At 44.7% G+C, this 72,089-nt stretch overlaps 2 protein-coding genes across 2 annotated transcripts; both read right to left on the bottom strand.

The window, feature by feature from the left end:
• Nucleotides 1-31,915: 31,915 nt before the first annotated feature.
• On the bottom strand, nt 31,916-32,917 carry LOC142740368 (olfactory receptor 4E2-like). Its single transcript, XM_075849917.1, has one exon. It carries the CDS (start codon nt 32,915-32,917, stop codon nt 31,916-31,918), a length of 1,002 nt encoding a protein of 333 aa, XP_075706032.1.
• A 23,579-nt stretch (nt 32,918-56,496) lies between these two features.
• LOC142740367 (olfactory receptor 4E2-like) lies at nt 56,497-57,498 on the bottom strand. The gene has a single exon (XM_075849916.1). The coding sequence runs from the start codon at nt 57,496-57,498 to the stop codon at nt 56,497-56,499; it is 1,002 nt and encodes a 333-aa protein (XP_075706031.1).
• Between the last annotated feature and the right edge of the window lie 14,591 nt (nt 57,499-72,089).

The following is a 72,089-nucleotide window of genomic DNA, read 5'->3' as shown; positions in this document are numbered from 1 at the left end:
TAAATATCCTACCCTTAGGAAGCTTAGCACCTGGTACCAAATCGATGGCGCAATCGTAATCTCTATGAGGGGGCAACACCTCGGAGGCCTCCTTAGAAAAAACATCAGCGAAGTCCTGAACAAACTCAGGTAGCGTGTTTACCTCCTCACGGGGAGAAATAGAGTTAACCGAAAGACATGACGTCAGGCATTCACTACCCCATTTGGTGAGATCCCCAGTATTCCAATCAAACGTGGGATTATGCAGCTGCAACCAGGGAAGGCCTAAAACCAAATCGGACGATTATCCCTGCATCAACCGTACAGAGCACTACTCCAAATGCATGGAGCCAACAAGGAGTTCAAAAACAGGAGTATGCTGAGTAAAATAACCATTAGCAAGAGGAGTGGAGTCGATACCCACTACCGGGATAGGATAAGGCAAATCAATAAAAGGCATTTTTAGAGACATAGCAAATTCCACGGACATGATATTAGCAGATGAGCCAGAATCCACGAAGGCACTGCCAGTGGCAGACCGGCCAGCAAACGAGACCTGAAAGGGAAGCAAAATGTTATTGCGTTTCATATTAACGGGAAATACCTGTGCGCCCAAGTGACCTCCCCGATGATCACTTAGGCGCGGAAGTTTTCCGGCTGCTTATTCTTGCGCCTGGGACAGGTGTTCAGTTGATGCTTGTCATCCCCACAATAGAAGCAGAGACCATTCTTCCTGCGGAACTCTCTACGTTGTCGAGGGGACATGGAGGCCCCGAGTTGCATAGGTACCTCCGAGTCTTCCGTGGAAGAGCGAGGAGACGGGACCTCGGGGGGAATCGCAGGGAAGTTAGAGGGGAAAACACTGAAACGTTCAAGCTGACGTTCCCTGAGACGACGGTCAAGTCGTACTGCTATGGCCATAACCTGGTCTAGGGAGTCACAAGCAGATCCTTCAGGGCGTCAGATAATCCTAACCTAAACTGGCACTTTAGGGCAGGGTCATTCCACTGAGAAGCTACGCACCACTTTCTAAAATCAGAACAGTATTCCTCAACAGGTCTCCTACCCTGACGTAAGGTCACCAGCTGACTCTCGGCTAAGGCAGTTCTGTCAGTCTCGTCGTAAATGAGTCCGAGGGCAGAGAAAAACGATCAACGGAGGAAAGTTCAGGGGCGTCAGGAGCCAAGGAGAAGGCCCACTCTTGGGGCCCTTCCTGGAGTCGGGATATAATGATTGCCACCCGCTGGTTCTCGGAACCTGAGGAGTGAGGTTTTAGACGAAAGTAAAGTCTGCAACTCTCCCGGAAGGAGAGAAAAGTCTTACGGTCCCCTGAGAACCGGTCAGGTAACTTGAGGTCAGGTTCTAGAGGTGAGGTGAGGGGTACTACTATGGCAGCGTCAGACTGGTTGACCCTCTGAGCCAGGGCCTGGACCTGTAGGGAGAGGCCCTGCATCTGCTGGGTCAGGGTCTCAAGGGGGTCCATGATAGCGTCAGCGTAGGAGAAATGGTAGACTAGGTATGGGCTTGTGATTATGTTATGGCAGGAAGGAGGTGAAGGGAACAAGTGAGCCCTAATCTACCCACCGCCCTGTCCCTGCCTACTTGCAACGACCCGCCCTAGGCAACGGGGTACAACTTGGCGGCGGTCCCTACGCTGACTAAGTGCAAGGGAATACAAACAGGGAACAAGCAAGGGAAGGGGCAGTAGCCCACGGAACACCGTGAGGAAACGGAGTGGTGAACGAGCCAGTCAGGATCAGGATGTAATGAAGTATACAAACGCAGAGCACGGAGCAGGAAGCAAGCCGGGGGGCAGAGCGAAGCAGGATAAGCGGGAACTGAAGCAAGGCTGAAGCACGGCAGAAGCAGGCTGGAGCAAGGCAGCAGTGGGGCCAGGAAACCAAGAAGAATCACAAGCAATGAGGAAGAGAAAACGGCAGGTATAAATGGACAAGGGGCGGAGCTAACTCCGACTGACCAGGCCGCGATAGGCTCTCCCACTCCTGAGCCTGCCACCCTGATTGGTGGGAGCCGGTGTCAGTCTAAGAGGTCTGGCCTCAGGTGTCGATTGATTAATCCTGGGAGTATCCACAGACGTAGTGCCTGGCAGATCCTTTACAGTTTTCCTCTGCTGAGCGCAACTATTCTATTGGCGATCGGGAGCTACTGGCTATCAAATTGGCCCTGGAGGAGTGGAGACATCTTCTGGAGGGCGCTGCTCACCCCATCCTGATCTTCACCGACCACAAGAATCTTACTTACCTTCAGTCTGCTCAACGACTGAATCCCCGTCAAGCCAGGTGGTCACTGTTCTTCACCCGTTTCAAATTTCTGCTCCACTACCGTCCCGCTGACAAGAATGTGAGGGCCGATGCCCTGTCCAGATCTTTTGAGACGGAAGACACGGTGGAGTCCCTTCAGACGATCATAGACCCATCCTGCGTTGTCACCGCCAATCCTCTGCAGCTTAGAGATATCCCTCCGGGGAGAACTTTTGTTCGGTTGGCAGACCGAAAAAGAATTCTCCGCTGGGGACACTGTTCTAAACTGGCTGGGCACACTGGTGTCCGTAAAACCCAAGACCTGGTCGCTCGTCACTTCTGGTGGCCCACGCTACCTAAGGATGTTCTGGACTTTGTCTCTGCTTGCACGGTGTGTGCCTCCAACAAAGTGACACACAGCAAGCCTGCCGGCCTGCTTCAACCCCTGCCTGTACCCAGTGCCCCCTGGCAGCACATTGCTATGGACTTCGTCACGGACCTTCCTCTCTCAGCAGGATGCAACACCATCTGGGTGGTGGTGAACCGGTTCTCTAAGATGGCACATTTTATCCCGCTGACCGGCCTACCCTCTGCTCCTTGACTGGCAAGTCTCTTCATTCTGCACATCTTCCGCTTGCATGGCTTGCCTCTTCACATTGTGTCCGACCGGGGGGTTCAGTTTACCTCCATGTTCTGGAGAGCCCTCTGTAAACTCCTGGATGTGAGTTTGGACTTTTCCTCTGCCTATCACCCCCAGTCCAATGGGCAAGTTGAGAGGATCAACCAGGTCATGGAAAATTACCTCTGCCACTTCATCTCTTCACAGCACGATAACTGGGTACAGCTTCTTCCATGGGCGGAGTTTTCATACAACAACCACACAAGTGAGTCCACCACCTCCACTCCGTTTCACATCGTGCACAGTCAACATCCCAGAGTCCCTCTTCATGTGTCGACTTCATCTCAGGTACCCGCTGCTGACTCTGCATATGGGGACTTCCTGCAAATCTGGCAACAGACCCGGTCCTCTATTTTGCTGGCGGTCGAACGCATGAAGCGAAAGGCAGATACTAGGAGAAGAGAGCCGCCTCAATGTCTTCCGGGGACTAAAGTCTGGCTGTCCTCTCGGAACATTCGCTTGAGGGTGCCCTCATACAAGTTCGCTCCCAGGTTCCTTGGTCCTTTCGAGGTCCTGCAACAAATTAACCCTGTCTCCTATAAGCTGCGGCTGCCTCCTACCCTCAGAATCCCTAACTCCTTCCATGTGTCCCTCCTGAAACCAGTGGTCCTGAACCGCTACAGCAAGACCTCTAGTCCCACAGTTGCTCCCAGCGGTCCTTCTGATGTATTTGAGGTAAAGGAGATCCTGGACCGCAAGAGAGTAGGAGGAAGGACTTTCTATTTGGGTTTGGTCCTGAGGATAGGTCCTGGGAGCCAGAAGAGTACCTCAGTGCTCCTGCTCTTATTAAAAAGTTCCTCTCTCACTCTGGCCCCAAGAAGAGGGGACGTAAGAGGGGGGATACTGTAGCGCCCATGGCCGCGGGCCGTCGGGTTTACTCACCTCCCGACGCCCGCAGCCATGGATCTGTGAGCGCTGGCCTCCGTCTCCCTCCTAGGAGATGCCAGCGCTCACTTCCGCTCCGTTCGGCTGGATCCCGTAGGGTGCGCGCGCACGCTCGCGCCCGGCCTTAAAGTGCCAGCGCGCGCAATTAGGAAATCGTCATCACCATCAACTGCCACGATTTCCTGGTCTATAAGAAGGCCCCTGGCCTTCTAATCCTTGCCTGAGCGTTGTTGGTCTTTCCCAGTCTGTCTCGCAAATGGTTCCTTAGTGTCTCCCGTTCCAGCTGTTACCCGTGCCCTGTTACCGTTCCTGTATTCCGTGTTGTTCCTGTGCCTACCCGCGTTCAAGTGCCATCTGCCACATCAAGTGCCATCTGCCACGTCAAGTGTCTTCTGCCACGTCAAGTGCCATCTGCCACGTCAAGTGCCATCTACCACGTCAAGTGCCATCTGCCACGTCAAGTGCCATCTGCCACGTCAAGTGTCATCGGATACTGCCCGCCACGTCTTTCACCACTTGCCGCACCTGCCTCCATCCGTGCTGAAGCCACATCCACCGCCCGGACTATTTCAGGTACCCAAGCATACTGTCTACCATTTATTTCTGCTTAGACTGTGAACTGGTCAGCTGCCTCCCCGCTACGGCGGAGCGGCCTAGTGGGTCCACATACCCTGTGCCTGTGACAGCCCGAGAGCAGAAAAAAAAAGGTCAACAGAGGAAAGTTCAGGGTCGTCAGAAGCCAAGGATAAGGCCCATTCTTGGGGGCCGTCCTGGTGCCGGGACACAATTATACCCACTCGCTGGCTCTCAGAACCTGAGGAGTAGGGCCTTAGACGGAAATAGAGCCTTCAACTCTCCCGAAAGGAGAAAAAAGTCTTCTGGTCCCCTGAGAACCGGTCAGGCAACTTGAGGTGGGGTTCAAGAGGTGAGGTGGATGGCACTACCTGGTTAGCATCACGCTGGTTGCACCTCTGAGCCAGGTCTTGGATCTGTAGGGAGAGACCCTGCAATTGCTGAGGGTCTCAAGGGGGTCCATAGATGTGTAGGAACCAGGGTAGAAGAGGTATATGGGCCTGTGATTATGTAATGTCGGGGTAGGGAGACAGACAGGTGAGCCCTAATCTACCCGCCACTCAGTCCCTGCCTACTTGCACGGCCCATCCTAGGCGACGGCGTACAACTGGGCGACGGTCCCTACGCTCAATATGTGCACGACAGACAAACAGACAAGGGTACACAGAGGCTAAGGGAAATGGGGCAGTTGCCCACGGCAACACCGTGAGCAACAAGAGTAGTGAACGAGCCGAGTCAAACCAGGAGTGTACGAGGTACCAAACGCAGAGCAAGAGAGTAGTCAGTGAAGCCAGGGTCAATATAAAGCAGAGGTCAATAGTAATAGCAGGAACAGCAGAGCCAGGAAACAAGAGAGAATCACAGGCAGAGGACAAGCAGCAAATGAAGGTATAAATAGACCGAGAGCGGGAACTAGAACCGTCTGGCCTGGCTGTGATAGGTTCTCCCGCTCCTCAGCCTACCAGCCTGAGTGGTAGCAGATCGAGTCACTCTATCAGACCTAGGAGCAGATGCAGACTGATTAACCACGGGCGTAGACACAGAAGCTGTGTCTGGCAGATCCTTTACAAATTGGTTCCTGGATTTGTTTGGGAAAGAGTATTTTTCTCGAGTGATATTTGTATATAGAGCTTATAGGGTATAGGGGAAGCCCAGACCTCCCGGGGTCTCAAGACATGAAGAGCTGTTATTGCCGAAGGCCAGAGGGAAAAAATAGATAATGTTTAACAACTGTAAAGTAACTTTCTTCTCTGATTTTGCTACTGAGATCCAGAAGAAAAGGTCTGCGTTATAGAGATAAAGAAAGAGTCGAGAGCTGCAGGGGTGCAATATGCACTAATATGACCTGCCTGGTGCATATTGCACCCCTGCAGCTCTCGACTCTTTCTTTATCTCTATAACGCAGACCTTTTCTTTTGGATCTCAGTAGCAAAATCAGAGAAGAACATTACTTTACAGTTGTTAAACATTATCTCTTTTCATCATTTACCTTATTATGTTAAATGATATAAAATATAAAATTTTTGGGACTTAGGGACAAGCTTAAGCTTTGGTCCGGCAATCGGCTAAGGAACTATCTTCCAAGAATAATATGTCTACGAGAAACTCACCTGACACAGGATACAGTTGGGGTCCTTAAGCGGGGCTTGGTTAGCCAGGCTTTTCGTGTTTTTCACACCAGCTATTCACTGGGAGTAAGGGAGTAAGGGAGTGTTTTCAGCCATTTTTTGTGAGAACGCCTCCAATTATCTGCCCATTGATTTCAATGGAAAAACGGCGTTCTGTTCCAACGGGGCGTTTTTTACACGGCCGTTTTTTTATGCAGCCATTTCTAAAAACAGCCGTGTAAAAAAACGCCCCGTTGGAACAGAACGCCGTTTTTCCATTGAAATCAATGGGCAGATCACTTCTTCAGCCGTTTTTGGAGCCATTTTTCATTGACTCCATAGAAAAACAGCTCCAAAAATGGCTGTTAAAAACGCAGTGAAAAATGCGACTTTGATTAAAAAACATCTGAAATCAGGAGCAGTTTTCCCTTGAAAACAGCTCTGTATTTTCAGACGTTTTTTATTTTGTGTGTGCACATACCCTTAGTATTTTGATACAAAAAGATATTAACCCCTTCCAGGACATTTGACGTATGGCTACGTCATAGCCAGGTAGGGGAATTATGGGGCGGGCTCACAGGCTGAGTCCGCTCCATACAAAGCGGGTGTCGGTTGTATGTTACAGCTGGCAGTTCATAGTAACGAGCCCACACGTTTAACCCATTAAATGCCGCAGTCAATAGAGACCGCGGCATAGAAAGTGGGAGGCGACCCGCTCTAACAGCTCACCCCTTGATTCAATCTTGGGGTGGCGATGGTTGCTATGGCAGCCTGGGGGCCTAATAAAGGCCCCAGGGGAACGCCATCTTTGTGCTCCTATTTAGCGCTGCCTCCAGCCTGTCAGACTCACGATATACTGCAATACATTAGTATTGCAGTATATAGTGCAAGCGATCCAATGATTGCTGGTTGAAGTCCCCTAGGGAAACTAATAAAAATAGTAAAAATCAGTTAAATACATTTTTATTTTATATACAAAAAAAAAAATCTAAATAAAAAAAGTTAAAAAAAAAACCTTTTTCCCATTTTCCCCCTAGAGCATTGTAAAAAAAAGAAATAAATAAACATAATTGGTATTGCGGCGTCCGGAAATGTCTGAACTATTACAATATATCATTATTTAAGCCGCACGGTGTGCGCCGTAAAAAAATAAAAATGCCAGAATTGCTGTTTTTTGGTCACTTCATCTCCCTCAAAAAATGGAATAAAAAGTGATCAAAACCTCTCATGTCCCCGAAAGAGGTTGCATTAAAAACGACAGCTTATCCCGCAAAAAATAAGCCCCCATACCACTTAATCCACGGAAAAATAAAAAAGTTCTGGCTCCTGCCATTTGGCGACACAAAATACATTTTATTTTTCACAGTTCGTTTTTTCCTTGTAAAAGTAGTAAAATATAGAAAAAACGATATATATTTGGTATCGCTGTAATCGTATTGACCCGCAGAATCAAGTTAACATGTTGTTTTAATTGCACAGTGAATTCCGTAAAACAGCAAAATCAATGGAGGAATCTCAGTTTTTTTCATTTTCTACCCCACAAATAAATTTTTTCCCATTTCCTAGTATATTATATGGCACAATAAATGGTGCTACGAAAAACTACAACTCGTCCCGCAAAAATCAAGCCCTCATGTGTATTAGGGCAGATTCAGACGAACGTTGCGTTTTTGCGCGCGCAAACAACGCGGCGTTTTGCGCGCACAAAAAACATTTGACAGCTGCGTGTGTCATCCGTGTATGATGTGCGGCTGCGTGATTTTCGCGCAGCCGCCATCATAGAGATGAGGCTAGTCGACGCCCGTCACTGTCCAAGGTGCTGAAAGAGCTAACTGATCGGCAGTAACTCTTTCAGCACCCTCGACAGTGAATGACGAACACAATATACAGCAACCTGTTAAAAAAAAAGAAAAAGTTCGTACTTACCGAGAACTTCCCGGCCGTTGCCTTGGTGACGCGTCCTTGGTGACGCGCCTCTCTTGACATCGGGCCCCAACTCCCTGGATGACGCGGCAGTCCATGTGACCGCTGCAGCCTGTGCTTGGCCTGTGATTGGCTGGAGCTGTCACTTGGACTGAATTGTCATCCCGGGAGGTCAGACTGGAGGAAGAAGCCGGGAGTTATCGGTAAGTCAGAACTTAGTTTTTTTTTTACAGGTTCATGTTTATTGGGATCGGTAGTCACTGTCCATGGTGCTGAAACAGTTTAACTCTTTCAGCACCCTGGACAGTGACTATCTCCTGACGTCGCGTACCGGAAATTTTTTTGCCGGGTTCGGCCAAAACGAGTTCGGCCGAACCCGGTGAAGTTCGGTTCGATTGTCCGCGTTCGCTCATCTCAAAGACACTCCATTTGGATGTTTGGAAACAGAAAAGCACGTGGTGCTTTTCGGGTTACATTCATCCTTTTGACAGCTGGTGCGCTGTTTCAGTCGGTTCGCACGGAAGTGCTTCCGTGTGACCTGCGTGGTTTTCACGCACCCATTGACTTCAATGGGTGCGTGATGTGCGAAATACGCGGAGATATTGAACATGTCACGCTTTTTGCGCAGCTGACAAACGCTGCGCAAAAAGCACGGACTGTCTGTACTGCCCCATAGACTTGTATTGGTCTGTGCGTGGCGCGTGAAAACCACGCGGCCCGCATGGACCGAACACACGTTCGTGTGAATCCCCCCTTAGAAGCATAACCCCCACCGGGCTAGAGTCAATGTACGTACATTCTGGCTATCCTTACTAGAGTGCCATGATGAGGTAAAAGAGGAAATAATATACGACCGCGCATACCTGTATTATTTGGGACACATTTATAGCCTATCTTAGGGGGATTATATCTAAGGACATGAAGATCTATAAAAAAAAAAAAAAAACTGGTAATATGGTTAGGAAAGAAATGGAGGATAAAATTAAAACTTTGGAGAAAAAATATGTTGAAGAGCCTCTTAAAACGAGAGAATTGGCAAAATGCAGTCAAAAGTTATGAAAATTGCCAACTAAAACGGGCATTGAAATCACAGTGCTTTATAAACTATAGACCCACAGTTAAGGGTAATATCCCGAGTAAGGTGTTAGCTAGTATTATTAACCTCTTCCCGCGCCACAACCTATTATTAGGGGAGGTGATATTCGGAGCCGGCTCAACCGCTGAGCCCGCTCCGTACGCGGCGGGTGTCATTTGTGTTTTACATCTGATGCGTGGGGGCGCCAATGGTTGTCATGGCATCCCAGAGACCTAATGAAGGCCCCCAGAACTGCTTTCTTCATCTCCTGTTAAGCCGTGTCCCTGGCCTCTGGCTTAACAGGAGCCTGTAAAAATGACGATATACTGCAATATATTAGGATTGCAGGGTATTGTACCAGCGATTTAACGATTGCTGGTTCAAGTTCCCTAGGGGGACTAATAAACTGTGTAAAAAAATGTTAAATAAAGTTTTTAGTATTATAAAAAAACAAAGTAAAAAATTAAAAGTTAAAAAAAAAAACCTTTTCCCATTTTTCCTCTGAAGCAATGTTAAAAGTAAAAACAAATGTACAAATTGGTATCGCGGTGTCCGTAAAAGTCTGAACTATTACACTATTGCTTTATTTAATGAGCACAGTGAATGCCGTAAAAAAAACAAAAAACAAACAAACAAAACATATCTCACAAAAAATTTCATAAAAAGTGATCAAAAATTCTCACGTAGCCCAAAATGAAACCAATAGAAACTACATCTCGCCCTGCAAAAAATAAGCCCCCACACCGCAAAATTAAGCCCCCACACCGCTCAATCGCTGGAAAAATAAAAAAGTTCTGCCTCTCAGAATGTGGCGACAAAACACAATTTTTTTTTTAACAATACGTTTCTTCCTTGTAAAAGTAGTAAAACATGAAAAAACTATATAAATTTGGTATTACCGAAATCGTATTGACCGGTAGAATAAAGTTAATGCACAGTGTTACTGCATGGTGAACGCCATAAAAACGAAACCCCTCAAAAGATTGATTAATCACAGTTTTATTCATATTCCAGCCCACAAAGAATTGTTTTCCCGTTTCCCAATACATTATATGGTACAACAAATGGTATCGTTAAAAACTACAACTTGTCCCACAAAAAAAAAAGCCTTCGCATGGCTATAATGACAGAAGAATACAAAAGTTATAGCTTTTTAAATGTGGGGAAAAAAAATGAAAAACAAAATAAAAAAAATGTCTGGGTCCTGAAGGGGTTAAAAACGAAACACCTAAAAAATACCATTGTTGTCATTAGGTCCAGTAATACTAGATTGGTGACAGAGTTGAATGAGATAATCTCTACCTTTGTATCTTTCTATAAGGATCTTTATCAGACTAAATTGATACGACCAACACGGGAGACGATGGACTTTTTGGGAAAACTTCAATTGCCGAGACTCTCGGAGGCACAGAGAGCAAGTTTGGATGCTCCGTTAACTTTGGAGGAAGTGGGGGGGGGGGCCTTGGCTGCATCAATAGCCAGTCCTGGATGGGTTGCCAATTGAGATTTATCAGCGGTATAGTGACCAATGTCTTGGGAGGCTTAGAGAAGTATTGGAAACGGCACTTAAAGGGGAAAGACTTCCTCCCTCTATGACAGAGGCGCTAATTATTTTAATATTAAAAAAAGAGAAAGACCCCTTAAGTGTTGACTCGTAACGGCCTATATCGCTGATAAATACTGATATTAAATTACTCGAAAAAAACTTAGCTGTAATGCCCGATCTGGTGCATGGAGACCAGACCAGATAATACTGGTCAAACCGGATCATACTGGCCAACAACCGATTTTATCTTTGGATGCAGCCAAGGCCTTCGATACACTTGCATGGTCATATCGGTGGAAGGTATGGGTTTGGAAGCGGCTTTATCAAATGGGTCAAACTATTATATTCTGAACCAAGGGCTAGGTTGGAGGTCAATGGGAAAGTGTCGGAGGCCTTCCCGATTGGCAGAGGAACCAGGTCCCCTTTCTTCCGTTTTGTTCGCACTGGGAGTAGAGCCGCTGGTGGTTCGAATGAGAGGGGATACGGAGGAAGAGGGATTTAAATTCCTAGACAGAGAGGAGAAGGTCGCATTATAGATGGACGATATGTTACTTTTCCTGGGGTCCCGTCTGTCGATCGGAAAGGACTTTGACACATTTAGGGAGTTTGGTGAAATCTATGGGTTGCAAATTAATTGGGGGGGAAATCAATTATGTTGCCCCTGGAGCCGGAGGCTGAAACCCCTGATAATGGGATTCAGATAATCCAGGAGAATGACTGTTTTAACCCCTTAAAGACCGGGCCAACATAGAAGTGGCAGGAAAACTGGAATGGCTAACGAAAAAAGCTTAAATCCTGGGGGAAAAAAACATCAAAGGACTTAATAAAGACCAATTTACAGATAATTTACAATATTGTTTTACCCTTTAACATTGGGAATGAGCCACTTGGTTCCACATCATCAATAGCCCAATGGATTGAGAAATAGCCTTATTGATGGGACAACCTGCCATTGTTCTGGTTTATCCATTTCAAGGAAAAAATTTAGAGGTCCAGCACACGATATGATGTGAAAAAATACAAAACTGTTTATTTACGTCAAAATGAGAACAAGAAATGCAAAAATCCAGGGAGAGAATGCCTACGCCTAGCTATGATTAAGAACTGAAAAGTTTGAAATGCGTAGGCGTTCTCTCCCGGGATTTTTCAATTTCTTGTTTTCATTGTGACTTAAATAAACTGTTTTGTATTTTTTCACATCATATCGTGTGCTGGACCTCAAATTTTTTCCTTGGATTTCTACCTACTCCCGACGTAGCTCTCTTGCCCGTGCACTGAATAATCATGGAATGTGGCGTCTTTACTTCGAATGAGTGGTGAGCTGACCAATTTTTCTTGTATATTTTTTACTTATCCATTCAAGACCAACAGGTGATGGCAAGATCAGTTTTGGAATGAGATACTTGGAGCCAACCAGAAGGAATGATCCTGAGGACCCACTCTCTCGTGTACAGAACTGGTACATAGTAAACGCTGCTGTTATCACACACACAGGTCGAATCACTGTAACCTCACAAAAAGTGGTAAATCCCAGCAGAAAATTGTGTTGTCCTCTGCTGGACCACCGTATGTCAGATCCTGGGCTCATTCGGGAATACAACCACTCATCTAATAGTCCTGGTTGAATTATAGGAGGGCTAAAGAAATCTACAAAAAAATGCTAACCCCACATGCAACATTGTAACATTTATTGCCACAAATCGGTGAAAAAAACTTCTGACAAAATTATGGATTGTCACAAAATTGGACGCAGAAATCTCAAGATTCTTATTCCCAACTCAGACATGTATGGCATATCTACAGGATATGCCTTTAATACGTGCTAGATATGGGTCTTACCTCTAGGACCTGCTTGTCTGTTTCTGTAAATTACATTCATTCTGCACCTATATGTGGCGGCCACTGGGACGGAGGTCAGGGGACCCTTGTTCTGCAAATATGTACTGGTCCCATAGATGAGACCCACATCTATTAGACATTTATGGCATATCTTGTGGATATAACATACATGTCTGAGTTGAAAATATCCCTTTAAATTCTACTTTGTGGTGTAAGTAAATAAAAAAATCAAACTGCTCGAAGAAGCTGATGACACAATATAAACTAGTACTAATAATTAGAAAATTCTAATTTTCTAAGAAAATAGATTTTGAAGGTCATTTCCTTGCAGTACCTCTAATCCAGGGATCTCCGCAGATCGGAATCATACTGGTGTCTGAACATTTATATACAGTTTATATAGTGGAAATTCTCATGACTGAAATCTCTGGGGAGGCAAATCAACGACGAGAAAAGCCAGAGGAGAAGAAGAATAAATTAGACTGGGAATATGTAGACGCTATGGAAAACATGGAGATATTTAATAGGGATTTATGATTTGTAATAAAGCGTCATATACTCTCAGCACAAGGAGGACGGTCAATGACGTAGAAGAGCTGAATGAATACACATTAATAGTTGTAAAAGGAAACGTAGCTTCAGGAAATATTATTTATCATGGCCTCTCCCTGCCCCTCTCGCTCGGGGTGCACTTACCATTCTCCAGTGTCCTGGTCATCTCCTATGTCCTGGCTGATGATCTCCTCCTCTTCCACGGCCTCCCGCACTGTTGGCGCTCTCATTCTGACTCTACTCTACACTCCCCCTATACTCTGGGTCAGGGGCGTAGCTAAAGGTTCTTGGACCCTGGTGCAACAGTTGAGCTTGGGCCTCCATCCCTCTTCCCGACAACTGCTCTTTATGGGCGACGGCTTTTGCTCCACTCATAATTTTCAGTGGCATTGCTGGGTCTTTAAAGTGACCTATTAATGAAGCACAAGTGCCCAGGGGCGTTGTTATGGTCTAAAAATAATGGGCACAAACCCCAAGACATATGTCTTGTACTATCACCTTTAATGCAGCCCCCAATAATGGTACAAATTCTAAACAGTGAAAAGTGAACATCGTACAGTTACATCCAATGACTTACAGGTGATGTCTTTTCTTTCCCTTCTTGACTTCTTCCAAGTTCCAGCCACACAAACGTCCTATGCTGCCGCTAACCCTAGTGCTCCTACAGTGTACTAGTATGCCCCTTTGTGCAACATCACAGTACTAGTACCCCCAAAGTAATAATCGCCGTTATTCTTTAAGTGGATTGTCTCATGACAAGAATTCATGGACAGAGTGTCTATATTGCTAATATATCCAAACGTAAAGTATTATATTTATTTTAAATAGCTTACAGTGACCCTTTATGGCTTTATCCCTCCAGTTCCTTGTATGTCCCCAGTTGGTTGGCGGGCAATAACTGTTTTCCCCCTACAGCAGGACCTGTAGGTCAGAACAGCAAACACAGCTTGTTCTTCTACACCAACTTGACAGGCACAATTTTACAATGTAAACCTTTGAAAGCGATTTTCGATCTGTGTGTTTTGTGCAGCTTTATAATTTAGTTTTTATAAATATATATTTTTACTTTTTAAAATACAGCTGCAATGTATCCTCTATACAGAGCACCTGTATCTTACGCTGTATCCTGTACCCGTCAGGTCCGCGGGACTGACGGGTTCAGTGTCAGCGGGTCCTGCATGTCTCTGACAGTTCATAACTTAGATGTGATCGTTTACAGGTGGATCCTGCGTGTCTCCTGCTGTCACTGAACCCATTAGTCCTGTGAAAACACTTAGGAGACTATTTGCATAGACATACTAGGATAACGACAACAAGGCTCAGGCAAGGCAAGAAGGGGCAGAGCCCTTCTTATAGTCCAGGCAGAGCCCTTCTTGTAGTCCAGGGTGTTCTGGGAGCAATCAGCTCAATCTCCCACCTGTGTGTGCTCTGGCTCCAAGGCTGGACTGAGCTCGCGAGCGCACCCTGGTGGTCACTGTGGAACAGGACGGCCGCATGTGCAGACATCTCTGGAGTGAAGGGCGTCGACCAGATGGAAGGAGTTCGTGGTCAGCGACCACAGATGTTACACTGAGCTTGGTTCTGGTGCTTTATATATGTACTGAGCTTGGTTCTGGTGCTGTATTTATGTACTGAGCTTGGTTCTGGAGCTGTATTTATGTACTGATCTTTCTTCTGATATTGTATATTTGTACTGAGGTTGGTTCTGGTATTGTATAAAGATCCAAATCCACAAGAAGAGGCAGCACTCCAGTAGTATAGAAAAATACAACATTTATTCACCCAACATACAGGCAACGTTTCACCTTCCCCATGAAGGCATTTTCAAGCAATGAATATGTGTGCTCAAAGCACATATATATATAGTGTGCAAAACATGCAAATCGGCAATGTAAGATAATCATACATGATTAACAATAATGTGAAAAATACAATACAATGGTACAGAATAAAGTGTTAGCAATTGATGCAAAACATGTAGAAAATATGTGAATCATTAGTTGAATATCAAATATAAACATATCTAGGTACCAGTGAGAGATAGATTATATATAAAAAAACAAACAGAAAATCACATAGTCAAAATTATCTATACTTATTTGCATTGTGCACAGAGAAATAAGTATGTGATCCCCCACCAACCATTAAGAGTTCAGCCTCCTCCAGACCAGTTACTGCTCCAAATCAACTTGGTGCCTGCATTATAGACAGCTCTTACATGGTCACCTGTATAAAAGACTCCTGTCCACAGACTCAATGATCAGTCTGACTCTAACCTCTACAACATGGGCAAGACCAAAGAGCTTTCTAAGGATGTCAGGGAAAAGATCATAGACCTGCACAAGGCTGGAATGGGCTACAAAACCATAAGTAAGACGCTGGGTGAGAAGGAGACAACTGTTGGTGCAATAGTAAGAAAATAGAAGACATACAAAATGACTGTCAATCGACATCGATCTGGGGCTCCATGCAAAATCTCACCTCGTGGGGTATCCTTGATCCTGAGGAAGGTGAGAGCTCAGCCGGAAACTACACGGGGGAACTTGTTAATGATCTCAAGGCAGCTGGGGCCACAGTCACCAAGAAAACCATTGATAACACATTACGCCGTAATGGATTAAAATCCTGCAGTGCCCGCAAGGTCCCCCTGCTCAAGAAGGCACATGTACAGGCCCGTCTGAAGTTTGCAAATGAACATCTGGATGATTCTGAGAGTGATTGGGAGAAGGTGCTGTGGTCAGATGAGACTAAAATTGAGCTCTTTGGCATTAACTCTACTCGCCGTGTTTGGAGGAAGAGAAATGCTGCCTATGACCCAAAGAACACCATCCCCACTGTCAAGCATGGAGGTGGAAACATTATGTTATGGGGGTGTTTCTCTGCTAAGGGCACAGGACTACTTCACCGCATCAATGGGAGAATGGATGGAGCCATGTACCGTCAAATCCTGAGTGACAACCTCCTTCCCTCCACCAGGACATTAAAAATGGCTCGTGGCTGGGTCTTCCAGAACGACAATGACCCGAAACATACAGCCAAGGCAACAAAGGAGTGGCTCAAAAAGAAGCACATTAAGGTCATGGAGTGGCCTAGCCAGTCTGCAGACCTTAATCCCATCGAAAACTTATGGAGGGAGCTGAAGATCCGAGTTGCCAAGTGACAGCCTCGAAATCTTAATGATTTACAGATGATCTGCAAAGAGGAGTGGGCCAAAATTCCATTTAACATGTGTGCAAACCTCATCATCAACTACTAAATACGTCTGACTGCTGTGCTTGCCAACAAGGGTTTTGCCACCAAGTATTAAGTCTTGTTTGCCAAAGGGATCAAATACTTATTTCTCTGTACACAATGCAAATAAATATATATAATTTTGACTATGTGATTTTCTGTTTGTTTTTTTTATATAATCTATCTCTCACTGGTAAAATTAACCTAGCCTAAAAATTCTAGACTGTTCATGTCTTTGACAGTGGGCAAACTTACAAAATCAGCAAGGGATCAAATACTTATTTCCTTCACTGTATATAGTGTAAGTCTATATAGTGTGTGGTGTGTATATAATGAACATTGTGTAAATCTATATAGTGTATGGTGTGTGTATAATGTATATAGTGTACATCTATATAGTTTGGTGTCTGTATAGTGTAAGTCTATATAGTTTGTGGTGTGTATATTGTATATAGTGTACATCTATATAGTGTGTGGTATAAAGTATAGTGTTTATAAAGTAAGTATGTATAGTGTGTGCTTTGTGTAGAGTTTATAGTGTGTATAATGTAAGTCTATATAGTGTGTGCTGTTAGTATAGAGTTTATAGTATGTTACATGTAAGTCTATATAGTGTATATAGTGTAAGTGTGTATGTATAATGCATATAGTATGTGTGTATATTGTATATAATGTATAGTGTATATATATTGTGTATAATGCAAGTCTATATAGTGTGTGGTGTGTGTGTGTAGTGTTTATAGTGTAAGTCTATATAGTGTGTGGGGTGTATAGTGTATATAGTGTAAGTCTATATAGTGTGTGGTGTGTATAGTTTATAAAGTATAAGTCCATATAGTGTGTGGTGTGTGTGTATAGTGTGTATAGTATAAGTCTATATAGTGGGTGGTGTGTGCATAGTGTTAATAGTTTAAGTCTATATAGCGTGTGGTGTGTGTAGTGTTTATAGTGTAAGTCTATATAGTGTGTGGGGTGTATATAGTGTAAGTCTATATAGTGTATGGTGTGTGTAGTGTTTATAGTGTAAGTCTATATAGTGTGTGGGGTGTATAGTGTATATAGTGTAAGTCTATATAGTGTGTGGTGTGTATAGTTTACAAAGTATAAGTCCATATAGTGTGTGGTGTGTGTATAGTGTGTATAGTATAAGTCTTTATAGTGGGTGGTGTGTGTGTATAGTGTATATAGTGTAAGTCTATATAGTGTGTGGTGTGTGCATAGTGTTTATAGTGTAAGTCTATATAGTGTGTGGGGTGTATATAGTGTAAGTATATATAGTGTGTGGTGTGTATATAATAAACATTGTATAAAGCTATATAGTGTGTGGTGTGCGTATAGTGTTTAAAGTGTAAGTCTATATAGTGTGTGCTGTGTATAGTGTTTATAGTATAAGTCTGTATAGTGTGTGCTTTGTTTAGAGTTTATAGTGTGTATAATGTAAGTCTATATAGTGTGATCTGTGTGTATACAGTTTATAGTGTGTATAATGTAAGTCTATATAGTATGTGCTGTGTGTATAGAGTTTATAGTTGTTAAATATAAGTCTATATAGTGTATATAGTGTAAGTGTGTATGTATAATGCATAAAGTATGTGTGTGTGTAGGGTATATAATGTATAGTGTGTGTATATATATATTGTGTATAATGTAAGTCTATATAGTGTGTGCTGTGTGTGTATAGTGTATATTATGTAAGTCTGTATAGTTTGTGGTGTGTGTATATAGTGTATACAGTGTAAGTCTATACAGTGTGTATAGTGTATATAGTGTAAGTCTATATAGTGTGTGGTGTGTATAGTGTTTAGAGTGTAAGTCTATATAGTGTGTGGTGTGTATAGTGTGTGGTGTGTATATAATGAACATTGTGTAAATCTATATAGTGGGTGGTGTGTATAGTGTATACAGTGTAAGTCCATACAGTTTGGTGTGTATAGTGTAAGTCTATATAGTTTGCGGGGTGTATATTTTATATAGTGTATGTCTTTATAGTGTGTGGTATAATGTGTAAGTCTATATAGTGTGTGGTGTGTGTATAGTGTTTATAGTGTAAGTCTCTATAGTGTGTGCTTTGTGTAGATTTTATAGTGTGTATAATGTAAGTCTATATAGTGTGTGCTGTGTGTATAGAGTTTATAGTGTGTTAAATATAAGTCTATAGTGTATGTAGTATGTGTGTATAGTGTATATTTTGTAGTGTGTATATATTGTGTATAATGTAAGTCTATATAGTGTGTGCTGTGTTTATAGTGAATATAGTGTAAGCCTATATAGTGTGTGGCATGTGTATAGTGTATATAATGTAAGTCTGTATAGTTTGTGGTGTGTATATAGTGTATACTGTGTAAGTTTATACAGTATGTGCTGTGTGTATAGTGTATATAGTGTAAGTCTATACAGTGTGTGCTGTGTGTATAGTGTAGATAGTGTAAGTCTATATAGTGTGTGGTGTGTATATAATAAACATTGTGTAAATCTATCTAGTGTGTGGTGTGTGTATAGTGTTTAAAGTGTAAGTCTAGATAGTGTGTGCTGTGTATAGTGTTTATAGTGTAAGTCTGTATAGTGTGTGCTTTGTGTAGTTTATAGTGTGTATAATGTAAGTCTATATAGTGTGTGCTGTGTGTATACAGTTTATAGTGTGTATAATGTAAGTCTATATAGTATGTGCTGTGTGTATAGAGTTTATAGTGTGTTAAATATAAGTCTATATAGTGTATATGTAATGACGGGGGGTAGGGAAACGGACAAGTGAGCCCTAGTCTACCCGCCACTCTGTCCCTGCCTACTTGCAACGACCCGCCCTAGGCGACGGGGTACAACTGGGCGGCGGTCCCTGCGCTCAGTAAGTGCACGACAAACACGACAAACATACAAGGGAATACAAGCAAGGGAAAGGGGCAGTTGCCCACGGCAACACCGCGAGCAACCAGAGTGGTGAACGAGCCGAGTCAAGCCAGGAGTGTGCGAGGTACCAAACGAAGAGCAGAAGAGTAGTCAGTAAGCCAGGGTCTGTATGGAGCAGGATCAAAATAGAAGGAGCTGTAGCTGGGCCAGGAAACCACACGAAAAGAATCACAAGCACCGAGGGACAGGAAGGGCAGGCTTAAATAGACCGAGGGCGGGAGCTAGCTGAGTCTGGCCAGGTTGCGATAGGCTCTCCCACTCCTAAGCCTGCCAGACTGAGTGGTGGAAGCTGGAGTCAGTCTCAGGGATGTAGATTCAGGTGCTGACTGATTAATTATGGGAGTTAACCCCGAAGCTGTGCCTGGCACATCCTTTACAGTACCCCCCCTTTTATGAGGGGCCACCAGACCCTTTCTAAGTGGACCTGGCTTACTGGGGAAACGCAGGTGGAACCTCCTGACCAATACCCCAGCGTGAACATCCTGGGCGGGTACCCAAGTCCTCTCCTCGGGCCCGTATCCTCTCCAATGGACCAGGTACTGGAGGGAGCCTTGGACCATCTTGCTGTCCACAATCTTGGCCACCTCGAATTCCACCCCCTCAGGGGTGAGGACGGGAACAGGAGGTCTACTCGAGGGAGCCAAGGATGGGGAGCAGCGTTTAAGGAGGGAGGCATGAAACACGTCGTGTATACGAAAAGACGGGGGTAACTCCAGCCGGAAGGAGACAGGATTAAGGACCTCAATGACCTTATACGGCCCAATATACCGGGGAGCAAACTTCTTGGACGGAACCTTGAGACGCAAGTTCCTAGACGACAACCACACCAGATCCCCGACGATAAACAGGGGGTTAGCAGAACGTTTTCTATCAGCCTGAGTTTTTTGTACGCTCTGGGATGCCTCTAGGTTATTCTGAACCTGGGCCCAGACTGTGCACAGTTCCCGATGAACGACCTCTACCTCGGGATTGTTGGAACTACCGGGTGAAACGGAGGAGAACCGTGGATTAAACCCAAAATTACAGAAAAAGGGGAAGACCCCTGTCGAGTTACTGACCCGGTTATTAAGGGAAAATTCGGCGAGGGGAATGAATGAGACCCAATCATATTGACAGTCAGAGACAAAACACCTTAAATATTGTTCTAGAGATTGATTAGTCCTCTCAGTTTTGCCATTGGTTTCAGGATGGAAGGCAGAGGAGAAGGACAGATCAATCTCCAACTTCATACAGAAGGCTCTCCAAAACAATGAAACAAATTGTACCCCTCTGTCCGAAACAATATTGACAGGGACCCCATGGAGACGCAGGATGTGTTTGACAAACAAGGTAGCCAACGTCTTGGCGTTGGGTAGTTTCTTGAGGGGCACAAAGTGGCACATCTTACTGAAGCGGTCTACTACCACCCACACCACCGACTTGCCTTGGGATGGAGGCAAATCGGTGATAAAATCCATGGAGATATGTGTCCAAGGTCTCTGGGGAATGGGCAACAAACGCAGTAAGCCCGCTGGTCGGGACCTGGGAGTCTTGGACCTAGCACAAACCTCACAAGCAGCGACGTAGGCCTTAACGTCTTTAGGCAACCCAGGCCACCAATAGTTTCTAGTAATGAGGTGTTTGGTACCCAGGATGCCTGGATGACCAGATAGTGCGGAGTCATGATTTTCCCTAAGTACCCTTAGCCGGAATTGCAGGGGAACAAACAGCTTGTTCTCAGGAAGGTTCCCGGGAGCTGAACCTTGATCAGCAGCAATTTCAGAGACTAAATCAGAATCGATCGAGGAAATGATTATACCTGGAGGCAAAATACAAGCAGGATCTTCCTCCGAAGGAGGGCTGGCCATGAAGCTACGCGACAGTGCATCAGCCTTAATATTTTTAGACCCAGCCCTATAGGTAACCAAAAAATTGAATCTGGTAAAAAATAATGCCCATCGAGCTTGTCTCGGGTTTAGCCTCCGGGCAGATTCTAGGAAAACCAGATTCTTGTGGTCGGTAAGGACCGTTACCTGGTGCCTAGCCCCCTCCAGGAAGTGGCGCCACTCTTCAAATGCCCATTTAATGGCTAAGAGTTTGCGGTTGCCAATATCATAGTTACTCTCAATTGGCGAAAACTTCCTGGAGAAGTAGGCACAGGGGCGGAGATGGGTGAGGGACCTGGTACCCAGGGACAAGACAGCCCCCACTCCCACCTCAGATGCGTCAACTTCCACGATAAATGGCTCCATTTGGTTGGGCTGAACCAGCACCGGGGCCGAGATAAAGCACCTCTTAAGGACCTCAAAAGCCTGGACAGCCTCAGGAGGCCAGTGGAGGAGATCAGCTCCTTTGCGAGTGAGGTCCGTAAGAGGCTTAGCGATGACCGAGAAGTTAGCAATAAATCTCCCGTAATAATTAGCGAACCCCAAAAAACACTGTAACGCCTTCAGGGAGGTAGGTTGGACCCATTCCGCCACAGCCTGAACCTTGGCGGGGTCCATGCGGAATTCATGAGGAGTGAGGATTTGACCCAAAAATTGTATTTCCTGTACCCCAAACACACATTTTTCGCTTTTGGCAAACAGTTTGTTTTCCCAAAGGACCTGGAGCACCTTCCTGACATGCTCAATGTGGGAGGACCAGTCCTTGGAAAACACCAGTATGTCATCAAGGTACACTACAAGAAATATCCCCAGGTAATTTCTCAAAATCTCATTTATGAAATTCTGGAAGACCGCAGGGGCATTACACAACCCAAAGGGCATGACGAGGTATTCAAAATGGCCTTCGGGCGTGTTAAACGCAGTCTTCCACTCATCCCCCTCTTTGATGCGGATAAGGTTATACGCCCCCCGTAGATCCAACTTAGAGAACCATTGGGCCCCCTGAACCTGATTGAAGAGATCAGGAATCAAAGGAAGGGGATACTGGATCCTTACCGTGACCTTATTCAGGCTACGGTAGTCAATGCATGGCCTAAGACCACCATCCTTCTTCCCTACGAAGAAGAAGCCAGCACCTACCGGAGAAGTAGAGGGACGAATGTAACCCTTGGCCAGGCATTCCTGGATGTACTCTCTCATGGCTTCACGTTCGGGACAAGAAAGATTAAATATCCTACCCTTAGGGAGCTTAGCTCCTGGTACCAATTCGATAGCGCAATCGTATTCTCTATGAGGAGGTAACACTTCGGAGGCCTCCTTAGAGAAAACATCAGCGAAGTCCTGAACAAACTCGGGTAGCGTGTTCGCCTCCTCAGGGGGAGAAATAGAATAAACAGAAAAACATGATGAAAAACATTCATTACCCCATTTGGTAAGCTCCCCAGTATTCCAGTCAAACGTGGGATTATGCAACTGCAACCAGGGAAGGCCTAGAACCAAATCGTACGATAATCCCTGCATCAACAGTACAGAGCACTGCTCCAAATGCATGGAGCCAACAAGGAGTTCAAAAACAGGGGTATGCTGTGTAAAATAACCATTAGCAAGAGGAGTGGAGTCGATACCCACTACCGGGACAGGTTTAGGCAAATCAATCAGAGGCATAGCAAGAGACATAGCAAATTCCACAGACATGATATTAGTAGAGGACCCTGAATCCACGAAGGCCCTGCCGGTAGCAGACCTACCACCAAAAGAGACCTGAAAGGGAAGCAAGATCTTAGTACGTTTCCTATTTACGGGAAATACCTGTGCGCCCAAGTGACCTCCCCGATGATCACTTAGGCGCGGAAGTTCTCTGGCTGCATTCTTACGCTTAGGACAGTTGTTCACTTGATGCTTGTCTTCCCCACAGTAGAAGCAGAGACCATTCTTCCTGCGGAATTCTCTACGTTGTTGGGGGGACACGGAGGCCCCGAGTTGCATAGGTATCTCTGAGTCTTTTGGGGAGGAACGAAGCAACGGAACTTTGGGAGGCATCATGGGGGAGTCGGAGGAGAAAACACATAAACGTTCACGTTGTCGTTCCCTGAGACGTCGGTCAAGTCGTACCGCTAAAGCCATAACCTGGTCTAGGGAGTCAGAAGAGGGATAGCTAACTAGCAGGTCTTTCAGGGCATTCGACAGACCCAACCTAAACTGGCACCTTAAGGCAGGGTCATTCCACCGAGAAGCTACGCACCACTTCCTAAAGTCAGAACAATACTCCTCAACAGGTCTCTTACCCTGACGTAAGGTCACCAGCTGACTCTCGGCAAAGGCAGTCCTGTCAGTCTCGTCATAAATAAGTCCGAGAGCAGAAAAGAAACAATCAAAGGAGGAAAGTTCAGGGGCGTCAGGAGCCAAGGAGAAGGCCCACTCTTGGGGCCCTTCCTGGAGCCGGGACATAATTATACCCACCCGCTGGCTCTCAGGACCTGAGGAATGGGGCTTTAAACGAAAGTAAAGCCTACAACTCTCCCGAAAGGAGAGAAAAGCCCTCCGATCCCCTGAGAACCGGTCGGGCAACTTGAGGTGGGGTTCAAGAGGTGAGGTGAGGGGAACTACCAAGGTAGCATCAGGCTGGTTGACCCTCTGAGCCAGGGCCTGGACCTGTAGGGAGAGACCCTGCATTTGCTGAGCCAGGGTCGCACGGGGGTCCATAGTGGTGTCAGGGACCAGGGTGGACTAGGTATGGGCTTGTGATTATGTAATGACGGGGGGTAGGGAAACGGACAAGTGAGCCCTAGTCTACCCGCCACTCTGTCCCTGCCTACTTGCAACGACCCGCCCTAGGCGACGGGGTACAACTGGGCGGCGGTCCCTGCGCTCAGTAAGTGCACGACAAACACGACAAACATACAAGGGAATACAAGCAAGGGAAAGGGGCAGTTGCCCACGGCAACACCGTGAGCAACCAGAGTGGTGAACGAGCCGAGTCAAGCCAGGAGTGTGCGAGGTACCAAACGAAGAGCAGAAGAGTAGTCAGTAAGCCAGGGTCTGTATGGAGCAGGATCAAAATAGAAGGAGCTGTAGCTGGGCCAGGAAACCACACGAAAAGAATCACAAGCACCGAGGGACAGGAAGGGCAGGCTTAAATAGACCGAGGGCGGGAGCTAGCTGAGTCTGGCCAGGTTGCGATAGGCTCTCCCACTCCTAAGCCTGCCAGCCTGAGTGGTGGAAGCTGGAGTCAGTCTCAGGGATGTAGATTCAGGTGCTGACTGATTAATTATGGGAGTTAACCCCGAAGTTGTGCCTGGCAGATCCTTTACAGTATATAGTGTAAGTGTGTATGTATAATGCATAATGTATGTGTGTATAGTGTATGTATATATTGTGCATAATGTAAGTTTATATGTGTGCTGAGTGTATAGTGTATATAGTGTAAGTCTATATAGTGTGTAGTGTGTGTATATAGTGTATATTATGTAAGTCTGTATAGTTTGTGGTGTGTGTGTATATAGTGTATACAGTTTAAGCCTATACAGTGTGTGCTGTCTGTACAGTGTATATAATGTAAGTCTATACAGTGTGTGCTGTGTGTATGGTGTATATAGTATAAGTCTATATAGTGTGTGGTGTGTATAGTTTATAAAGTTAATTCCATATAGCGTGTGGTGTGTATAGTGTTTATAGTGTAAGTCTATATAGTGGGTGGTGTGTGTATAGTGTTTATAGTGTAAGTGTATATAGTGTGAGGTGTGTGTATAGTGTATATAGTGTAAGTCTATATAGTGTGTGGTGTGTGTATAGTGTTTATTATGTAAGTCTGTATCGTTTGTGGTGTGTGTATATAGTGTATACAGTGTAAGTCTATACATTGTGTGCTATGTGTATAATGTATATAGTGTAAGTCTATATAGTGTGTGGTGTCTGTATAGTTTATATAGTGTAAGTCTATACAGTGTGTGCTGTGTGTATAGTGTATAAAGTGTCAGTCTATATAGTGTGTGTATAGTTTATAAAGTGTAAGTCAAATATAGAGTTTGGTGTGTGTGTGTATAGTGCGTATAGTTTAAGGTATTATTCACACAACAGTGAAAAACGGCCGTGTGATGGCCGTTCTTTAAACGGACGTCACACGGCCGGTTTCAGAACAATTATGTTCTATGGGTGTATTCACACGCCCGTTTTTTTAATGGCCCGTGAATAATGGCCGTCAAAAAATAGGACGGCCTACATAGAAGTCAATGGATCAGTTTTTAATGGCTGTCGATACATGTAACAACCGTTAAAAATGGATCTGTGACATGGGCATTTGCAAGGGAACTACTAATTTCCTTGCAGGCTATCGGCAGCCCGACCTGAATACTCTACATACTCGATGCAACGCTGTCTAATTCAGGTAAGGCCTCATCTTCACGGGATCTGCGGCGAAGCAATGACACTCAACGATGCAGCGCCGACTTCTTCTGGTGTGGTCGCTAGCCTCACAGGATCTGCAAAGGCGGCGCGATGACGTCATCGCGCCGCCTTCGCAGATGCCGTGAGACTAGCGACCACACCAGAAAAAGACAGCGCTGCATCGGTGAGTGTCATTGCGTCGCCGCAGATCCTGTGAAGATGAGGCCTTACTTGAAGAAGACAGCGCTGCATCGAGTATGTAGGATATTCAGGTCGGGCTGTGTGGCATCTACATCGGGGCTGTAAGGCATCATATACTTGGGGGCTGTGTGGCATCATATACAGGTGGGCTGTGTTGCACATATGCATCGGGCTGTGTGGCATCATATACAAGGGGGCTTTGTGGCATCATATACAGGAGGGCTGTGTGGCATCATATACAAGGGGGCTGTGTGGCATAATATACATCGGGGCTGTGTGGTATCATATATAGGGGGCTGTGTGGCATATACAGGGAACTGTGTGGTATCTACAGTGAGGCTGTGGGGCATCATATTATCAGGGCTGTGTGGCATATAAAGGGGGGCTGTGTGGCATATACAGTGAGGCTGTGTGGCATCATATACAGGGGGTCTGTGTGGCATCATATACAGGGGGCTGTGTGGCATATACAGGGAGCTGTGTGGCATCTACAGTGAGGCTGTGGGGCATCATATTATCAGGGCTGTGTGGCATATAAAGGGGGGCTGTGTGGCATATACAGTGAGGCTGTGTGGCATCATATACAGGGGGTCTGTGTGGCATCATACACAGGGAGGCTGTGTGGCATATAAAGGGATGCTGTGTGGCATCATATACAGGGAGGTGTGTGGCATCAGATACAGGGAGGTGTGTGGCATCATATACAGGGAGGCTGTGTGGCATCATATACAGGGAGGTGTGTGGCATCAGATACAGGGAGGTGTGTGGCATCATATACAGGGAGGCTGTGTGGCATCATAAATAGGGGGTATGTGAGGCATCATATACAGGGGGTCTGTGTGGCATCATATACAAGGAGGCTGTGTGGCATCATTTACAGGGAGGCTGTGTGGCATCATATACAGGGAGGTGTGTGGCATCAAATGCAGGGAGGTGTGTGGCATCATATACAGGGAGACTGTGTGGCATCATATACAGGGAGGGGTGTGGCATCATATTCAGGGGGTGTGTGGCATCATATACAGGGGGTGTGTGGCATCATATACAGGAAGGTGTGTGGAATCATATACAGGAGGTGTGTGGCATCATATACAGGAGGTGTGTGGTATCATATACAGGGAGGTGTGTGGCATCATATACAGGAGGTGTGTGGTATCATATACAGGGAGGTATGTGGCATCATATACAGGGAGGTGTTTGGCATCATATACAGGGAGGTGTGTGGCATCATATACAGGAAGGTGTGTGGCATCATATACAGGGAGATGTGTGGCATCATACACAGGTAGGTGTGTGGCATCATATACAGGAGGTGTGTGGCATCATATACAGGATGTGTGTGGCATTATATACAGGGAGGTGTGTGGCATCACATACAGGAGGTGTGTGGCATCATATACAGGGAGGTGTGTGGCATCACATACAGGAGGTGTGTGGCATCATCTACAGGGAGGTGTGTGACATCATATACAGGGAGGTGTGTGGCATCATATGCAGGGAGGTGTGTGGCATCACATACAGGAGGTGTGTGGCATCATCTACAGGGAGGTGTGTGACATCATATACAGGGAGGTGTGGGCATCATATACAGGAGGTGTGTGGCATCATATACAATATATATATAGCGTGTATATGATATGATCTTGGTTCTGGCACTGTATATATGTACTGAGCTTGGTTTTAGTGCTGTATATATGTACTGAGCTTGGTTCTGGTGTTGTATTTATGTACTGAGCTTGGTTCTGATGCTGTATATATGTACTGAGCTTTGTTATGATGCTGTATATTTGTACTGAGCTTAGTTCTGGTGCTGTATATATGTACTGAGGTTTGTTCTGGTGCTGTATTTATGTACTGAGCTGTATTTGTGCTTGTACTGCATTTATGTACTGAGCTTGGTTCTGATGCTGTATTTATGTACTGAGCTTGGTTCTGATGCTGTATATATGTACTGAGCTTTGTTCTGGTGCTGTATATAATGTACTGAGCTTGGTTCTGGTTCTGTATGTATGTACTAAGCTTTGTTCTGGTGCTGTATATATGTGTTGAGTTTGGTTCTGGCGCTGTATATATGTGCTGAGCTTGGTTCTGGCATTGTATTTATGTACTGACCTTGGTTCTGTTGTTGTATTTATATACTGAGTTTTGTTCTGGTGTTGTATGTATGTACTGAGCTTTGTTCTAGTGCCGTATATATGTATTTAGCTTGATCTTGTTGCTGTATATATGTACTGAGCTTTGTTCTGGTGCCGTATATATGTATTGAGCTTGATTCTGGTGCTATATATATGTACTGAGCTTGGTTCTGGCGCTGTATATATGTACTGACTGCCATGATCTAGGGGTATGTGGACCCACTAGGCCGCACCGCCGTAGCAGAGTAGCAGCTGGCCAAACAACACTCTATAGAGTCTATGTAAAGTCCTAGCACAAGGGTACTTGTAATAGTCCAGACAGTAGCAGAAGCTTATGATATGGCACATGATATCAGGCATGGCAGATGACACCAGACGTGGTGTACAACTACAGGCGTGGCAGATGACACCAGACTTGGTGTATGACAGCAGGCGTGGCAAATGACACCAGACATGGTGTATAACAGCAGGTTTGACAGATGGCACAACATGACTCCAACAATAGAAGAGGCTCAGGAACAAACACAACACAGGATACAGGTGGCAGGGCATGGGAACACTGGGAACAGGATATGACTAAGGGACCATTTGCTAAGACTAACATGGGAAAACACAACAATGCTCAGGCAAGGAGTGAAAGGGCAGAGCCCTTTTTATTGTTCAGGGTGATCTGGGGATGATGTTGTAATTATATTCATGTGCAGAGCCGGGTGGATGCGAGCGCTGGCGTCTCCTGGGAGGGAAACACTGGCCCGGAGACACGGAGGTCTATGGTCGCTTTTGTCGGGGGGTAAGTGAGAGCGACCACAAGTAGAGGTCAGGGTGGCAGTATTGCGCCTTTTAGTAACTGGAAATTTCCAGCTGTGATTCCTTGGGGCCTTCCTCTTAGCTCTCTCCCTAATACAGTTCTTCTCTGTGTCACGATCACCAATACAGAGGGGAGCTGTACTCCATCCTTATAACAGGCCGTTGGCAGGGCCGTATTTACCACAAGGCACTGGGGGTGCAGTGCCTATGGCATCCAGCAGGTGGGGGCAGCTGGAGGATCGTATTTGTTTTTTTAATGCCGCTGAGTTCAAATGAGGGGTACGGGACCCCGTTCTCGTAAACAGTGTATGTCCCAGCTGTCAGACACCCACCAATCAGCAAGTTATCCCCTACCCTACAGATAGGGTGTAACTCAATGTAACTGGAATACCCCTTTAAAGTTTAAAAATAAAAAATAAAAATAAACCGTAAAATTAAAAAGGCTCAATACATAAAATATACAAATATTTAGTATCGTCGCGACCATAATAACCTGCACAACAAACATCATTTATGATGTGTACAGTATAAAAAAATAAAAATAAAACCTCCTTTCTTTCCCTTATTAATGTGAGGCGCGAGGTTTGATGATGAATTTTGAACCCCTGTGTGCCTCTCATTAATAGTAATTAACCCCATCATGTACCTCACACATTACCCAATGTTGTCCATTATGACTGAGGAACATGATGGGGTTAATGTGAGGCACACGGAGGTTCACAATTCATCACACCTCGTGCCTCACACCAGAAAATAGAAGAACTTTTTTTTTATTATTGTTGGCAAAGTATCGTTTTGGTATCGAGGATCGCGATATTACACAATGTATCGGTACTGAAGTCCAAATTCTGGTATCGTGACATCCCTAGTGTAATGCACTGTCTTCAATTGTAACCGCGTCCTTAGGAAGCGGATACAATTGAAAGCGCAGGTGAAGCAAGGGAACTATTAGTTCCCGTTCTCATCATTCAACGCCTTCTTGTAGCGGAGGCGGTGCGATGATGTCATCACGCCACCTGCCGTCGTTCCGCTGGAGCAGGACTGATCAAAAATAACCAGGCCTGCATCAACGGAAACTTTATTGCTGAGCCCCGCCGACGCTAGTAACTCCTAGTACTGGGATTCATTTGTATCTGAATGAGTCCCCGTACTAGGTTTATATTGGCACACGCACCCGAGATGCGCAAAAATTCTGGCGCTTCCCGGGTGATCCTGTGTCACTTACAGGGCTTAGTAAACTAAGCAGTGACAGCTCTAAGCTGTTATTGGTTAGTTTACATCATGTGGTGGCCGGTTACCTAAGTTCATTGGCCTACTTTTAAAAGTAACCTGGGACCACGTGATGTAAATGAACCAATGACAAGTTAGAGCTGTCACTTCTTGGTTAACTGTCACAGACCCAGGAAGGCAAGTATGATAATGGTTTTGCTTTTTTACTTATTAATGTTACTGTTTTTTGTTTTTTTTTTCTGTTTTTTTACAGGTTCGGTCCCTTAACTACGTCGGATTCGAGGACTACTTCAATGACAGTGTTTTTATTTTCAATGAATTGGTTAATGAGGGTTGTGTAGGGGGTTTTATTTCAGTAAAATATTTTTTCTGTCTGTTTTTTAAACTATATTACTACTGCCTTAGTAATGGTGGCTGTCTGATAGACAGTGTCCAATATTAAGGCGGGGCTTAGTGTTAGCTGGCACAGAGGCCAACACTAACCACATCATTATTACCCCGGTACCCACTCGGGATGCCGGGAAGAGCCAGGTACGATCCAGTACCTGACCATCTGAAGTGATGGTCGGGTAACGGGGCGGCCGCAGGCTGGTATTATTAGGCTGGGAAAGCCCAAAAACAATGGCCCTTCACACCCTGGTAATGCCAACCTGCTGCTGCTGTGTTGTATCCCGCTGAAAAAATGGGGTATCCCACGTAGTTTTTTAAATAAATAATAGAAAAACAACTTGGGGTCCCCGTACTTTTTTTTTATAACCAATTAGATACAATAAAGCAGCTGCAGGCACCATTACCAGGGTGGGAAGGGCCATTGATTTTGGGCTTTCCCAGGCTAATAATACCAGCCTGCGGCCGCCCCAGTCCCCAACCATCACTTTAGATGTTCGGGTACTGGATTGTACCCGGCTCTTCCTAGCACCTCTGGTGGCGATGGGTACCAGGGTAATAATGGGGCGGTTAGTGTTAGCCTCTCTACTGGCTAACACTAAACCCCGCCATAGAATGGACGCTGTCTATCAGAGAGCCATCATTACTAAGACATTAGTAATGAAGTTAAAAACCACACCTACACAGAAAAAATATTTGATAGAAATAAAAGCCACCACATAACCCTCGTTAACCATTGTATTGAAAAAAAACACGCTTCCTTTATAGTAGTCCTCGAATCCGACGTAGTCCAACAGCCGAACCTGTAAAAAACCAGAACACAAAGAAAAACCCACATTAGTACCATTAATAACTAAAAAATCAAAACGATTATTATACTTACCTTCCTGGGTCTGTGACAGTAAACTAAGCAGTGACAGCTCTAATCTGTCATTGGTTAGTTTACATCACATGGTCCCAGGTTACCTCCATTTATTAGCCTACTTTTAAAAGTAGGACGATGTACTGAGGTAACCGGCAGGGTGTTTTCTGCTCCATTCGGGAAGGGGGGGGGGGGGACGCTGCAGGTGTGTTTTTTTTTTGCAAAAAATTATAAACTGTGACTTGATCAATAATAGGGGAAATGGGCCCCAGTGTTCATGTGGGGGGCAGGGGAGGGATTGTGAATTTCCACACGTAGCATAAACACTGAAGATTTTACGCAACCCATGCGAGACTACACAGAGCACTAGGGGTCGAGGATTTCCACTTCTACAGCCTGATGATGACCTAGGTTGAAACGCGTAGCAATTCTTTTTAATAGTGTTTGTCATATTATATGTTCGTTCACATTAAATAAGAAAAAGAAACCTATTCTCCATGATTGTGATTGTGCCTATATCACCAGCGGGAGCGCCCCATATAGAAGCTTTTTTTCTTTATTCTACTCTGCATTCGTTGGACGCCGGGAGGATCCCTACTCCCAGGGAACAGAAAGCCAGAGTCAGCTCTGGAGGCCAGAAAACCACGGTATATAGAGGTCCACTACAACTTGATATGTGAAAAAGTTGAGTTGTACCGACCATCCAGCACAATCTCACCAGGTGAGCCCTTTGTATCACAATTTATCAATTGCACCCACGTTTAAAACGTTAATACCCTAGGGGAGCGTTGCATTGGTCCCATGTTTTGTCTTTACTAAGCACTCCTACATACCACATATGGTCAGAGAACGCTGAAGAACCACAAGTCTCCCACCACCACTACTCAACCATGATATCCACAGAATCAAATACATCTAGTTCATAATAATGACCTTTATTGTTTTATGTATTGTTAATATTATTATTATATCTCTTGTAGGTATTTTCTCCTTATTGGCTCTGATTGTCACTTATGACAGATATAGGTGCAGAATGCAAAGGTATATTAGTCCACTTTGGCCAAGCATACATTTTCTGTAAATAATGAGTAATTCTTATATTCACGGCATGTGTCCGGACCCCATAGATCAAAGGGTTCAACAATGGTAGAACAGCGAGAGTAGTCACAGAGAGAAGAACGTGGATAATAACAGGGAGCTTAATACTGCCAAGTCTGTACCTTATAAAAATGAATAAAAGTCCAATTAAAAAGATAGAAAAGTTGAGTAGATGTGTGACCAGGGTATGGACGGCTTTCTGGCGTGATTCTCCTGAGATCTTCAAGCAGACACTAAATATCTGGAGATAGGAGAAGACTGTGACGAAGATGGTGACACACAAGTAGACGATGAACACAGAAGCAGAGTAGAGTTGACTGATAGAAGAGTCCACACAGGAGAGAATAATCAGGGACATATTATCACAAAAAATATTGTTTAGTCTGTTCCCACAAAGAGGAAGTTTCCAAGTGAGGAACATTGCTATGAGGAGAGCTATGAAGGACACGACCAAAGATCCAATGATGAGGTTTATAACTCTCTCATTTGTTATCCAGGTGCCATAGTGCAGAGGGTGGCAAACGGCCAAATATCGATCATACGCCATCATGGTGAACGTGCTCATTTCATACATAGCAAATAATGTAATGCACAGAACTTGAGCCATGCAGTTACCATGAGTGATGGTCTTGGATGAGGTGATGAGGTCAACTATCAGCTTTGGGAAAAATGATGAGCTGCCAAAAATTCCATTGAGGACCAAATTACTTATGAGTATGTACATGGGTTCATGTAACTTAGTATCTGTGAATATGACAAAAACAATAACAATACTCAAGAGTAAAATGAATAAATATAGAGCAATAGACAGGACACAGTACAGATATTCTAGTCCTTCCATCTCCACAAGTCCTAGGAGGATCAAATTGTTACTGACATTAAATGCATTTTCCATGTTGCTTTCTTTTCCCAAATTGTCTGAACATAGGTCCCTGAAAAACAACAAAAATATGGTCAAGATTGTATAAAATAAGTGACATCCACTACTGAAGAACGATCAAGGGTAACAAGGATCTGTGACTTAGTCAAGCCAAACCCTAAACTTAAAGCACAAATAAGAGAAGACAACTCTGCTCAGAAGAGGTGAAGAGAAAAGAAGATGATGACTAACAACGAAATGGATGGAGATAACCACAGAAGTCATGAACAAGACCCGAGGAGAAGACACAAAGTTCTGGACACACAGTAGTCATGTTAGGTCAAGAGGTTATCTGCTGTGGACAACCTTGTATCTCATGGAGGTAACAGAGGGAAGTTCTCCAATAGATCTTGAGGAAATACCATCAGAAATCAACTACAAAACATATATTTTGCTGTATACTAGTGCTTCTCGATCTATAAGGCAAGCTCGACTGGTGAGGTAGCCCCTAGTTGTTTGTGAGGCGCAACATGGAATCAGTTTTAACAGAAGGGATTATATGTTGCACAGGCCTTTCTATGGTTGCACTAATCTTTGGTTATCAACATAATTGACACATTTTCTGCTTATTTTAAGATAAATTGAAGTCATTTTGTAAAATTTTGCCATGAACTACCACCAATGGAGAGGCCGAGTCATCACCAAGTTCTGGCTGTTGAGCTCCAGTAAATAAATATGGAGACGCCGAGGTCTAGTGGTGAACAGATATCCATTCTTTACATGTACACCCATTGACAACTCCTTTAAGTAACATTAAGTGATTTTTGACCACAGGAATACTTGAGACACAATCCAATTCATAGTGGTGGTCCAGAGGTAGCGGGAGCTCTAGTCGCTCATATTGTATCATTAGCTAGCCCCAAGTGAATAAAAAAAAGCAAAGAAAATAAATTTTCATGCAAGAAAATATTAATATTTTGGTAAGAGGTAAAATTGCAGTCAATCTGTAAGAATCTCTGAGAAATACCTGTGACCACCATCACCAACCACTCTCCCCGAATCTCCTAAAGTGTGCACATTTTTTAAGGTAATATAGAAGTGGTAGGAAAACTTGAATTGCTAACGAAATAACTTTAAAAAGACCGATTTACAAATAATTTACAATATTGTTTTGCCCTTTAACATTGGGAATGAGACACTTGGTTCCGCATCATCAATAGCCCAATGGATTGAGAAATAGCCTTATTGATGGGACAACCTGCCATTGTTCTGGTTTAGCCCTTTTCACGACCAACAGGTGTTGGCAAGATCAGTTCTGGAATAAGATACTTGGAGCCAACCAGAAGGAATGATTCTGAGGACCCACTCTGTCGTGTACAGAACTGATACATAGTAAACGCTGCTGTTATCATCACACACAGGTCGAGTCACTGTAACCTCAAAAAAAAGTGGTAAATCACAGCAGAAAATTGCGTTGTCCTCTGCTCGACCACTGTATGTCAGATCCTGGGCTCATTTGGGAATACAACCACTCATCTAATAGTCTTGGTTGAATTAGAGGAGGACTAAAAAATTTTTACAAAAAATGCTAACCCCACATGCAACATTGTTGCCATAAATTGGTCAAAAACTTTTGGATTGTCAGAAAATTGGACGCAGATATCTCAAGATTTTACCTTAAAGAGTTATTCCCAACTCAGACATGTATGGCATATCTACAGGCTATGCCTTAGGGTATGTGCACACGTAGTGACCAAAAACGTCTGAAAATACGGAGCTGTTTTCAAGGGAAAACAGCCCCTGATTTTCAGACGTTTTTTGAGCAACTCGCGTTTTTCGCGGCGTTTTTCACGCCGTTTTCGCGGCGTTTCTTACGTCCGTTTTTGGAGCTGTTTTCATTGGAGTCTATGAGAAAACACCTCCAAAAACGTCCAAAGAAGTGTCCTGCACTTCTTTTGACGAGGCTGTATTTTTACGCGTCGTCGTTTGACAGCTGTCAAACGACGACGCGTAAATTACAGGTTGTCTGCACAGTACGTCGGCAAACCCATTCTAATGAATGGGCAGATGTTTGCCGACGTATTGTAGCCGTATTTTCAGACGTAAAACGAGGCATAATACGCCTCGTTTACGTCTGAAAATAGGTCGTGTGAACCCAGCCTTAAAGACGTGATAGATATGGGTCTTACCTCTAGGACCTGCTGATCTGTTTCTTTAAATTCCATTCATTCTGCACCTATATGTGGCGGCCACTGGGACGGACGTCAGGGGACCCTTGTTCTGCAGATATGTACTGGTGTCCCATAGCTGAGACACGCATCTATTAGACATTTATGGGCATATCTGGTGGATATAACATAAACGTCTGAGTTTAAAATATCCCTTTAAATTCTACTTTATAGTGTAAGTAAATAAAAAAAATTAAACTGCTCGAAGAAACTGATGACACAATATAAACTAGTACTAATAATTAGAAAATCCAAATTTTCTAAGAAAACTAATTTTGAAGTCCATTTCCTTGCAGTACCTCTAATCCAGGGATCTCCGCAGATCAGAATCATACTGGTGTCTGAACATTTATATACAGTTTATATAGTGGAAATTCTCATGACTGAAATCTCAGGGGAGGCAAATTAAAGACGAGCAACGCCAGAGGAGAAGAAGAATAAATTAGACTGGGAATATGTAGACGCTATGGAAAACATGGAGATATTTAATAGGGATTTATGATTTGTAATAAAGCGTCATATACTCTCAGCACAGGGAGGACGGTCAATGACATAGAAGAATAAACCAAAAAGATTTCTCAACTTGAAAGATAATAAACAACCATGTAGACAAATTAAGTCTAATGATTAAATGTACTTTATTGGTCTATAGATATGGACAATCCCCCCCACACAAATATATATAAAAAAGTTAAGACATAATTAAAACATAGACTCCAGTGAAAGCATCAACTATGCCAATCACAAAGCTATAAAATTGTTTAATATATCAGAAATGGCTCACATGTATCCCAGGAAAAATGTCTAGACCACAGTCCCAATCATTGTCAAAGCCAAAGGTAAAACCAAAGCCAAAGGTAAAACCAGATGTACGTGAATGATTCATTTACCTGTAGCTGCCATGATGGATGCTTTGTCAGGATGTGATTTCCTGATGAAGGGTGCGAAACGCGCGTCGAGGTGTCCCTCTAATGAGCATCCATCATGCCAGCTACAGGTAATTGAATCATTTTGTCCTGCTTATGTATTGGTGTACAGAAGATATTATAGGTTCTAATTAATGACATAGAATGACATAGAATAGCTGAATGAATACACATTAAATGTTATAAAAGGGAATGTATCTTCAGAAAATTACATATTATGTATCATGACCTCTCCCTGCCCCTCTCGCTTGGGGTGCACTTACCATTTTCCAGTGTCCCGGTCATCTCCTGTGTCCTGGCTGATGATCTCCTCCTCTACCGGATGTCCACTCTTTCCAGGGCCTTCCGCGCTGTCGCGCTCTCCTTCTGACTCTCCTGTACACTCCCCCTATACTCTGGGCCTGATCAATCATATTTCATAGTCTATAGTAGCTTGCTAGTTCTTCTCTTCTGTTTATTCTATTGGATTACTTGTTGCTGACCCTGCTTGAACTTGACCTTGTCCTGTCTGCCGTGTGCCCTGACCTTTCTCCTGATTACCGTGTTGACTATCTGCTGCCTGCCCTGACCTCTGGCTCTGCTTACTGTGAGTGACTACTCTGGGGTAGTGACCTGGGGATATTAGCGACAAAGCAAATATCTCCATATGGAGATTAAATGGTGAAAACATTCTCAGTTTGTTCCGTGACAGTCACCAATATTAAGTATTGAAATTTTGATTTAATTATGTGATATTCTGTCCACTAGAGCAATCACATTAGGCAGACATTTGCTGTTCTCCGTAGATTTCTTCTAAACTTTGCGTTATAGTCTGGGACAGAATGAGCAGAGTCATTTCATTATTATTAACGGGCGGGTAAGTTAATGTGAGTTTGTTTTCACTAATTGAGGCCTAGATAAAGTAGAATAGTAACACTATACACAAAGATAAGTATCTATATGCAGCTTTCTTTGTACCTGGGGGAGAAACCCAATCCCAATACTTCGCTATTTCAATTAATCTCAAAGTTGTTGGAATGCAGTTGAGGTCAGGACTATGGATGTGTCCTTGATTTTATGCACCTCTTTGCTATGTGTAGGACTGAAAAACATGAACTCAAAGAATAGAAGGTGTGCACACATATTTTTGTGCCACATACTGTATAAACACACACACTATTTATACATATATATATATATATATATATATATACATATATGTATATATATATATATATATATATATATATATATATATATATATATATATATATATATAGTAGTAAATAGGCAGCACTCACAAACGCTTATAGTAAAGAAAGAGGCTTGAGAAAGGCTCAGGTTATGTGAGCCGAAATGTCGCACTTTTGAGGTCAATAAAGCTCCCTCTTTTTTTACTATAAGCCTTTGTGAGTGCTGCCTATTTACTGCTTTTTGTCCAGAGGGACAGTGATCAGTTCCCTAAGGCTTGCACCCCCTTTCATTTAAGCCTGTGCTGCTGGATTCTATTTTTGTATGTATATATATAAGTACACAGTTCGATAGTTCAGCGAGAGTACCTGAGGCAATCGTAGGCAGTGGAGAGGCGGGCACGTCCAGGACCAGGCGGCGGGAAGTCATCCGGTTAGTAGCACAGCACAGCAATATCACTAGGTAGCACGGAAACAGGATACGGGATACGGGATACAGGAGCAAGGTACACTGGGAGGCTGGAAGACACTGGGAGACCATAAGCAAGACAAACAATGGAAAACTAACAACGCTCTGGCAAAGGGCAAGAGGGCAGAGCCCTTTTTATAGCCCAGGGCATCCTGGGAAAGATTCCAGTTTTACTGCAAAAACGCGCGCACTGGCCCTTTAAGGCCGTGCACGCGCGGGCGCGCGCGCTCGCCGGAGACACTCGGAATCCGGAAGTGAGTGCCGGCGCCTGACTGGGGGACGACGCTGCAGGGAGGTAAGCTGTCCATGGCCACGGCCGTCGAGGTTAACGACCGAACGACGGGCCGTGGCCATAGATGATACAGTATCCCCCCTCTTACGCCCCCTCTTCTTGGGACCAGAGCGAGAGAGAAATTTCCTCACGAGGACAGGAGCATCAATGTTCTCCTCTGGCTCCCAAGACCTCTCTTCTGGACCGAACCCCCTCCTGTCCATCAAATAAAATGTCCTTCCTCCCACCTTCTTGGTAGCCAGAATCTCCTTTACCTCGAAAGTCCCTGATGGGCCGCCAGGGACCACTGTGGAACTAGGAGTCCTGGAGTAGCGGTTCAGGACCACCGATATTTTAGCAGGGAGACGTGAAAGGAGTTAGGAAACCATGAGGGCGGCGGCGAGCCGCAGCTTGTAGGATACCAGGTTGATCTGTAGCAGGACTTCGAAGGGACCAAGGAACCTCGGGGCAAATTTGCATGACGGCACCTTCAGCCGGATATTCCTAGAAGACAGCCAGACTTTAGTCCCTGGAAGGAACTGCGGAGGCACCCATCTTCTTGTATCTGCCTTTCTCTTCATGCGGTCCACCGCCAAAAGGATAGAAGATCGGGTCTGTTGCCATATCTGTAGAAAGTCCCTGAAGGTGGAATCGGCTGCAGGTACCTGGGACATTGTAGAAACAGGAAGAGGTATACGAGGATGTTGGCCGTAGACGATGAAAAATGGACTGGATGTGGTCGACTCACTGGTGTGGTTGTTATAGGAGAACTCTGCCCACGGTAGCAACTGCACCCAATCATCATGGCGCCTGGACACAAAGTGACGTAGGTAGTTCTCCATAATCTGGTTAACTCTCTCGACTTGCCCATTGGACTGGGGATGATAGGCTGAAGAGAAGTCCAATTTCACACCAAGGAGCCCGCAGAGTGCTCTCCAAAACTTTGAGGTGAACTGGACACCTCTGTCCGAGACAATATGCAGCGGCAAGCCGTGCAGACGGAAGATGTGCTGTATGAAGAGGTCAGCCAATCGCGTAGCAGACGGCAGAGCGGTCAACGGAATAAAGTGAGCCATCTTGGAAAATTGATCCACCACCACCCAGATCACACTGCAACTCGCAAAAGAAGGAAGATCCGTGACAAAGTCCATAGCGACATGTTGCCACGGGGCAAGGGCACAGGCAATGGTTGGAGCAGACCAGCAGGTCTGGAGTGAGCAACTTTATTTGCTGCACAGACTGTGCAAGAGGAGACAAAGTCCATGACATCTTTGGGCAGCGTGGGCCACCAAAACTGACGGGTGATTAGATCTTGGGTCTTACGAGCACCCGTGTGACCTGCCAGCTTAGAACTGTGACCCCAGCGAAGAATTCTTCCTCGGTCAACCAGACGCACAAAAGTCCAACCCGGAGGAATGTCTCTGACTTGCAGGGGATTCACAGAGAAGATGCAGGATGGGTCAATGATATTCTGTGGAGATTCCATGGCGTCTTCGGTTTCAAAAGATCTAGACAAGGCATCGGCCCTCACATTCTTGTCGGCGGGACGGTAGTGGAGTTCGAACCGGAACCGAGCAAAGAACAGCGACCACCTGGCTTGACGAGGATTCAACCGATGGGACGTCTGTAGGTAGGTCAAATTCTTGTGATCCGTGAAGATCAGGATAGGATGAACCATGCCTTCCAGTAGGTGACTCCACTCCTGCAGAGCCAGTTTGATGGCCAGTAACTCCCGGTCCCCAATCGAGTAGTTACACTCTGCGGAAGAAAACAGCTTGGAATAGTAGCCACATACCACAGCCTTGCCTTTCGATCTTTTCTGGAACAACAGTGCACCAGCACCCACCGAGGAAGCGTCCACCTCTAACGAAAACTGTAAGGATACATCCGGATGGTGCAGAATGGAGGCAGATGTGAAGGCTTTCTTTAAAGGGAATGTGTTGCCAGAAAAACATGTTTTTTTAAAAAAAATTAAACATTTAGTGTGTGGGTGATTAAACATTGTTCAAATTTTTTTTATTTTTTTGCACGAGTCCATGTAATATTATAAATTATTTCTAATTTATAATACTACCCATTTTTGGTCACTAGATGGAGCTGTTCCCAAAATTGCAGCATTGCAACATTGGGTTAAAAGCCCTCGCTCTAGTGAGCTCTCAGCATCCCCCCCTCCTTTATCCTGGTTAGTGCCGGGATAAACGAGGGGTTTGAACGATGTAACCTCCTACACTGTGTGTCGCCATTTTTTGAGCTAACCCACAGTGTAGTAGGTTTACATACAGTAGTAAACACACACAAACACGAACATACATTGAAATCTCTTACCTGCTCCTGCCGCCGCGGCTCCCTCCGGCCCGTCCGCTCCGTTTGCTGCCGCTGGTGCAAGTGCACAAATCCGGAAGCCGCGACCGGAAGTAGTAATATTACTGTCCGGCCGCGACTTCCGGTCCACAGGAAAATGGCGCCGGACGGCGCCAATTTCGAATAGGACTGTGTGGGAGCGGCGCATGCGCAGTTCCCACACAGACGCCATACACTGCAGTCAATGGGACGGGAGCCGTTCGCAGTCCCTATGGGACTGTGGCTGCCGTATTCCATGTCTGTATGTGTCGTTAATCGACACACACAGAAATGGAACAAAAAATGGCAGCCCCCATAGGGAAGAAAAAGTGTAAAAATAAGAAAAAGTAAAACACAAACACACAAATGAATATAAACGTTTTTAATAAAGCACTAACATCTTTAACATATAAAAAAATAATTTGTGATGACACTGTTCCTTTAAGGATTCAAATCCGGCTTCAGCCTCCGGGGTCCACATCTTGGCATTCACACCTTTCTTAGTGAGGGTGGAGATAGGGGCGGTCAAAGATGAGAAGTTGGGGATGAAGAGTCGGTAGAAGTTGACGAATCCTAGGAAGCGTTGGATGGCCCTTAAGCCTTGGGGGCGTGGCCACTCCAGGATGGTCCATCTTGAGGCCCTGATCTGAGATAATATAGCCCAGGAAGGATAGAGACTTCTTCTCAAACACACACTTCTCCAACTTGGCGTAAAGTCGATTCTCTCTTAAATGGAGCAACACCTGGCGAACATGACTTTGATGAGTTACTGGATCTGGGGAAAAAATCAGAATGTCATCGAGATACACCACAACACAAACATAAAGGAGATCACGAAAAATGTCATTGACAAATTCTTGAAATACTGCGGGGGCGTTACACAGGCCGAAGGGCATAACTAAGTATTAGTAATGCCCATCACGAGTATTAAAGGCAGTCTTCCATTCGTCACCTCGACGAATCCAAATCAGATTATAGGTCCCCCGCAGGTCCAGTTTAGAAAAAATGTTCGCCCCCCGTATGCGATCAAACAGTTCAGAAATTAAAGGCAGAGAATACCTGTTCTTCACCGTGATCTGGTTTAGGCCTCGGTAGTCAATGCAAGGTCGTAACGATCCATCTTTCTTTTTAACAAAGAAGAACCCTGCTCCGGCCGGGGATAAGATTTACGAATGAAACCCCTCTCCAGGATCTCCTTAATGTAAGCCGACATGGACTGGGTCTCTGGCAAGGAGAGAGGGTACACTCTACCACGAGGGGGAGACGATTCCGGAACCAGGTCGATCGGGCAGTCATATGCCCGGTGTGGCAGCAAGGTCTCCGCCTCCTTTTTATTGAAGACATCGCCGAACATGGAGAAACAGGGAGGCAAACCTGCCAACGACTGAAGAGGAGCAGGCTGTGGCGACTGGATGTGACTCAGACAGCGGTCAAGACATTTCGGGCCCCACTGGAGAACCTCTCCAGAGTTCCAATCCAGGACGGGGGTGTGCAGACAAAGCCAAGGCAAACCCAGCAGCACAGGGTTGACGTCCTTGAACAGGACGAACAGGGAGATGAGTTCAGCATGAAGGGCTCCCACTTGGAGTCTCAACGGCTTGGTTATGGACCCAACTGGGTCCGGTAATGGCAGCCCATCCACCGAGGCAACGATCAGCGGCCTTTCAAGTGGGATAGTGGGCAACTGTAGGAGATCCACAAGATCCTGGCTGATGAAGTTGGCTGCAGAGCCGGAGTCCAGATATGCGGGAACCAGATGGGACCTCTCGCCAGCAATGATGGTTATAGGGATGAATAGTTTGGAGGAGAGTTCTTGCTTCAATGTGTTGACGTCCAAGGTTGTCTCTTCAACCAAACCTAGGCGCTAGGGTTTTTTTGGCTTGTGAGGGCACAGACGCACGACGTGGCCAGCGAGGCCGCAATATAAGCAAAGTCCAGAGGTGCGCCTGCGCTGTTTCTCCTGAACCGATAATTTTAGTCGGTCCACTTGCATCGGAACCTCGGGCAAAGCAATAGAAGCAGGCAAGAGGGGTTGCTGAAAGTTGGGCGCCAGTCTAGGACGCCGGCGCTCCTGACGAACCTCATGGGATCTCTCCCTCAGCCTTATGTCAACCCGAGTGGCAAACAGAATCATGTCGTCCAAAGCAGAAGGCAGGTCTCGAGCAGCCAGTTCATCCTTGATCTCGGGCGACAGGCCATGCCAATAGGATGCCATGAATGCCTCATTTTTCTAGGATAGCTCTCTTGCCAGAGTCCGGAACTGAATAGTATACTCGCCCACGGAGGTGTCCTCTTGGCGAAGGTTGAAGATGACCGTGGCGGCTGATGAGACTCGCCCCAGCTACTCAAAAACGGTTCGGAATATTCGTGCGAACTCATGAAAGTCTCGGGTCTCTGGTCCCTGATTTTCCCAGATAGGATTAGCCCATGCCAGGGCCTTGCCGTTCAGGAGGGAGATGATAAATGCGATCTAGGATAGAGGTCCTCCTGATTATTACATAGTAGATAGGATAGAGGTCCTCCTGATCATTACATAGTAGATAGGATAGAGGTCCTCCTGATCATTACATAGTAGATAGGATAGAGTTCATCCTGATCATTACATAGTAGATAAGATAGAGGTTCTCCTGATCATTACATAGTAGATAGGATAGAGGTCCTCCTGATTATTACATAGTAGATAGGATAGAGGTCCTCCTGATCATTACATAGTAGATAGTATAGAGGTTCTCCTGATCATTACATAGTAGATAGGATAGAGGTTCTCCTGATCATTACATAGTAGATAGGATAGAGGTCCTCCTGATCATTACATAGTAGATAGGATAGAGGTCCACCTGATCATTACATTGTAGATGGGATAGAGGTCCTCGTGATTATTACATGGTAGATAAGATAGAGGTCCTCCAGATCATTACATAGTAGATAGGATAGAGGTTCTCCTGATCATTACATAGTAGATAGGATAGAGGTTCTCCTGATCATTACATAGTAGATAGGATAGAGGTCCTCCTGATCATTACATAGTAGATAGGATAGAGGTTCTCCTGATCATTACATAGTAGATAGGATAGAGGTTCTCCTGATCATTACATAGTAGATAGGATAGAGGTCCTCCTGATCATTACATAGTAGATAGGATAGAGATTCTCCTGATCATTACATAGTAGATGGGATAGAGGTTCTCCTGATCATTACATAGTAGATAGGATAGAGGTCCTCCTGATCATTACATATTAGATAGGATAGAGGTCCTCCTGATCATTACATAGTAGATAGGATAGAGGTTCTCCTGATCATTACATATTAGATAGGATAGAGGTCCTCCTGATCATTACATAGTAGATAGGATAGAGGTTCTCCTGATTATTACATAGTAGATAGGATAGAGGTCCTCCTGATCATTACATAGTAGATAGGATAGAGGTTCTCCTGATCATTACATAGTAGATAGGATAGAGGTCCTCCTGATCATTACATTGTAAATAGGATAGAGGTCCTCCTGACCATTACATAGTAGATAGGATAGAGGTCCTCCTGATCATTACATAGTAGATAGGATAGAGGTCCTCCAGATCATTACATAGTAGATAGGATAGAGGTTCTCCTGATCATTACATAGTAGATAGGATAGAGGTCCTCCTAATCATTACATAGTAGATAGGATAGACGATCTCCTCATCATTACATAGTAGATAGGATAGAGGTCCTCCTGATCATTACATAGTAGATAGGATAGAGGTCCTCCTGATCATTACATAGTAGATAGGATAGAGGTTCTCCTGATTATTACATAGTAGATAGGATAGAGGTTCTCCTGATCATTACATAGTTGATAGGATAGAGGTCCTCCTGATCATTACATAGTAGATAGGATAGAGGTCCTCCTGATCATTACATAGTAGATAGGATAGAGGTCCTCCTGATCATTACATAGTAGATAGGATAGAGCTCCTCCTGATCATTACATAGTAGATAGGATAGAGGTTCTCCTTATCATTACATAGTAGATAGGATAGAGGTCCTCCTGATCATTACATAGTAGATAGGATAGAGGTTCTCCTGATCATTACATAGTTGATAGGATAGAGGTCCTCCTGATCATTACATAGTAGATAGGATAGAGGTTCTCCTGATCATTACATAGTAGGATAGAGGTCCTCCTGATCATTACATATTAGATAGGATAGAGGTCCTCCTGATCATTACATAGTAGATAGAATAGAGGTCCTCCTGATCATTACATAGTAGATAGGATAGAGGTTCTCCTGATTATTACATAGTAGATAGGATAGAGGTTCTCCTGATCATTACATAGTTGATAGGATAGAGGTCCTCCTGATCATTACATAGTAGATAGGATAGAGGTCCTCCTGATCATTACATAGTAGATAGGATAGAGATCCTCCTGATCATTACATAGTAGATAGGATAGAGGTCCTCCTGATCATTACATAGTAGATAGGATAGAGGTCCTCCTGATCATTACATAGTAGATAGGATAGAGGTCCTCCTGATCATTACATAGTAGATAGGATAGAGGTCCTCCTGATCATTACATAGTAGATAGGATAGAGGTTCTCCTGATCATTACATAGTAGATAGGATAGAGGTCCTCCTCATCATTACATAGTAGATAGGATAGAGGTCCTCCTGATCATTACATAGTAGATAGGATAGAGGTTCTCCTGATCATTACATATTAGATAGGATAGAGGTCCTCCTGATCATTACATATTAGATAGGATAGAGGTTCTCCTGATTATTACATAGTAGATAGGATAGAGGTCCTCCTGATCATTACATAGTAGATAGGATAGAGGTTCTCCTGATCATTACATAGTAGATAGGATAGAGGTCCTCCTGACCATTACATAGTAGATAGGATAGAGGTTCTCCTGATCATTACATTGTAAATAGGATAGAGGTCCTCCTGACCATTACATAGTAGATAGGATAGAGGTCCTCCTGATCATTACATAGTAGATAGGATAGAGGTCCTCCAGATCATTACATAGTAGATAGGATAGAGGTTCTCCTGATCATTACATAGTAGATAGGATAGAGGTCCTCCTAATCATTACATAGTAGATAGGATAGACGATCTCCTCATCATTACATAGTAGATAGGATAGAGGTCCTCCTGATCATTACATAGTAGATAGGATAGAGGTCCTCCTGATCATTACATAGTAGATAGGATAGAGGTTCTCCTGATTATTACATAGTAGATAGGATAGAGGTTCTCCTGATCATTACATAGTTGATAGGATAGAGGTCCTCCTGATCATTACATAGTAGATAGGATAGAGGTCCTCCTGATCATTACATAGTAGATAGGATAGAGGTCCTCCTGATCATTACATAGTAGATAGGATAGAGCTCCTCCTGATCATTACATAGTAGATAGGATAGAGGTTCTCCTTATCATTACATAGTAGATAGGATAGAGGTCCTCCTGATCATTACATAGTAGATAGGATAGAGGTTCTCCTGATCATTACATAGTTGATAGGATAGAGGTCCTCCTGATAATTACATAGTAGATAGGATAGAGGTTCTCCTGATCATTACATAGTAGGATAGAGGTCCTCCTGATCATTACATATTAGATAGGATAGAGGTCCTCCTGATCATTACATAGTAGATAGAATAGAGGTCCTCCTGATCATTACATAGTAGATAGGATAGAGGTTCTCCTGATTATTACATAGTAGATAGGATAGAGGTTCTCCTGATCATTACATAGTTGATAGGATAGAGGTCCTCCTGATCATTACATAGTAGATAGGATAGAGATCCTCCTGATCATTACATAGTAGATAGGATAGAGGTCCTCCTGATCATTACATAGTAGATAGGATAGAGGTCCTCCTGATCATTACATAGTAGATAGGATAGAGGTCCTCCTGATCATTACATAGTAGATAGGATAGAGGTCCTCCTGATCATTACATAGTAGATAGGATAGAGGTTCTCCTTCTCATTACATAGTAGATAGGATAGAGGTCTTCCTGATCACTACATAGTAGATAGGATAGAGGTCCTCCTGATTATTACATAGTAGATAGGATAGAGGTTCTCCTGATCATTACATAGTAGATAGGATAGAGGTTCTCCTGATTATTACATAGTAGATAGGATAGAGGTCCTCCTGATCATTACATAGTAGATAGGATAGAGGTTCTCCTGATCATTACATAGTAGATAGGATAGAGGTCCTCCTGATCATTACATAGTAGATAGGATAGAGGTTCTCCTGATCATTACATAGTAGATAGGATAGAGGTCCTCCTGATCATTACATAGTAGAGAGGATAGAGGTTCTCCTGATCATTACATTGTAGATAGGATAGAGGTCCTCCTGATCATTACATAGTAGATAGGATAGAGGTCCTCCTGATTATTACATAGTGGATAGGATAGAGGTTCTCCTGATCATTACATAGTAGATAGGATAGAGGTCCTCCTGATCATTACATAGTAGATAGGATAGAGGTTCTCCTGATCATTACATAGTAGATAGGATAGAGGTCCTCCTGATCATTACATAGTAGATAGGATAGAGGGTCTCCTGATCATTACATAGTAGATAGGATAGAGGTCCACCTGATAATTACATAGTAGATAGGATAGAGGATCTCCTGATCATTACATAGTAGATATTATAGAGGTTCTCCTGATCAGTACATAGTAGATAGGATAGAGGTCCTCCTGATCATTACATAGTAGATAGGATAGAGGTTCTCCTGATCATTACATAGTAGATAGGATAGAGGTTCTCCTGATCATTACATAGTAGATAGGATAGAGGTCCTCCTGATCATTACATAGTAGATAGGATAGAGGTCCTCCTGATCATTACATAGTAGATAGGATAGAGTTTCTCCTTCTCATTACATAGTAGATAGTATAGAGGTCCTCCTGATCATTACATAGTAGATAGGATAGAGTTTCTCCTTCTCATTACATAGTAGATGGGATAGAGGTCTTCCTGATCATTACATAGTAGATAGGATAGAGGTCTTCCTGATCATTACATAGTAGATAGGATAGAGGTCCTCCTGATTATTACATAGTAGATAGGATAGAGGTTCTCCTGATCATTACATAGTAGATAGGATAGAGGTCCTCCTGATCATTACATAGTAGATAGGATAGAGGTCCTCCTGATCATTACATAGTAGATAGGATAGAGGTCCTCCTGATCATTACATAGTAGATAGGATAGAGGTTCTCCTGATTATTACATAGTAGATAGGATAGAGGTCCTCCTGATCATTACATAGTAGATAGGATAGAGGTCCTCCTGATCATTACATAGTAGATAGGATAGAGATCCTCCTGTTCATTACATAGTAGATAGGATAGAGGTCCTCCTGATCATTACATTGTAGATAGGATAGAGGTCCTCCTGATCATTACATAGTAGATAGGATAGAGGTCCTCCTGATTATTACATAGTGGATAGGATAGAGGTTCTCCTGATCATTACATAGTAGATAGGATAGAGGTCCTCCTGATCATTACATAGTAGATAGGATAGAGGTCCTCCTGATCATTACATAGTAGATAGGATAGAGGTCCTCCTGATCATTACATAGTAGATAGGATAGAGGTTCTCCTGATCATTACATAGTAGATAGGATAGAGGTTCTCCTGATCATTACATAGTAGATAGGATAGAGGTCCTCCTGATCATTACATAGTAGATAGGATAGAGGTCCTCCTGATTATTACATAGTAGATAGGATAGAGGTTCTCCTGATCATTACATAGTAGATAGGATAGAGGTTCTCCTGATCATTACATAGTAGATAGGATAGAGGTTCTCCTGATCATTACATAGTAGATAGGATAGAGGTTCTCCTGATCATTACATAGTAGATAGGATAGAGGTTCTCCTTCTCATTACATAGTAGATAGGATAGAGGTCCTCCTGATCATTACATAGTAGTCACTATAGAGGTCCCCCTGATCATTACATAGTAGATAGGATAGAGGTCCTCCTGATCATTACATAGTAGTCACTATAGAGGTCCTCCTGATCATCCCTGCGTATACTTTTAAAGGATATGTTTTCTGTAACTCTTTCCTTGGATGAGGCCTATTGGCAGGGTTGAGAAACACATTGCCATTGCTACGATCATGTTTAGTTTTGCTTTAATTAATTGCAAAGTGCCCAACAAATATTCCTGTGACCCCTGCGGCCTGTACATTATTAACTGGCAGGAATATCTTCAGACAGGAACAGGTTCAGTTACATTCCTTCATGCACTTAACTTTTAGGAAGTAGAGGTCTCGGTGGCAGTATTGCACCTTCTAGTAACTGCCAATTTCCAACTCTGATTCCTTTGGGCCTTTTCCTTAGCTGTTTTAACACATACGGGAACTGTCCTAAATCCACTATTACAGGTCATGGGGCCTAAAATCCTTTCCATGTCCGAATGCAGATTTACTAGCAGGGCCGGCCTTAGGATAGATGGCGCCCCATGCCCAAAAGTATCTTTCGGTTCACCACTCCATCATAAAAAATTGCCCCATAAAAATGTATAATGTCCTTCCACAGTATAATGTACTATAAAGTGCCCCCACACAGTATAATGCCCCTTATACAATAATAATATTTAATAATATAAAATTTATTAACCCCTTCAAAGACACAGTATTTTGTCCTCTAATTGTGCCCACACAGTATTATGCCCCGTAAGTGCCACACACAGTATATTGGCCCCTGTGGTGCCCCTACACAGTATAATGTCTGTTTAGTGTCCTCCACACATTATAATTCCCCGCTCCCCTGGCTGCCCCACACAGCCCCTCCTTGTAGATAGTCCACCCTGTAGATTGTGCTACACAGCCTCCCTGTAGACAGTGCCATAAACCCCCACCTCCCCCTTGTAGACAGTGCTATACAGCCCTCCACCTCCCCCTTGTAGATTATGCCATACTGCCCCCTACCTCCCCATTTAGACAGTGCCATACAACCCCTACCTCCCTCATGTAGCCAGTGCCATACAGCCCCCCACCTCCCTCATGTAGACAGTGCCATAATCCCCCCACGTCCCCCTTGTAAATTGTGCCATACAGCCCCCCACCTCCTCCTTGTAGACAGTGCCCCCAATAAAAAAAATTGTACTCATCTAGGCCCCATTTCCACGATGAACAGAGCTGCTCCTCGATGGGATTCTTGAGTCGGCCGGCATGATCCTGTAGCCTAGTATAGGCACCCCTACCAAAAATTGTTTTGAGAAAGACAGAAAATGACTAAAGACAAGCACTGCACTCTTAGGGTATGTTCACACAGCGTTTTTTGTAAGGCAGAAACAAACGTTGTTTGACTTTTTTTTTTTTGCTTTTTTTTTAAGCCGTTGAAGATAATGCTAAAGACGCAGGCAAAAAAGCACCAAACGAGCACCACAGGTATTTTCTAACTCCTATTAATTTAAATTGGAGTTTAGAAGTGGAAACCACTTGAAGAACATCAGCCCCCGACTCACAGTAAAATAACGATCAGCCCCCCACTGACAGTAAAAGCCCCATCAGCCCCCCACTCACAGTAAAATAACCATCAGACCCCCACTCACAGTAAAATTACCATTAGTCCCCCACTCACAGTAAAATTACCATAAGCCCGCCACTCACAGATTCCCCCTGTAGATAGTGCTACACAGCCCCCTGTAGGTAGTGCCACACCCCCCCCCTTGTAGGTAGTGGCACACAGCCCCCTTGTAGGTAGTAGCACACAGCCCCCTGTAGGTATTGCCACACAGCCCCCTTGTAGGTAGTGCCACACAGTCCACTTGTAGATGGTGCTACATAGTCGCCTTGTAGGTAGTGCCACACAGCCCCCTTGTAGGTAGTGCCAGACAGCCTCCTTGTCGGTATTGCCACACAGCCCCCTTGTAAGTAGTGCCAGACACACCCTTGTAGGTAGTGCAACACAGCCTCCTTGTAGATAGCACCTCTCCTTCCTGTAGATAGTGCCACTGTAGCTCCCTGAAAGATCGGAATCCCCCTGTGGCTGGGGATTCTGCTCCTGGATGTAGCTCTTGATGTGTCTGTCCATATATAGACAGTGACATCAGGGGCAACTCTTTAAGCGGAATCCCCGTCCAGAGCTTTGCCGACGCTGTGACCAGGGATTCCACTCCAGGAGAAGCCCCTGACGTCTGTCCATTTATGGAAATTGACTGTCACGTTGGGTTCGTGGACCCACTGGGCTGTACCGCCTTGGCAGTAGGGCAGCTGGCCAACATGGCGCAGGTAACAGTCTATAGTTCGTATAGGGTACCTGTGGCAGCTCGGACAGGGGCTAATTAAACATAAAGGTCCTACGGGACCCGGACGAGGTGAGCGGAAACGATCGCTGGCGTCTCCTGAGGAGACTGGGGCCAGAGCTCGCAGACCCATGGCTGCATCCATCAGGAGGTGAGTGAGCCTGACGGCCATTGGCACTCAGCATGACAGTTGACATTATCCCCCCTCTTATGCCCCCTCTTCTTGGGACCAGAGCGAGAGAGAAACTTCAGAAGGATAGGAGCATTGAGGTTCTCCTATGGCTCCCAGGACCTCTCTTCAGGACCAAACCCCCTCCAATCCACCAAATAAAAGGTCTTTCCTCTTACTTTATTGGTGTTCAAGATCTCCTTTACCTCGAAGGTGTCTGAAGGACCACTGGAGGCAACCGCAGGGCTAGGAGTCTTGGTAAAGCAGGTCAGAACCACCGGTTTCAGGAGGGAGACATGGAAAGAGTTGGGAATCTTGAGGGTAGGAGGCAGCCAAAGCTTGTAGATGACAGGGTTGATCTGCTGTAGGATCTCGAAGGGTCTGAGGAACCTGGGAGCAAATTTGTTTGATGGCACCCTCAGTCGGATATTCCTAGAAGACAGCCAGACCATCGTGCCAGGGAGAAATTGAGGAGGTTCTCTTCACCTTGTGTCTGCCTTCCATTTCATGCGGTCGAGTCTGCTGCCGGATCTTCAGAAAGTCCCTAAAAGCAGTGTCAGTAGCTGGTACCTCGGATGTATCAGGCACCAGGAGAGGAATTCGTGGGTGTTGGCCATAGACAATAAAGAACGGTGTCTTCCTTGTGGACTCGCTGGTGTGATTGATGTATGAGAATTCAGCCCACGGGAGCAACTGCACCCAGTCAACATGCTGCTTGGAGATGAAGTGGCCTAGGTAGTTCTCCAAGATCTGATTGATCCTCTCGACCTGACCATTGGATTGAGGTGGTAGGCTGAGGAAAAGTCCAACTTTACACCTAAAAGTCCGCAGAGGGCTGTCCAGAACTTCAAGGTGAACTAAAGCCCCCCGATCAGACACAATATGCAGCGGCAAGCCGTGCAGGTGGAAGATGTTTTGGATGAAAAACTTGGCCAGTTGAAGAGCAGAAGGAAGACCGGTCAGAGGAACAAAGTGGGCCATCTTCGAAAATCGATCCACCACCACCCAGACAGTACTGCATCCAGCAGAGAGAGGCAGGTCAGTGATAAAGTCCATAGCTATATGCTGCCAGGGAGCATCGGGCACAGGCAATGGCTGGAGCAGGCCAGCAGGTTTGGAGTGAGCGACCTTGTTAGCTGCACAACAAAGCCCATAATGTCTTTGGGCAGCGTGGGCCACCAGAAATGACGGGCAATAAGATCTCGGGTCTTACGGGTACCCGCGTGACTTGCCAGTCTAGAGGAGTGTCCCCAGTGGAGGATTCTCCCTCTGTCAGCCAGACACACAAAAGTCCTCCCTGGAGGAATGTCCCCAACTTGCAGGGGGTTGACAGAGACAATGCAAGATGGATCAATAATGTTCTGTGGACTCTCCATGGTGTCTTCTGTCTCGAAAGACCTGGACAAGGCATCGGCCCACATATTTTTGTCAGCCGGGTGATAATGGAGCTCAAACTGGAACCTGGTAAAGAACAGCGACCACCTGGCCTGACGAGGATTCAGCTGTTGGGCCATCTGGAGATAGGTGAGAGTCTTGTTGTCCGTAAAAATTAGGATAGGATGAGCTGCGCCCTCTAGTAGATGTCTCCACTCCTCCAGAGCCAATTTGATGGCCAGTAGCTCCCGATCCCCAATCGAGTAGTTGCGTTCTGCGGAAGAGAAGAGCTTAGAGAAATATCCAAATACCATTGACTTTCCCTTGGACCCTCTCTGGAACAGGAGTGCACCAGCACGGACAGAGGAGGCATCCACCTCCAACGAGAACTGTAGAGAGACATCTGGATGAATGAGGATAGAGGCTGACGTGAAGGCACTCTTCAGGCTATTAAATGTGGACTCTGCCTCTGAAGTCCACACATTGGCGTTCATGCCCTTCTTGGTGAGGTTAGAGATATGAGAACTCAGTGAGGAGAAGTTTGGGATAAACTGTCTGTAAAAATTGGCGAATCCCAGAAAGCGCTGTATGGCCCTCAAGCCTTGAGGGCATGGCCATTCCAGGACGGACTTTATCTTTTTAGGATCCATTTCGAGACCTCGATTCGAGACGATGTAACCCAGGAAGGGTAGAGCATCTTTCTCAATAACGCACTTCTCCAACTTAGCGTACAGACCTTAATTCTCCCTTAACCGCAGCAAAACTTGACGGACATGTCTCTGATGAGTCATAGGATCTGGAGAAAAAATCAAGATGTCATCAAGATACATAACTACACAAACATAGAGGAGGTCACGGAAGATGTCATTAATGAAATCCTGGAAGACTGCGGGAGCATTACACAGTCCGAAGGGCATTACTAGATATTCATAGTGTCCATCACGGGTGTTAAATGCAGTCTTCCATTCGTCACCCTGGCGAATCCGGATTAGGATGTAAGCCCCACGCAGGTCTAGTTTGGAAAAAAAATTGGCACTACGTTTCCGATCAAACAGTTCTGAGATCAATGGCAACGGAGACTTATTTTTCACCGTGACCTGGTTGAGACCCCGGTAGTCGATACAGGGATGCAGAGAACCATCCTTTTTCTTGACGAAGAAGAGCCCTGCTCCTGCCGGGTAGGAGGACTTCTGTATGAAGCCCCTCTCCAAGTTCTTTTCAACAAAGGCAGACATAGAGTCTCTGGTAAGGAGAGAGGATATACCCTACCACGGGGGAAGGGATGCACCTGGAATCAGCTCGATAGGACAGTCATACGCCGGGTGTGGGGGCAGCGTCTCCGCCTCCCTCTTGCTGAAGACATCCGAAAATGCAGCATAGTGACCAGGCAATCCTGCCAATGACTGAGGCAGAGGAGGCAGAGCCGAACAAATCTGTCCCAGGCAATGGTTGTGACACTCGGGGCCAAACTGGAGTACCTCTCTAGAGTTCCAGTACAGGACTGGGGCATGTAATCGGAGCAAAGACAGGCCCAGCAGTATGGGGTTATCGGCCTTGGACAAAGACAAAGAACCATAACAGCTTGGGGTGGAGAGCTCCCACTTGGAGCCTCAGCAGCTTGGTCACAGCTATAACTGGGTCTGGCAGAAGTAGTATATTTACCGATGCAACCATTAATGGCCTCTCCAGATGGGTAGTGGGTAATTGAAGAAGGTCCACCAGGTCTCTACAAATTAAACAAAGCAGCGGATCCAGAGTCCAGATACGCAGAGACCCGATGCGTTTTCTCGCCTGACACTATGGTCACGGGTTGGACAATTTAGACGGAAGTCCTTTTTTACCCAAGGTTGTCTCTCCTAGCAACCCTAGGCTTTGGGACTTTTGGGGACACAGACACACAAGATGACCTCCGAGGCCACAATATAGACAGAGTCCCGAAGTGTGTCTGCGTGGTTTCTCCTGGGTGGATAGCTTACACTGGTCCATCCTCACAGACTCCTTAAGAGCACCTGAGGACAGCAGAGGTTGCTGCAATGGTGGGACCGGACTAGGAAGGCCTTTCTCCCGACTAGCTTTTTGGAGCCGTTCTTGGATCCTGATATCAATCCGTGTGGACAGAAGGATGACGTCATCCAGGGTAGACGGTAGATCTCGAGCGGCCAAGTTCGTCCTTAATTTTAGGAGACAGTCCATGCCAGAATGTAGCCACCAGGGCCTCATTGTTCCACAACAGTTCTTCCCCCGGGTGCGTGAGTGACTTGTGTACTCGCTCACGGAGGTGTCTCCTTGGCGTAGGTTTAGCAAGGAAGCCACTGCAGATGAGACTCGTCCAGGCTCCTCAAACACCATGCGAAAAGTCTGGAAGAAGCCATGGAATTCACGGGTCTCTGGTCCTTGTGTCTCCCAGATAGGATTCGCCCATGCAAGAGCCTTGCCAGTGAAGAGTGAGATGATGAAAGTGACCATTGCGCCATCAGACGAAAATACCCTTGCATACAGGCTGAAGTGGATCTGGCACTGATTCAAAAATCCACGACAGGTCAGGAAGTGGCAATGAAAACGGGGATCAACTCTGCCAGGAGGTGTAGTCTGAGGATCAACACTGCCAGGAGGTGTGTGTAGTAGGAGGAACGGCAGCTTGTGCCTCCTGCCGACGTGTGAGAATGTTCAAGGCCTGGGGGAGTTGGTCCTGTCGAGACCGGAGGTCCAGCATATCCACCCGCATCTCTTGTGACGTCATCTTGGTCTTGGATCAACCAGTCGGGTCCATGGCCTGAGCGTACTGTCACATTGGGTTCGTGGACCCACTGGGCTGTACCGCCTTGGCGGTATAGCAGCTGGCCAACAGGGCGCAGGTAACAGTCTATAGTTCATATAGGGTACCTGTGGCAGCTCGGACAGTAGCAAGGCAGGCTGGGCTGGGACTAGGCAGCAGGCAGACATCAGGTGTAGTGTAGCAGGACAGGTGTGGAATACAGCACAGCACGACTACAGCTCAGCACGGCACTTGACCAGGATAGCACAGGATACAGGATACAGGTATGGGAAACACTGGGAACTGGAAGACACTAGGAGACCATTTGCGTAGACAAACTTAGGGTACGACAACAACGCTCAGGCATGGGGGGAAGGGGCTGGGCCCTTCTTATAGTCCAGTGTGCTCATGGGCTTATTAAACATAAAAGTCTGATGCGCACGCTGCCCCTTTAAGAGCGGGCACGAGCATGCGCGCGCGCACCCTATGGCACCCGGCTGAGGTGAGCGGAAGTGAGTGCTGGTGTCTCCTGAGGAAGAGACTGGTGCCAGCGCTCGCAGACTCATTGCTGCGGCCGTCATGAGGTGAGTGAGCCTGACGGCCCGCGGCCATGAACATGACAGTGACATCAAGCTTTTCTCCTGGAGTGGAATCCCCAGTCACAGCATCGGCAAAGCTGTGGACGTGGATTCCGCTTCAGGAGTTGCCCCTGATGTCACTGTCCATATATGGATAGAGACATCAAGCGCTCCGGCCACACAGGGATTCCGCTCCTTCAGGGAGCTACAGTGGTGCTAGTAGATAGCAGAGCAGGTACTCCCTGCTCTGCTATAGTGTTCAATAGTATCTGCATCCTAAGGACGCAGATATTATTGAATGTGGCGTTGCTACCGCTGTTGCAGCCTAAGCAGCTGATAGCAGTGTTTTGCCGGCCATGGGAGGGCACGTCCCGAGGGGTGGCACGGCGCTCTCATCCCCGGTGTCGGCGCTAGCAGCCGTTATGGCTGCTAAAGCGGTAGCAACGCTACTGAGAGAAGGAGCGCCCGGGCGGATAGGCCGCTGCTCAGTCGCCGGGCCAGGGCGCTTTTGAAACAAGCAGGGGAAGGGAGCCAGCGCAGCGACCCCTTCCACCTGCTGGAGTGATGTGCCCTGTGCAATTGCACAGGTCGCACACCCCTAAGGCCGGCCCTGTTTATTAGCCTACCTACCTTTCTTGCCACACACTCTTCTCCTGGCATTTATGTTAGCTGTGAACTTGCAGGATTTTGTAGGTTTTTGTCAAGTGCTGCGTGCTCAGTGGTTTCTTTATCCCCACTCAGCACCCCCACAGACAGTTTAGATCTCCCATACGCTCATTCCACACCAACTGCCTCCTCCCTGCAAAACCACAAGGTAAATACACACCAGGGGATCACACAAAACTCAGGGACAGTCATAACCAGGGAATTAAACACAAAGCACTTAGAGTCGAGGGTTTCCCCCCTACAAACCACATACTGTCAGAGAACGCTGAAGAACCACAAGTCTCCCACCACCACTCCTCAATCGTGATATCCACAGAATCAAATACATCTAGTAAATAATAATGACCTTTATTGTTTTATGTATTGTTATTATTATTATTATTATTATCTTTATTGGCTCTGATTGTTACTTATGACAGATATAGGTGCAGAACACATAGGTATATTAGTCCACGTTGGCCAAGCATACATTTTCTGTAAATAATGAGTAATTCTTCTATTTACGGCATGTGTCCGGACCCCATAGATCAAAGGGTTCAACAATGGTGGAACAGCGACAGTAGTCACAGAGAGAAGAACGTGGATAATAACAGGGAGCTTAATACTGCCAAGTCTGTACCTGATAAAAATGAATAAAAGTCCAATTAAAAAGATAGAAAAGTTGAGTAGATGTGTGACCAGGGTATGGACGGCTTTCTGGCGTGATTCTCCTGAGATTTTCAAGCAGACACCAAATATCTGCAGATAGGAGAAGACAGTGATGAAGATGGTGACACACAAGTAGACGATGACCACAGAAGTAGAGTAGAGCTGACTGATAGAAGAGTCCACACAGGAGAGAACAATCAGAGACATATTATCACAAAAAATATTGTTTAGTCTGTTTCCACAAAGAGGAAGTTTCCAAGTGAGGAACATTGCTATGAATACGATTATGAAGGACACGACCAAAGATCCAATGATGAGGTTTATAACTCTCTCATTTGTTATCCAGGTGCCATAACGCAGAGGGTGGCAAACGGCCAAATATCGATCATACGCCATTATGGTGAACGTGTTCATTTCATACATAGCAAATAGCGTAACACACAGAGCTTGGGCCATACAGTTACTATGAGTGATGGTCTTGGATGAGGTGATGAGGTCAACTATCAGCTTTGGGAAAAATGATGAGCTGCCAAAGATTCCATTGAGGACCAGATTACTTATGAGTATGTACATGGGTTCATGTAACTTAGTATCTGTGTATATGACAAAAACAATAACAATACTCAAGAGTAAAATGAATAAATATAGGACAATAGACAGGACACAGTACAGATATCCTAATCCTTCCATCTCCACAAGTCCTAGGAGGATCAGATCTTTGCTGATGTTGAACGTATTTTCCATGTTGCATTTACTTTCCAAACCAGATGTTTAAACATAGGAACCTAAATAACAGATAAGAAAATGTGCGTTACATTTTTTTTTTAAGAGTATCCATAAAATTGTCCCTCAACTAATTTGCATTATTGAAGAACCTTCAAGGAAAAGCAATGGATCCTCAACTAAAAGTCAAGCCAACACTTCCATTTAAAGCCCAGATGACCGGACTGATGGGTTGTCTTAGTATTGAATTATTGGAGAAGACAATGCTGCCCAGAGGTAGTGTAGGGAAAAGAAAAAAAGGATGACAGACATCAAAATAATGGAGAAAACCAAAGTAATCATGAAGTCTAATGCTCCAAGGAGAATACAGGAAATTCTAGATAACAATCAATGTTCAGAACATTTTCAGTATTGTTCTGACCTCCATCTTTGAGTATTATTATTATTATTATTATTATTTATTTGAATACACCATTAATACCCAGGCGCTGTACATATGAAAAAGGGTTTAAGCACATGACATGAAACAATAAAAACAACAAGTATAATAAACATGTGCTTGATAAATGACAGACTGGTACCCGGCCAGAGTGGGCTTAGAATCTACAAACGAAGGGGAAAAAAACACAGAAGGTGAGGGTAGAAGCTTTTCATCCAGTAGAGTAGTGGCAGCAGGGTTATTGCAAGGGGTTTACTTTTCTGACGAAAGGGGTTTTCAGGTTGCTTTTGAAGGTTTGGATGGTAGGAGAGATTCTGATGTGTTGGGAAATAGAGCCCCAGAGTATGGAAGAAGCACGGGAGAAATCTTGAAGACAATGATGTGAGGAGCAGATAAGAGGAGAGCAGAGCATTTGGTCTTGTGAGGACCGGAGATTACGTGTGGAGAGGTATTGGTATATTAGGGCAAAGATGTACATTATGGAAGGAACAAGTTGTGGCAGCTATGTCATTGTTAGTATTTTATCTGAATTAACTGTGCATTGGGTGGACAATGAAGGGATTGGCAAAGGAGAGAGGTGGATCAATTTAGCAACAGATTTAAGGGTAGATTAAAGTGTGTTAGATAGGAGGCCACAGAGAAAGATTTTTCAGTAGTCTATGTGGGTGATAATGAGGGCATGTACTAGCATTTTCATTGACTCAAGGCAGAGAAAAGAGCGGATTCGAGAAATGTTATTGAGGTAGAGGCAACAGGAGGTGGTGAGAGTTTGAATGTGTGGTCTAAAGGACAGGGTGGAATCAAAGGTTATCCCAAGGCAGTGAACTTGTGAGACTAGGGAAAGTGTGGAGTTTAAGTTTGCGGGAGGAGAAGAAGGAGGATATAGCTGTTAGACACTAGAAATCTAAAGATCAGAGAGGTGACATCGGGGCCAGTGAGATAAATTTGTGTCATCAGCATAAAGGTGGTACTGAATGCCATGGAACCCTCCATATTGATATCCCGTTTCCAAAGAAACGCGGCCAGGGTCCTCATAAAAGGTTGGTTAGGTATGAAGTGACTCAGAGGAGGGCCAGGTTTGTGATATCAAAAGATTAGATAATGTGTAACAATAGGCGGTAGTGGTCCAATGTGCCTAAGGCAAAGGACTGGTCCAGAAAGAGAAGCACAGAGTAATGTAAAAGGCAGAGAACAAGTCTAGAAAGAGGAGCACAGAGTAATGTAAATGGCGAAAGACAGGTCTAGAAGGTGGAGCATAGAATAATATGGCAGACAAAGGACAGCTCTAGAAAGACTAAATAAATTAGAAAAAGGAGACACGGCGCCACAAAAGGACAAATAAGGATCTTATAGGATAATGAAAAGAGGATGGATGCGACAATTACGCTCACCTCAGGTGATGGACACCATAGGTGTCAGAAAGGCTTGACAAGCTGCAGCCAGGTCCACATCACAGCCAAACAAAGTTTGCTGTCGATCTGTAGTGCGATTGAAAGTGAAGAAAAACGGGACCACCGGCGCTGCTCGGATAAGGATATTACACGACCATCTTGGTAGGTAAGGTAGATAGAGGACTTTATTGTTAACAGGGCTACGCGTTTCAACGCCGAACTGCCGTCTTCCTCAGGCCAATCCTTGGCCTGAGGAAGACGTCAGTTCGGCGTCGAAACGCGTAGCCCTGTTAACAATAAAGTCCTCTATCTACCTTACCTACCAAGATGGTCGTATAATATCTTTATCCGAGCAGCGCCGGTGGTCCCGTTTTTCTTCACTTTCAATCGCACTAGCTCTAGAAAGAGGAACACTCAGGACAGGTGTAGAAGTAGAGGCATAGTGTAATGTAGAAGGCAGAGAACAGGTTTTATAGGAAGAGCACAGAGTAATGTAGAAGGCAGAGGACAGGTCTAGAAGTAGGAGCACAGGGTAATGTAGATGGCAGAGGTCAGGTCTAGAAGGAGGAACACAGAGTATTGTAGAAGGCAGAGGACAGGTCTAGAAGGAGGAGCACAGAGTAATGTAGAAGGCAGAGGACATGTGTAGAAGTAGGAGCACAGAGTAATATAGAAGGGAGAGGACAGGTCTAGGAGAAGGATGAGCACAGAGTAATGTAGAAGAATGAGGACAGGTCTAGGAGGAGGAGAAGCACAGAGTAATGTAGATGGCATAGGGCAGGTCTAGAAGTAGGAGCACAGAGTAACGTAGAAGGAGGAGGACAGATCTAGAAGGAAGATCACAAAGTGATTTAGAAGGTGGAGGACAGGACTAGAAGAAGTATAGAGTAATATTGAAGACAGAGGACAGGTCTAGAGGTAGAATCACAGAGTAATGTAGAAGCAGAGAACAGGTCTAGAAGGAGGAGCACAGAGTAATGTAGAAGCAGAGAACAGGTCTAGAAGGAGGAGCACAGGGTAATGTAGAAGGCAGAGGACAGGTCTAGAAGGAGGAGCACAGAGTAATGTAGAAGGTGGAGGACAGGTCTAGAAGGAGGAGCACAGAGTAATGTAGAAGGTGGGGGACAGGTCTAAAAGAAGGAGCACAGAGTAATGTAGAAGGCGGAGGACAGGTCTAGGAGAAGGATGAGCACAGGGTAATGTAGAAGCAGAGGACAGGTCTAGAAGGAGGAGCACAGAGTAATGTAGAAGGTGGAGGACAGATCTAGAAGGAGGAGCACAGAGTAATGTAGAAGCAGAGGACAGGTTTAGAAGGAGGAGCACAGAGTAATTTAGAAAGCAGAGGACAGGTCTAGAAGGAGGAGCACAGAGTACTGTAGAAGGTGGAGGAAGGTGTAGAAGGAGGAGCACGGAGTAATGTAGAAGGCAGAGGACAGATCTAGAAGGAGAAGCACAGAGTAATATAGAAGGCGGTAGACAGGTCTAGAAGGAGGAGCACAGAGTAAAGTAGAAGGCAGAGGACCGGTCTAGAAGGAGGAGCACAGAGTAATGTAGAATGCAGAGGACAGGTCTAGAAGGAGCAGCACAGAGTAATGTATAATGCAGAGGACAGGTCTAGAAGGAGGAGCACAGAGTAATGTAGAAGGCAGAGGACAGTTGTAGAAGGAGAAGAACAGAGTAACATAGAAAGCAGGGGACAGGTCAAGAAGGAGGAGCACAGAGTAATGTAGAAGGCAGAGGACAGTTGTAGAAGAAGAAGAACAGAGTAACAAAGAAAGCAGAGGACAGGTCTAGAAGGAGGAGCACAGAGTAATGTAGAAGGTCAGATGGCGGAGAGTTGAGTTTTAGAGGTTAGATAGGGAACAGGGGCATGTGAAAAAAAAGGTCTAGTGTGTGTAGTTCTCCCTGTAAGCAGCTGTGGAGGACCACTGTGAGGGGCCAAAGGAGGAGACAAGTGATAGCAGTTTGGAGGAAGCTGAGTGGGATGTCTGAATGGGGATGTTGAAGTCACCAATGATGATGGTGTGGATGTCAGTTGAGAGGAAATGTAGGAGCCAGGTGAATGTAGAAGCCAGGTGATGGCCGGATACTAGAGCTCAAATTACAAAAAAATCAATCAGGCAGAGGACAGGTCCAGGAGAAGGAGGAGCACAGAGTAATGTAGAAGAATGAGGACAGGTCTAGGAGGAGGAGAAGCACAGAGTAATGTAGATGGCATAGAAAAGGTCTAGAGGGAGGAGCACAGAGTAATGTAGAAGGCAGAGGACAGGTCTAGAAGGTCTAGAAGGAGGAGCACAGAGTAATGTAGAAGCAGAGGACAGGTCTAGAAGGAGGAGCAGAGAGTAATGTAGAAGGTGGAGGACAGATCTAGAAGGAGGAGCATAGAGTAATGTAGAAGCAGAGGACAGGTCTAGAAGGAGGTGCATAGAGTAATGTAGAAGGCAAAGGACAGGTCTAGAAGGAGGAGCACAGAGTAATGTAGAAGGCAGAGGACAGGTCTAGAAGGAGGAGCACAGAGTAATTTAGAAGGCAGAGGACAGGTCTAGAAGGAGGATCACAGAGTACTGTAGAAGGTGGAGGAAGGTGTAGAAGGAGCAGCACAGAGTCATGTAGAATGCAGAGGACAGTTGTAGAAGAAGAAGAACAGAGTAACATAGAAAGCAGAGGACAGGTCTAGAAGGAGGAGCACAGAGTAATGTAGAAGGTCAGAAGGCGGAGAGTTGAGTTTTAGAGGTTAGATAGGGAACAGGGGCATGTGAAAAAAAGGTCTAGTGTGTGTAGTTCTCCCTGTAAGCAGCTGTGGAGGACCACTGTGAGGGGCCAAAGGAGGAGACAAGTGATAGCAGTTTGGAGGAAGCTGAGTGGGATGTCTGAATGGGGATGTTGAAGTCACCAATGATGATGGTGGGGATGTCAGTTGAGAGGAAATGTAGGAGCCAGGTGAATGTAGAAGCCAGGTGATGGCCGGACACTAGAGCTCAAATTACAAAGAAATCAATCAGGCAGAGGACAGGTCCAGGAGAAGGAGGAGCACAGAGTAATGTAGAAGGTGGAGGACAGATCTAGAAGGAAGAGCACAGAGTAATGTAGAAGCAGAGGACAGGTCTAGAAGGAGGAGCAGAGAGTAATGTAGAAGGTGGAGGACAGATCTAGAAGGAAGAGCACAGAGTAATGTAGAAGCAGAGCACAGGTCTAGAAGGAGGTGCACAGAGTAATGTAGAAGGCGAAGGACAGGTCTAGAAGGAGGAGCACAGAGTAATTTAGAAGGCAGAGGACAGGTCTAGAAGGAGGAGCACAGAGTAATTTAGAAGGCAGAGGACAGGTCTAGAAGGAGGAGCACAGAGTACTGTAGAAGGTGGAGGAAGGTGTAGAAGGAGGAGCATGGAGTAATGTAGAAGGCAGAAGTCAGATCTAGAAGGAGAAGCACAGAGTAATGTAGAAGGCGGAAGACAGGTCTAGAAGAAGGAGCACAGAGTAAAGCAGAAGGCAGAGGACAGGTCTAGTAGGAGGAGCACAGAGTAATGTAGAAGGCAGAGGACAGGTCTAGAAGGAGCAGCACAGAGTAATGTAGAAGGCAGAGGACAGGTTTAGAAGGAGGAGCACAGAGTAATGTAGAAGGCAGAGGACAGGTCTAGAAGGAGGAGCACAGAGTAATGTAGAAGGCAGAGGACAGGTCTAGAAGGAGGAACACAGTGTAATGTAGAAGCAGAGAACAGGTCTAGAAGGAGGAGCACAGAGTAATGTAGAAGCAGAGAACAGGTCTAGAAGGAGGAGCACAGGGTAATGTAGAAGGCAGAAGACAGGTCTATATGGAGAAGCACAGAGTAATGTACAAGGTGGAGGACAGGTCTAGAAAGAGGAGCACAGAGTAATGTAGAAGGCGGAGGACAGATCTAGAAGGAGAAGCACAGAGTAATGTAGAAGGCGGAAGACAGGTCTAGAAGGAGGAGCACAGAGTAATGTAGAAGGCAGAGGACAGGTCTATAAGGAGGAGCACAGAGTAACTTAGAAGGAAGAGGGCAGGTCTAGAATAAGGAGCACAGAGTAATGTAGAAGGTGGAGGACAGGTCTAGAAGGAGGAGCACAGAGTAATGTAGAAGGTGGAGGAAGGTCTAGAAGGAGGAGCACAGAGTAATGTAGAAGGTGGAGGACAGGTCTAGGAGGAGGAGCACAGAGTAATGTAGAAGGCGGAGGACAGGTCTAGAAGGAGGAGCACATAGTAATGTAGAAGTCAGAGGACAGGTCTAGAAGGAGGAGCACAGAGTAATGTAGAAGGCAGAGGACAGGTCTAGAAGGAGGAGCACAGAGTAATGTAGAAGGTAGAAGACAGGTCTAGAAGGAGGAGCACAGATTATTGTAGAAAGCAGAGGACAGTTGTAGAAGGAGAAGAACAGAGTAATGTAAAAGGTAGAGGACAGGTCTAGAAGGAGGAGCACAGAGTAATGTAGAAGGCAGAGGACAGGTCTAGAAGGAGGAGCACAGAGTAATGTAGAAGGCAGAGGACAGTTGTAGAAGGAGAAGAAGAGAGTAACATAGAAAACAGAGGACAGGTCTAGAAGGAGGAGCACAGAGTAATGTAGAAGGTCAGAAGGCGGAGAGTTGAGTTTTAGAGGTTAGATAGGGAACAGGGGCATGTGAAAAAAAAAGGTCTAGTGTGTGTAGTTCTCCCTGTAAGCAGCTGTGGAGGACCACTGTGAGGGGCCAAAGGAGGAGACAAGTGATAGCAGTTTGGAGGAAGCTGAGTGGGATGTCTGAATGGGGATGTTGAAGTCACCAATGATGATGGTGGGGATGTCAGTTGAGAGGAAATGTAGGAGCCAGGTGAATGTAGAAGCCAGGTGATGGCCGGACACTAGAGCTCAAATTACAAAAAAATCAATCAGGCAGAGTACAGGTCCACGAGAAGGAGGAGCACAGAGTAATGTAGAAGAATGAGGACAGGTCTAGGAGGAGAGGAAGCACAGAGTAATGTAGATGGCATAGAAAAGGTCTAGAGGGAGGAGCACAGAGTAATGTAGAAGGCAGAGGACAGGTCTAGAAGGAGGAGCACAGAGTAATGTAGAAGCAGAGTACAGGTCTAGAAGTAGGATCACAGAGTAATGTAGAAGGCAGAGGACAGGTTTAGAAGGAGGAGCACAGAGTAATGTAGAAGGCAGAGGACAGGTCTAGAAGGAGGAGCACAAAGTAATGTAGAAGGCAGAGGACAGGTCTAGAAGGAGGAACACAGTGTAATGTAGAAGCAGAGAACAGGTCTAGAAGGAGGAGCACAGAGTAATGTAGAAGCAGAGAACAGGTCTAGAAGGAGGAGCACAGGGTAATGTAGAAGGCAGAAGACAGGTCTATATGGAGAAGCACAGAGTAATGTACAAGGTGGAGGACAGGTCTAGAAAGAGGAGCACAGAGTAATGTAGAAGGCGGAGGACAGATCTAGAAGGAGAAGCACAGAGTAATGTAGAAGGCGGAAGACAGGTCTAGAAGGAGGAGCACAGAGTAATGTAGAAGGCAGAGGACAGGTCTATAAGGAGGAGCACAGAGTAACTTAGAAGGAAGAGGGCAGGTCTAGAATAAGGAGCACAGAGTAATGTAGAAGGTGGAGGACAGGTCTAGAAGGAGGAGCACAGAGTAATGTAGAAGGTGGAGGAAGGTCTAGAAGGAGGAGCACAGAGTAATGTAGAAGGTGGAGGACAGGTCTAGGAGGAGGAGCACAGAGTAATGTAGAAGGCGGAGGACAGGTCTAGAAGGAGGAGCACAGAGTAATGTAGAAGTCAGAGGACAGGTCTAGAAGGAGGAGCACAGAGTAATGTAGAAGGCAGAGGACAGGTCTAGAAGGAGGAGCACAGAGTAATGTAGAAGGTAGAGGACAGGTCTAGAAGGAGGAGCACAGATTATTGTAGAAAGCAGAGGACAGTTGTAGAAGGAGAAGAACAGAGTAATGTAAAAGGTAGAGGACAGGTCTAGAAGGAGGAGCACAGAGTAATGTAGAAGGCAGAGGACAGGTCTAGAAGGAGGAGCACAGAGTAATGTAGAAGGCAGAGGACAGTTGTAGAAGGAGAAGAAGAGAGTAACATAGAAAACAGAGGACAGGTCTAGAAGGAGGAGCACAGAGTAATGTAGAAGGTCAGAAGGCGGAGAGTTGAGTTTTAGAGGTTAGATAGGGAACAGGGGCATGTGAAAAAAAAAGGTCTAGTGTGTGTAGTTCTCCCTGTAAGCAGCTGTGGAGGACCACTGTGAGGGGCCAAAGGAGGAGACAAGTGATAGCAGTTTGGAGGAAGCTGAGTGGGATGTCTGAATGGGGATGTTGAAGTCACCAATGATGATGGTGGGGATGTCAGTTGAGAGGAAATGTAGGAGCCAGGTGAATGTAGAAGCCAGGTGATGGCCGGACACTAGAGCTCAAATTACAAAAAAATCAATCAGGCAGAGTACAGGTCCACGAGAAGGAGGAGCACAGAGTAATGTAGAAGAATGAGGACAGGTCTAGGAGGAGAGGAAGCACAGAGTAATGTAGATGGCATAGAAAAGGTCTAGAGGGAGGAGCACAGAGTAATGTAGAAGGCAGAGGACAGGTCTAGAAGGAGGAGCACAGAGTAATGTAGAAGCAGAGTACAGGTCTAGAAGTAGGATCACAGAGTAATGTAGAAGGCAGAGGACAGGTTTAGAAGGAGGAGCACAGAGTAATGTAGGTCTAGAAGGAGGAGCACAGTGTAATGTAGAAGCAGAGAACAGGTCTAGAAGGAGGAGCACAGAGTAATGTAGAAGCAGAGAACAGGTCTAGAAGGAGGAGCACAGGGTAATGTAGAAGGCAGAAGACAGGTCTATAAGGAGAAGCACAGAGTAATGTACAAGGTGGAGGACAGGTCTAGGAGGAGGAGCACAGAGTAATGTAGAAGGCGGAGGACAGGTCTAGAAGGAGGAGCACAGAGTAATGTAGAAGTCAGAGGACAGGTCTAGAAGGAGGAGCACAGAGTAATGTAGAAGGCAGAGGACAGGTCCAGAAGGAGGAGCACAGAGTAATGTAGAAGGTAGAGGACAGGTCTAGAAGGAGGAGCACAGATTATTGTAGAAAGCAGAGGACAGTTGTAGAAGGAGAAGAACAGAGTAATGTAGAAGGTCAGAAGGGGGAGAGTTAAGTTTTAGAGGTTAGATAGGGAACAGGGGCATGTGGAAAAAAGGTCTAGTGAGTGCAGTCCTCCCTGTAAGCAGCTGTGGAGGACCACTGTGAGGGGCCAAAGGAGGAGACAAGTGATAGGAGTTTGGAGGAAGCTGAGTGGGATGTCTGAATGGGGATGTTGAAGTCACCAATGATGATGGTGGGGATGTCAGTTGAGAGGAAATGTCGGAGCCAGGTGAATGTAGGAGCCAGGTGATGGCCAGACACTAGAGCTCAAATTAAAAAAAATCAATCATTCAAGGACTTCTTCCCTGTAAGGAACCTGAAGAGAAAAAAACGTTTCCGAGGAAATAGAGGAGGTAAAAAGAAAAAAAGAGTAACCACTGAAAATACCCCTATCTTTAATTTGTCCGACTATGAGATCAATCCTGAAGAGTATTCCTTACTACAAAAAGGCCTTTCCTTCTGTCCAAATTCCACTGCCAATGGTTTTGATTTATTTTCAGATCTACATAAATTCACTAGAAAACTCACTCTTAAGAGACATTTTAACTTACTCTCTATTAAAAAACCTAAAGAAGTAATAACTAACGATATTGCAAGTGCTGAAGATGATCCATTTACACATACAGGCCTAAAACCAGATTTTACCCTATGGAAACCAGGGCTAGTTTATACATACCTTCCATCACCTAGTAGCTAGTGACTTAGACCAATTAGAGAGCTATAGATTGCCCCAAAAAGATAACCCCACTAGACTAGAACGCATAGCAACAAAAAATTCCAGCAGCCGATAAAGGAGGAGGTACGGTGATACAAAATTTTGAGGACTATAAAATGGAAGCTCTACGAATCCTATCGGACACTGAGTATTACACACCTTTATCTGAAGATCCTACTACCAAAATTGTTGAAAAGGTCAAAAATATTGTGAACTCAGCTTATAGTGAAAGGATCTTAAACAAGAATGAAAGAAATTACTTAATTCCCTCCAACGTCCAAACTCCTTTTTTCTATCATTTACCTAAAATCCACAAAACACTGACCGATCCCCCGGCTGTCCAATAATATCAGGGATACATTCCCCGACTAGCCGGTTGTTCCACTACTTAGATTTATATCTACAAAAATATGTAATCAAATTACCCAGTTTTCTTAAGGATTCAACTCAACTATTTAAAGAATTAAATACAATTTAATATGATCAGTCCATTATCTTTATCTCCTTAGATGTGAGTGCTTTATATACTAACATCAAGCATGAGTTAGGTCTACTGAGTCTGGAAAACTTTCTAGAAAAAGATCAGGAAATGACAACACAACAGTCTAAGTTTATCCTAGAAAGTATGGAATGAATCCTTAAGATCAACGTCTTCGGTTATAAAGAGTCTATATACCAACAATCGAGGGGGACTGCCATGGGAACAAGGGTGGCTCCCAGTTATGCCAATTTGTTCATGGGTGCATTTGAAGACACGCATATTTGGAATCATATTTGGGCTAAACAAAATATCCTACTATACAAGAGATACATTGATGATCTCTTCGTCCTATGGAAAGGTACCATAGAGGACGCACATAAGTTCTGCAACTCCCTAGATGATAACCTCTGGGGGCTCTCTTTTACTAGTAAGTTAGACAAGAAAGAAATAGACTTCTTGTGGTATCATCCAACAATAATATCTTTACCACAAACACATTCTTTAAGAAAGTTGATACAAATAGCTACTTAGATTTCAAAATAGGTCATTACTCAACATGGATCGCCAACATTCCTTTTAGTCAATACAAGAGAATCAGGAAAAACTGTACTATGGACACCGATTTCGCAATGCAATAAAAAATTCTAAATAAACGATTTAGAGAAAAAGGTTATCCAAAAACATTACTCACTCAAGCGTTAAGAAAGACCCCAAATCTTCCCCAAATAGACTGTATACAACCGAGACCCCCCAAAAAACTAGACCAACCCCAACTGACCAACTGACTTAACCAGTGAGAACCTTAACTTTATTACCACATTCAATGTGGCTCACAAACAAATACGAAACACTCTAGCTAAACACTGGCATATATTAGAATCAGACCCCTTCTTGAAAGCTATACTCCCAAAAAAAACGCTGGTAACCTACAGACGGGCTCCTTCTCTGAAAAATCTGCTTGCCCCCAGTAGGGTTCAACTATGAGGCCATCCAGGAAGTCTGACTTTTCCAACAGCCAGAAAGACAGGCAGCTATAAATTTGGCAAAAAAAGATGCCTATGCTGAAAATCCATTTCTCACATTATAACCAGGTTCTCGTCAATATATTCTGGCAACGTTTTTGATATTAAATATCAGTTCAATTGAAAATCAAAGTCATTAATTTATTTATAACAATGTACAGTACATGTCCAATGCAATATATTGGATGAACAGTCCAACCTTTGCATTGTAGACTGAACAATATATCCAACTGCACTAAAGGGTTTATGCAACACAGCGTATCCCGACATTGTACTCTATATCATAATTACGATTTTGACTGTTATACTGTGACCCCCTATAGACTGTATAGACCCTGGTAAGCTAATAGTATGGAGAATTTAAATAAAAGAGAAGTCTTTTGGATGTATAAATTAAATACGTTGAACCCTGTTGGTCTGATTATTATAGCAGACACTATCATCTAATATTATTAGTGACATCACTAATTCTAAACAAAAATCGATGTTACCGTTCTCTCTTTACATTCATTAATAGGAAGAAAACCTAAAAAACCCAAAAGAAATATATACCTTTAGTTTCAAGCAGTAAGGAACGTAGCTTTGGGAGTTCTCTGTATGAAGGTAAAGCTTCTGGTGTAGTCCATGTCCGTTTTTTCTGGGCAATGTGGTAGTAACAAACCCCATGTCAGTAAAAGGACAACAACTCTGGCGAGTGTTATAACAACTATATGAGTACATAGGGTTTACAATATTTAACCATTTTTTTTTAAAAAAAAACCTCCGCTCAAATTCAATTCTCCTAGAAAGATTAGTGTTTAGTTCTTTTTATGATAATACGCATGGGTAAGCACCTGTATGTGTATGAGTAACATCATGTGTATGTATACATATATATATATATGTTCGCAAAGTAACCGTTTTTTATTATATTATACTGTTTTTTATTATATTATACTGTTTTTTATTATATTATACTGTTTTTTATTAGACTATACTGTATTTTATAATGTATCTTTTATTATACTTTTATTAGGCATTATTGTATATATCAAAAAGTTGTAACATGTTTTAGATTTGTTTTCTATTTATTGTACTTTTTATCTTTTTATATATTCTAAGATCACGTACTTATAAACCTGCAATTGTATTTGTTTAGTTAAAAGGGTGGATTTGATTATGGCAAAACTATATGTCACTATAAACGGATAAGCCTCCTTCCATCTACTAAAGGTACAATGAGGATTGCTTTTAGCCATTGTGTTTTTAGCCTGCGGAAGGGACCAGTTCGGTCTTGAAACGCGTTGCTTTACTACTTTAAGACACGTTAAATAAATCTATAAAAAAATTAATACTATGGACTACCTCCTTTCTTTACCATTCGATCTCACCATATAGAAGTTGGAGGAAACATTCAAGGTTTCCTGCAGAGGAACGGCATCACGAAAGGGGATTTCATTTTTCTTCTTGCTTTGAATCAGTTGGAAGTTGGAGGGAGAGTAGATGTGGACAGAGTGTACTTTCAAAAAAAGGGAGGGTAGAGTTAGAGTTGGGTTAACAGAGTAGTTCTTCAATAAGAGAATGTCAACTCCTCCACCATGTTTGTTGCCAGGGCGGGGAGTGCGAGTTAAAGAGGCTCTGTCACCACACTATAAGTGGCCTATCTTGTACATAATGTGATTGGCGCTGTAATGTAGATAACAACAGTGTTTTATTTAGAAAAACTATAATTTTTGATGGACCTATTTTAGCTTTATTCTAATGACTTTCTTAATAGACAACTGGGCGTGTTTTACTTTTTGACCAAGTGGGCATTGTGGAGAGAAGTGTATGACGCTGGCCAATCAGTGACCAATCAGTGACCAATCAGCGTCATACAATTCTCCCCATTCATTTACACAGCACATAGTGATCTTGCTAGATCACTATGTGCAGTCACTTACGCACATATTAATGTTACTGAAGTTTCTTGACAGTGAATAGACATCACCTCCAGCCAGGACGTCATGTCTATCCAGAATCCTGACTCTTTAGTAATGTTTGTGTGAGATTTACAGCAAGGCAAGCGTAATCTCACGATATTACGCTGTAAACTGTCATTTAAAACGAGGTTACGCTTGCTGTGCTGTAAATCTCACACAAACGTTACCGAAGTGGCAGGATTCTGAATAGACATCGCGTCTTGGCTGGTAGTGATGTCTATTCACTGTCAGGACACGTCAGTAACGTTAATGTGGGTGTATGTTGCTGCACATAGTGATCTAGTAAGATCACTATGTGCTGTGTAAATGAATGGAGAGAAGTGTATGATGCTGATTGGTCGCTGATTGGTCACTGATTGGTCAGCGTCATACACTTCTCTCCACAACGCCCACTTGGTCATATAGTAAAACACGCCCAGTTGTCCATTAAGAAACTCATTAGCATAATTCTAATATAGGTCATAACTCCGTCAAAAATTATGGTTTTTCTAAATAAAAAACACTGTTGTAATCTACATTACAGCGACGATCATATTATGTACAAGATAGGCCACTTATAATGTTGGTGACAGAGCCTCTTTAATTGAAGGCTACCAAAGGAGGTGCTGGAGGGAAAGCTGTGTTGGAGGGTGTTGTTAGACCCAGAAAGGGTAGCTTGTGAGAAATAAAGAGGTTGTGTATGTAGGAGAGTTTGTTGTAGACAGATCGTGCATTCCATAGTGCCCCGGAGACAGGGACTGGGGAAACCGGGGTCAAGGTAATATTTTTTAGATTTCTGGGTTGCAAGAGTTTGTGGTAGTGCATCGGTGATGAGCAGGAGATATAATAGTGGGGAGGCTGAGGGGACTGAGGATTAGGAGATATGTCACCAGCAGTAAGGAGAAGTAGGGAGAGGGACAGTGGGTGTAAGTAGGATGTAGTAGAACGCGTTTGTGTTGGAAGAGGAAGGTTTCAATGTTTAGAATGAGGTCCGCAGGCGAGGTCGGATTAATGGGTAAAAGGGAGATAGAAATAGTTTTTTGCTCAGTGTGAAGGTTTTGAGGGAATTCTAAGAGTGTCATTTTTAGGGGAGCAATAATTGTGGTGATGAAAATATATATATGAGTTTGATAAAGGTCAGTAGAGTAATGTGGATGGAGTCAGTAGAGTAAGGTGGATGGAGTCAGTAGAGTAAGGTGGATGGAGTCAGTAGAGTAAGGTGGATGGAGTCAGTAGAGTAAGGTGGATGGAGTCAGTAGAGTAAGGGGGAAGGAGTCAGTAGAGTAAGGTGGATGGAGTCAGTAGAGTAAGGTGGATGGAGTCAGTAAGGTAAGGTGGATGGAGTCAGTAGAGTAAGGTGGATGGAGTCAGTAGAGTAAGGTGGATGGAGTCAGTAGAGTAAGGTGGATGGAGTCAGTAGAGTAAGGTGGATGGAGTCAGTAGAGTAAGGTGGATGGAGAAAGTGCAGAGAATAATAAAAGGGCTTTAGCGTTTCCTTCAGTTACCA

The sequence above is a fragment of the Rhinoderma darwinii genome, chromosome 2 (assembly GCF_050947455.1).
Source record: "Rhinoderma darwinii isolate aRhiDar2 chromosome 2, aRhiDar2.hap1, whole genome shotgun sequence".
NCBI classification, from domain to species: Eukaryota; Metazoa; Chordata; class Amphibia; order Anura; family Rhinodermatidae; genus Rhinoderma; species Rhinoderma darwinii.
Note: the sequence above shows the minus strand (reverse complement) of the source record. Positions and strands in the feature narration are given on the sequence as shown.

Bases quoted from the DNA above. Each gene is read 5' to 3' on its own strand.
- LOC142740368 (XM_075849917.1), bottom strand. From the start codon at position 32,917: ATGGAAAATGCATTTAATGTCAGTAACAATTTGATCCTCCTAGGACTT.
- LOC142740367 (XM_075849916.1), bottom strand. From the start codon at position 57,498: ATGGAAAATACGTTCAACATCAGCAAAGATCTGATCCTCCTAGGACTT.